This window comes from Chaetodon auriga, chromosome 4 (genome assembly GCF_051107435.1).
Source record: "Chaetodon auriga isolate fChaAug3 chromosome 4, fChaAug3.hap1, whole genome shotgun sequence".
Classification (NCBI taxonomy): Eukaryota; Metazoa; Chordata; class Actinopteri; order Chaetodontiformes; family Chaetodontidae; genus Chaetodon; species Chaetodon auriga.
In genome coordinates this window covers 17290457-17357630 of record NC_135077.1, presented here as the reverse complement: position 1 = coordinate 17357630, position 67174 = coordinate 17290457, and the positions used below count along the sequence as shown (strand labels likewise).

Below are 67174 nucleotides of genomic sequence, written 5' to 3'. Positions count from 1 at the left end.
AAAAAGAAACTTGTGTCACGAAAGCAGCACAAAATTTTGTGTCATTAGCCTGTGGTGTTGCTGGTGGAAGAAAAAAAAGAAAAGGTGGCGGTGGAAAATAAAGAGAAACTGCTCTAAATCACTGAGCTCTCTCCAACCTTCTGCCTCCACTGTGGACTCAGTAGACTGAATTGGCCGTCTCAGAAATATACCATGTGATTTCTGCATCTTCAGTTCAATTTCAACCTTTGCCATCTGCCTCTACTGTCAAATGATGGCAAATGTGACTAAACTAATGGCCAGGTAGTGGTCAGCCAGCCACAGATGCTTTCAACCTTTCATGCTGACACTAATATTCCATCCCCATTATGTGTCTGTGCCTCTCTCTGATGAACTGTGTTTCCATCCAGTTAACAGACAGCGACTATGAGGACGAGCAGCCCAAGCACTCCTTCGTCAACCACTATATGAGCGATCCCACCTACTACAACTCCTGGAAACGGCAGCCCAAAGGCCTGAAAGGGATGAGCACTCCTTTTGCCTACGAGGAGTGTGCCACTGCAGACACGGAGCCCTACTACCAGACCGTGGTCACCCAGCACAGCACAGGCGGCGCATACACACCCACAGGACAGCCTGCACACACACACGTCAACCCCAACACCAACCCGCCGGGGTCACGCACCCCTGTGACGGGATTCTCCTCATTCGTTTGACTCTAGAGACAAAATCTGCACAAAGTGATACACACACGTACACATAATGAAGGAGGGGGGCCAGTGTGTGTTTGCACTAGAGGAGACAGAGCCGGCAGCTTCGGAGGAGAGGGGAGGACGAGATGAGGAGACGTGGGACGGACTGGTGATGAAACAGCCCTTCATGCCCCAAAGAACTAAACCTCCACTTCTCACTCGCCTTCTCCCCCCGTTCACAAAGATCCTCACTGTGTCGACGAGTGTGTATGTTGCTCTCCTACTCTGTCACTGTGCTTACACACACAAACACACACACACAAACACACATACACGCACATACACACACCGGTGTATACCACCAGATATTCATACCTATTCCAGAGACTCTCTAATGAGAGCTAAGAGGGATGACTACCTGAGTCAGTCTGTGTAAATGTGGAGGAGCGGATGCAGCCTCGAAGTGGTGGAACCTGGAATTTCTGCACAAAGCTTCTCTGTTTTCTGTAATTACACATAAGTGCACAAATACACACACATACACTCACTGATGCACCATTTCAGCATCTCCCACTGGGAGAGAGGACCTTCAAGGTTGAGGAGAATTACTAAAAGACGGCACAGAAGGGAGCAGCTTTTGTTGACAGACTGGTTCGTGTACACAAACATGGAGCTGTCAGCTTTAAAATACCACCACACAGAGGAAAAGAAAAAAATGACAATAATCACAGTTTTTGGACTTGATAAAGGACGGAGAGCGAGCGTGGGTGGGGTTCTTCAGAACAGAGGGAGGCATTCTCACACAGAGTAGTGCTTGGTTTCAGGAAGTGATACGTGATATTTGGGGGTTGGGTTGGACTATATGAAAACCATGTTTTTTTACTGTCTACTGCCTGTTGTCAGCGCTCCTTACCGCAGCCTCCCAAGCCATAATGCTTGCACTGAGCCGAACCCCACGCATTTCATCTTGATTCTATTTGAAATTTTATTTTTTACAAGTTTGAGTGTGTGTGTTTGAGTGTGACACACGAGCATGTGTGTATAGGTAAATGGCTCTATGCGCAGTTTAGAAGCCTGATCATCTGTCTCTGTTGTTCATTGCTAAGCAAAGTGTGCCATTGTATGTATGTTTGTATTTTTAAGATGGATTTTGTACAGGGAAGCCCTTTTTACTTGTGTGCAGTTGTATGTAGTTTGGCCATGTTTGTGTTATTCAGAGCAAATAGTGAAACCGCGCTGGAGCAAGTCTTCAGCTCCACTGACCATGAGAGGGAAAAGAAGCAGACAGAGTCAAGATTCTTAAAAAAATAAGTGACAGTGAATGAGTGTGGAGCAAGATCACGGGATATTTTAGAGAATCAGTCTACAGTCAGACAGAGTGTGATTGAACTTTGAGTCATCAGGCCCCACTGTCTGGACCCTGGCCTTATCTCCAGCAGCCAGGCGGGCACACACGTACTTTGTACCTCTCTTTAATTGCAAACAAAAATCATCTGTAAGTTTCTGCTCATGTATAATTTAAAGATTCTCCTCCCAGCAGCCTCCCTCACTCTGTCACGCTTGTTTTGAGTCCCATACAGTGTGTGAATAAATGGTCATTGTTTAACCATGTGTCTTTTTGTTCTGCTTTAGTGCTGGGACAGCGAACATGTCTCTTTGGATCATCCCCCACAACATTAACTGAATTAAAGATGCGCTGTAACATTTTGTAACTGCCTCAGTGACCCTGAACTGAACTGTCTGTCTCACTGAACTTTCTTAACCGGGCCTGTCAACATTGTTTTTATATTTTATTCAAGTTGTAAAAGGGGGGTAGGATCAGAGCTTTATCAGCTGTTTTCTATTCATTCTAATCTATCAGTGTTTCAGTGCTCTGCTCAGTGTGTGAAGGGCCTGCAGGATGTGAAACTGATGGCATCTGGTAGCTGAATGCTTCAACAATTATGTAAGAGACAGTTCAGCTGGATATGATCATGGTGTCATATGTTGTCAAGAGAAATATACAAGAAATATATCTTCATGAGGTTATGCAGCCATGCAGACACACCCTCGATTCCTAAAAAGTTTGGAAGCTGTGCAATAAAAAAAAAAAGAATGTGATGATGTGCTAATCCTTTTTGACATATGTTCAACTGAACACAGCACAAAGACAATAGATTTAATGTTTGAGCTCATCAGCTTCATTGATTTTTGTAAATATCTGCTTATTCTGAATCTGATGCTGCAACACGTTTCAAACAGGTCGGGACAAGAGCAACAGGAGACTGGGAAAGATGTGGAAAGCTTTGCTTCGTTTGAAGATGTCTATGTCTAACTGATTTTATTTATGTTTTGCACAGCATCCCAACTTTTTTGGAATCAGAGTTGTTGTTTTAGTTTTATTTGTCCAGATTTTGAGACATTGTCTCTGAGATTTTTGCCTCCACTCGAATACAATGGAGGGAAATGAAATTTTGTTCCTGATTCTCAAAGTCTTCAAACATTTTGCTTAAACAATTCATCAGTATGTGCGTCTTTCCAGACTCGATTCACTTTAATTGTCCTCAGTGGGCAGTTGGTTGTGCAGCAGTGAAACACAAGAAGCTCATAAATATATCATATGAATTCAAAAGAGAAATGTGTGGAGCAAAAAAGCAGAGTACCCGAGTGAAAACAGTGTAAAAATCTGTTCAATTATGAATGAAATGAAATTTTAAATCAGATTATGTAGAATTTAGATTCTTCTTTGTCATTTGGGCCATTTTGACCCTCTAAAATATTCATTATGAATATTCATTGCATGATCAAAGACACGCTGCTCTCACTGGTGAAGATTGTAAATGTGGTCTGAGCAGCTCACAGTCGATGTAGCCCCCAAAGGATGAAGAAAATGACACTGTGTTCATGTTTTTTTCCTTTTTTGTTTCATCCCCAAATCCTGCTAAATATTTTGTGTGTGGCTGGGGTCTGTAATTAACAGTATGTAATCTGATTATATTAACCACATTTCATTATTTTCATTCTGCCTATAGAAAACCTGTGAGAAAACCTCAGAAAACCTCTGAGTGTGGCATGTTAGTGAGAACACGAGATTTCCCCCTCCTCAGACCTTGATGATGAGGGAAACATTTGACTCATTAGTTTGCCATAACGAGCTTATAAGATTCAATGCATTGTTTCACAGTCCATCAAACTACCCAGTACTGTATATGATCATGTTCAAATTACAGTAGCTCTACCTCAAGCAGGAGCAATGTGGAAATAAAACTTGCAATTTAATGCATCAGCAATTTAGTTTTGAAACTTTAATTTTGCTCATAAAACAACAATTAACAATTAATGTGAAGTAGGCTAATATAGTGGAATGTAACAATACATTTACTCAAGTATATTTTGCCGTCAATACTGGTGTACTTTTACTTGAGTAGAATTTTTGCATGTAGTACTTCGACTTCTAATTGAGTATGTTTAAACTGTGATACTACTTTTAGGACTTGAATCGTTTGAGGACCGCTGTCATGGGCCATCTGTCTCCCCGCCAGCAGGGGGCGCTGTGGGGCGGCGAACCAGACCCAGGTGGACTGTTGTGGTGCCCGGAAGAAGGACAAAGAAGGACTGGCAGCATGGCGGATGTATTTTTCACTCCATCCTTTGCTGTTTAGCGTTTTGGTGAACGGAAGATTAAGTTTGGCGGCTTTGACTCGTCGCGCCGCAGTGAGTCTCTTCAGATATCTGACCCCGCACGGCTCGGACCTGGAGCAGCCGTTTACACCGCCGTCTGTCTGTCTGTCCGTCTGTCTGTCTGCGTCGTGACTTGTGACCCAGTTTGGTTTGGTGAGTTTGCGTCTCCTCCTCCTTGATTACTCCTCTCAGAGCTCCGTCTTTCCTCGGTCACAGTGTGTTGTGTCCGTACACACCCAGAGCCCGTCAGCCGTCAGTGTGACGGTGGGGACAGATGTCAGTCCGGTTCGCTCATGTTCTGAAGTACGAGGTGAAAACCGTTAAACATGACTGCGCCGCCTTCTGTGCCGTTAGCTTCTGGTAGTCTCAATATAGCGACTTAACAGAGATCTCATCTCAGTTTATACTATTTTCTCTCCGATGACAGCATCCGTGCTACAAACACAAGGCCCCCTGACAACAGCTGAACTTCCGCTGTGAAACAACAAACATCTGTAATCCCTGACCAGTCCAGGGACCCCTTAAGGTCTCCCGATCCCCTGACAGGGCCCCAATCACATCATCATCTGCCAAACAGATGCTGCCGCAGGTGCCGCCCCTCGCACCAGTTGGTTGATTGCAGTCACGTGATGTTAAATTCAGGGCTGGAAGTGAAAACTGTTAATAAAGAGATGAAGGGTGACTAACTGAGAAAATAAACTATGTTGGTGCTCACGGTAACCTCGCAAAACACGTTTTGGGCCATAACTCAAAAATTTCTTGTCACTAAATTTCAGATAATGTCTCTTAGTGATGGAAGTGATGGCAGTTTATATCCCAAAGGTCGAAGGTCAACTTCATTGTGACATTGTGAGGTTCTGCTAATAAAACTTTCTGGCCATTATTCAACACCATAACTCAGGACAGATTGCGACCACATTTCACATTTGTAGCTCTGCAGCAGCATTACATTTGCAGCATCGTAGCCCATCACAGTGAGTTTGCATGAGTTTCGATCAGTCTTCTTTCCGTCTGTCCTGCAAACCCCCAGTCTTTATGGAAGTACAGGACAGTCGTAAATTGTATAAACTCTCAAGTATTGACAAACCAGTTTAAAAAAAACTGAACATTGTTACCTTCATGAAAGTAGGATTTACTCATTTATCATTAGTTTTAGCTAGTTGCACCTATGAACTGAGTGTATATTGTATTACAACAGAAAAGCATTGCATACAAAGGAGCTGAGCCTGAAAACTAACTTGTGTTTGTTTCTTTCACTCTTTTCCTAGGCTGACCTGAGAGGGGTGGAACATCATGATCCTGAACACGGACCAAAGAGGGTTTCTTCTTAATTCAATGACTCTTACCTGAGTCGAAGAAGAAATAAAATCAGCCTCAGGGAGAAGAAAAACACCAAAACAATGGGTGAAGTGACTGTCGAAGTAGAGGAGGAAGTGACGAAACAGGACTTATCCTTTGAACCCCTCCCAGAGCCACTGCTGATAATCCTGTCCCCACCTCCACCTTTCTTACCTGTCCCTGGTGAACCGACCATGTTTTGGCATAAGTGGCTTAAAGCATTTGAACACTACGTCGAAGCGCTCGGTGAAAACGAGCTCGTCGACTCCAGCAAGTGTGTGCTCTTACAGAACTGCCTCGGTCCAGAGGGCCAGCGTATCTACGCAACACTGATCCAGAGTGAAACCACGTATGCAGCAGCCATCTCAGTGCTGACGGTTTTCTTCAGCTCTGATCGCACCTCTCAGATGTACCGCCTTAAATTTCATCAGAGGGCTCAGATGCCCGGAGAGACTGTAGAGCAGTTTGTGTCTGCGTTAGAAGAACTGCTGAGGCCTTGCAGCTATGGAGACATACAAGACAAACTTATCCTGGATCAGCTCATTGAGAAAACAAACTGGCCACAACTCAAAGAGAGGCTGCTGCTGGAAAGGGAAACTCTGACCTTGGACAAGGCGTTGGTTATCAGTAAAGAGGTTGAATCTGCTTTAAATGAATCTGAACTGTTTGGTGTTCACGAGGTCAGTGTGGATATTGGAGATGATTTAGACCCTCCTGTTCAAAAAAAGGCCAAAAGAGGACGGCCTCGGCGCGGGGAGAGGAGGGCGAAAAACAAAACAAAACCACGCTCAAGTAAAACTCCGACAAGATCATCTAGATACAAAGATAATTACTACTATATCAATGATAAGCTGTATTACAGTGATAATGATGGCGATGGTGAGATCAATCTGGCTGATAATGGGGCACAGTGGATGGAAGATGAAGGCTGTGACAAAGGAAGTGATGGTGTCGATGATGATGATGATGATGATGAAGGTGAAGAGTATGTAATTTCTTCATCTAAACTAAAAGGCCCGTACTGCCCCATATGTACTGGCAGGCGCTTCAGAGATGCAAACAAGCTCGCCAGACACATGAGGACGCACACGAAGGAGAAACCGTTCAGCTGCCCGGTCTGTGCAATGACTTTCAGTCAGTCCTATCACACAACCCGACACCTGAGGAACCAGCACGGCGCAGGCCCGCACGTCTGCTCCACCTGCGGAGAAAGTTTAGGGAGCTTTGCAGAGCTGCAAAGTCACAAGAGGGCGCACACGTCACAAGTTCTGTCATGTCCCGTCTGTCATGAAAAATTCACAAACAGTGGTGTGTTTTTTGGTCATATCTTCTCACATGGCAAAGACCGGTCTACCCAGACAGAGGTACAGAATCCCCAGCGAAGTGATGAGGCGAAAAAACAAGAAATAATCCAAACACGTAACAAGGATAATCACAGGAGTGATGATTGCAACAATAATGCTGCTGAGAATGGCGCTGACTCTGCTCATAGTGATTCTCAGGATAAAGAGTCTGAAGTTAGTGTTAAGACCGAAGATAAGGACAGCGATGAAGCCAAATCTCAGGATGGAGGCAGTCAGGAAGAAAAAGTTGCCTCTAAGATTAAAACGAAAGGCCATTTCTGTCCCATTTGTGTCAACCGGCGCTTCAGAGGGCCAAACAAGCTCGCCAGGCACATGAGGACACACACAAAGGAGAAACCGTTCAGCTGCCCGGTCTGCGCTATGACCTTCAGCCAGTCCTACCATATGACCCGACACCTGAGGAACCAGCACGACTTAGGCCAGTACATCTGCCCCAAATGTGGGAAGAGTTCAAGTAGCTGGCTGGAACTGAAAGCACACAAGAAGACTCATGCAGTAGAAGGCCTGACGTGTCTCGCATGTGACAAACAGTTCAAGGAGAAGGCTGCACTTGTGAGTCACCTTAAATTACACAAAAAGGTCCAGTCTAGCCCGCGAAGCCTCATCTGCGATGATTGCGGCAAAGTGTTTGGTCGAATGTATCATTTGAAAAGGCACATTGTAACTCATCGCAAAGGATCGAACAGCGAGCATTACACGTGCCCTGATTGTCAGAAGAATTTTGCCTTCCCAGAAGACCTCAACAAGCACCTGGAGATTCATGTGAAAGAAAACAATGGGACTTGCCCTAAGTGTAATGAGACCTTCAGTAGTCCAGAAGAACTGGACACGCACATGGGGGTTCACGACAAGTCTTACACCTGCAAGACCTGTGGGAAGAAGTTTAAGGTCGAGTATGCGCTGAAGAAGCACGAGCAAGGCCACCAGGATGAACAGTATTATTGTTCATTGTGCCGCAAACGCTTCATCAAGCTGTGTCACTACAAAAGGCACATAATGGTCCACAACAGACGGGAATCCAGATGTCCACACTGTGACAGCGTCTTTCTACGGTTAACAGCTTTGAAGTATCACCTGCGGACTCATACAGAGGAAAGACCATACCAGTGCACCTGTTGCATTGAGACCTTTGAGGAGAAGGAAGATCTGGAGCAGCATTGCCTCAAACACAGGAAATTCAAGAGGGAGAGGCCGTACTCGTGCACTCGGTGTGATTACGCTTTCTCCACGCTGATTGAGCTGACGGAACACATGAGCACGCATGAGGGCGAGCAGCCGTTGAACTGCCCCGTCTGCGGCAAGACTTTCCTGAACAAGAACAAGCTGGAGAAGCACCTGAGCATCCACACAGGGGAGAGACCTCACCTCTGCTCCATCTGCGGCAACGGCTTCCCCTCAGCCGCCAGCCTCAAGTTACACATCCACATCCACACCGGAGAGAAACCCTTCCAGTGTTCGCAGTGCAGCAAGAGCTTCAGGTCGTCCAGCGGCCTGCGGCTGCACAGCAGGCAGCACATGGAGGTGCGGCCCAGCTACGTGTGTCCCGAGTGCGGCAGAACTTACGGCCGCATGACGGAGCTGAAGATGCACCAGCGCTATCACACGGGGGATAAACCGTACGCATGCACCTGCTGCAACAAACGCTTCATTAGCAAAGACAAACTGAATGTCCACATGAGGGTGCACACAGGGGAGAGACCGTACTCCTGCCCACACTGTGGACAGACATTTACACAGACCGGGGACAGAAACAGACACATCAGTAAATACCACTAGTTAGATACCGTTGTACTGAACTCATGTGAGGCTTTGGTTGTTGCTTTTGAATGATCGTGCTGGTGGTTTTGCATGTTTCTATGGGTAGGCAGCATCAAGAGTCGATTCAGATTCCATTTTTTGTTAAACAGTTTGAGAAAGAATAAGAAACCACCAACGGCTGCCACGAACGCTAAATTGTCGTAAATCATGAGGTAATGTGATTGTATTTGAAGAATATAGATACTTGTAGAAAAAAATAAAAATCCAAAACACTGCAATGTAAGTTCTTCAATCAGTCAACCAGAGATCAATCACCACCTCTCTGACACAGTATCAGCAAATATTATGGCATTACAAGTTTTACTAGGACTATGTAATGCTGGGGCTGAACATCACTTGTTAACCAGCACGGGCCTTGTTTAACCAGCCATGCTTTTCAAATGTTAAAGGTAAACACACGCAGGCAGTCTTAAAGGAATTGTGCAGTAATAAAACAGACCTAAGATTAACAAATTATCAGAGTAAGTAAAGAAGAATCTGTGCAAGCTTCCTGTAGTTGACAATTATCGATACTTGGTGCTGAAAACACATTTCATTTGGTACCAAATAAGTATTAGGGCCATGTTATTGGATTATTCTGGGATTTCTATTGTTCTGGTCACTGTGTAAATGATAAGGTGTTACAGATTGGAAATTGTCGTTCTGTCTGTTTCTTAACCAGTGATGATTCAGTGTTTAGGTTTGTTCTACTGCTTCTCGCAAAAATGACATATAAGCAAACCATTAATGGAATCATTATTTTTGGAGTATGGATTGTACTTTTACACGAGTGACGTGTAAAGACATGCACATGGTTCTTTGACATCAGAGCTTTTATGTTCCATAGTTTGCCTTGTGAGTTGGTCAAGAACCGGATATAATCATGGCCACTCAAATGACCCTAAAGATTTCAGAGATCATGTTTCACTACTCGTCGTCCTCCCCACCGCACTATGTTTGTCTGCATATTATGTTTGCTCTGTTTCAGTTTCTGAAATATTTTCCTGTTGGCATCTCTGTAACCAAGCATTTCGTAACTGTGTTTAGAAAAGTGCCATGAAAATAAAACTATTATTCACTGCTAGCACATGTAAGGAGGTTTATGAAGACGTAAACCACATTTTATTCACCTTCAGTGAAAGTGACGATCAACCAGGTGTAAACAGAATTAGGTGACTGAATGTGTCTCTATATAAACCCGTAATCATATCTATTAAGTATTTTATCAGTGTTAGATACTCAAAGGTGTGTCTATGATGGAGTGCCTTGATGCTAAATGGTCTTTTATAAATGTGTGTTGTCCCTCGGCAGGCCATTTCATCAAATCCAATCAATAAGCTTCATTGGCGTCAGTCATAAGGTCAAATGATTGCCTAAATTACGTGCTACTGCATACAACAAACTCGTACATTTTCCCTTTAGACATGTTCACAGATAGAAAACAATGGAACAAAGATAAGCAAAGGTTTTTCCTTCAGTCCTGGCATACAGATAAATATATTGCAGCCCCGAGAGCTGTTTTAGTCATTTGGTGAATATAAACCAATGTTATTGTGGAAGAATTTGAGCATATAATGTATGAAAACTAGATGAAGAAAAAAAATCCAAACTTATATGCTTGGGAAAAAAAACCTCAAAAGGATATTTTTGAGAATATGTTGTGTGTGTGAACAGGAAAAGATAATTGAATTGATAAATGAGCAGGAGCTCAGGCAGTAAAAGTAATTGATATCGTGGCGTCCACATGAGGGTGCTGTGTGAACAAAGATGATCCTGCTCTTACGCACTCAATATACAGCACTACAACAGTCCAAATAATATTAATAGTTCCGAATTTTATCCAATGTATTTATGCAAAACATTGCAAAATAAACAACATCCAAGAAACAAAATGACATCAAATGGTTGCTATCTGAAATCGAGAATCATGTTGACCAGATTGAACATTAATATTCTGCTTCCATGTTTATGCATCAGTAATAATATCCCACAAATATGAAATCTAGTAATTCATCACTAACAGGCACTGTTGTGCAGTACAAGTACATTTAGCAGATAATTCTTATCGTCTTTTACTTAAGTAAGATTTTGAATGCAGAACTTTGTCGTCTAACATACGTTTAAGGGAACATCCAGTCCGACAGGTGGCAGCACTCACCTGCAGATAACGTTGCGTAAGAAACTGTGTACAAACAGGACGAAATGAGATGCAGTTAGCTTGAAGCAGCTTCGAATTAATGAAGAAAGTAGTCATCTGGACCATTTTTGAAGTGACTTGGGTAATGTTGCCAAATAAATTGCCTTTGGTGATATTAAATTAACAAGCTTGTATGTGTCTAAACGTTAATGCTGACGCTAACCGAGGCTAAAGCTCGATAGCTTTGTTGTGATAGCTCATTCTTAGCTTAGCTAACTTCTTTTCTGATGCCACAAGGGCTGCTTTTCAGCTGTTGTCCTATTCGGATAGTTAAATTGACAACCTGTAAATTGTATTTGGTGTAATGTGGGAAACGGTGTTTCAGAATTAACCAAACAGAATACCACTCTCCCTAAACATATCAAAAAACAAGCAAGCAGCGTTAGCTTGCTAGCTTAATAGTTGACGTCAATGCCAGACTTAGTGTGAAGCAAGTAGTCAAAGAAAAATAGTGTCGAGTTTTTAGCTGACCGTAAGCTGCCATAGCAAGAGCACTGCTGCTCTTTTCAAATAGAGGGCTAGGGGGTTAGATGTAGTTATTATTCAGACTTTGTCATAACAGTAAACTGGTAAACTTTCAACCTTTTCAACCTACCACAACGCCTCACTCCTTATGGCTGCTTTAGGCTTTACTCCAGCCAGCGGCCAGGATGTTTTCAGCATTGAAACAACTCAACAATCCGTCTCTACATCAAGCAGTGCACTCAGTGGTAGGGAGGCCAGGCAGTTCTACGAAAATTTAGTGGAAGATCTGAAAGGGCAAGATGTATCAAGAAGTGCCATTAGCAAGAGAGATAATGGCAGAGGGCAACAGAATACACAGAGGAACAGAGAGTCCAGCAGACGAATGAGGAGGAGAGTCAGGGCTGCAGGGATGCAGCCGGAGCAAACGGACTCTGTGGTGCAAAGAGAGATTAGTGGTGAAAGTGAAGACAACCGAAGAAGTGAGACAAGTAACTCAGAAAGGTCAATGGAGCTCATGGGGCTGAGATTGCTTCGCTGTGCCCATGAGGGGGACATCTCCAGCCTCAAAGACCTGCTCTCAAAGGGGGTCGACATCAACTTTCAGGTACAACACTTAGTGCTCTGAGTGATTTCATGTCAGGGAATATTTTATTTGTATTTGTTTTCAGTCTCGATGGTCTCCCTTCTAGGACACTTACTTCTGGACAGCTATAATGTGTGCAAGCTGGTCTGGACAAAGAGCTGCGGTGAGGCTGCTGCTGCAACATGGAGCAGCCTGGGTTGGAGTGGTTGATACACAGGGCAGGGATGCCAAACATCTGGCGCTGGAAGGTATCAGCTGCCTCTCTTATTAGTAACTAAATTCTGTGTTTGTGTGCACAATGAAGTTGAACTCATCCATATCTGTTTTTCCCCCAGCTGGCCACAACGAGGTATTGGAGGAGTTGGAGAGCTATGGGAGAAGTCCACAGAGAAACAGACAATCTGATAACAGGTTAGCACACTCTTAAAATTCATACAGTTTAAACCAAATTTAATCAAACTTATTCATTTGAAATATCAGAAGCATAAACATGGATCCTTCTTACAACTAAAAAAATGGAACTCACCGAGCTGCCATTTTCAATTGGAATATGACAAATTTCACAAACTTTCTGTCAAAATTTGATTGGATATGTATGAGTGGGACCTTTTACAGTTCAAAAATGTGTGTGTCAGTGCTTTCTTACGTCAAAACTATGCAACCATGACACTGACATTACTGTAACTTCTTGTTACCTGTCACCTGACGTATATGCCAAGTTGAAGACAGGAATTGGCCTTTAAAGCAACAGTGACACTGAAACAGTATAGGACAAAGCAGGACAAATTCAATGATGGGGATTACAAATCAAAAAAAGATGAGTTACCACAAACAATGGTTAGGCCAAAGGTCTATATGAATCACTGGTGAAAGAGGAAAATTAAAGGCTTACATGAACACCCAGGTGTTTTCACTTATTCTCTCTGATTACACCTCTGCTCAGTCTGACAGTGGGTGGCGCTATGATGACAGTAACATGAGGTCACCTGACTCCATAGGTCTTACAAAATGCTTGATGTAACAATGTCAGTTAAACTGTAATGGAGCTGTGCCTTAGTGGCTGCAACGAGCAACAGACTGCTCAACTGTAACCAACTGTCGCTGGCACACAAATACATGTGTGATAAGCTAAAGTTAGTTAATATCCACCTTGACAGTATATTGGATCTGGTCAGACTAAATATTTACACCCTAACAGTCAACATCTATATCAAATAAAACATATATTAAAATGATTTATCTCAACTCAGTGGGATATTTCATGATTTCATTTCCTGCAAATATACACAAATTCATTTTTGTATAGATAAGTAACTCATATACTTGAGGAGCTACATATACACATTTACTAATGTATGACACATAATGGTGCGATCTCAAGCTCATTAGCCCAAATGTCAATGTCTGTCGTGTTAACAATAATCACATGCTCATGTAAGTCCACTATAACTGGAACTGTTTTTTCTTCCTGTAAGCGTTCCTTCTGTTTGTACTGGCCAGTAAATAAAAACTGAATCATTTGCAAACAAACCTGGTTTTACAATGTCTCCTAGTCCATGTATTAATATCCTTTGTACAATCATGTGTTCACAAAGTGGTGAACCTCGCTCCATCCTCGCTTGTGAACAACTGCATTTCAAGAATGCCCCTTTCATCCCCAATCATGATACTATTACCTGTTATCAGTCAGTCTGTTTACATCCCTTTATAGCAAATTTTGCTGTTTTTGTTACCATGCTTCTGCTACAGCAGCAACACAGTATGTTTGGAATAGCCACACTTGATTGATCTCAAACTGTATTGACTTCAGATAAACTGTGGGGACTGTAGATTTAGTCTCCCACCAGGAGGAACATTAGGAAGTCATTTTTTATATTACTGTACATGTGAGCTCCTTACTTGAAAGTTGTGAATCTGCTTCTTTAAAATTGCTCTTCTCACCAAGATTGTCTCATTTTCTATTTGTCCTCAGTGCTGCTCAGCCTCAGTGGTGCGATGTGTGTTGTAACAAGTACAGCAGCAGCCTGTCATCGCATCTCTCCTCCACTCTACATCAGTTCAGTTTGCAGCATCCTCCACCCACCCCTTACTACTGCCTCCCCCCCTCCAGCAACAGCTACAAGATGATGGTCCGGTGTGGCTGGAAACCAGGGGCAGGGCTGGGGCCAGAGGGTGAGGGGCCAAAACAACCGGTGTCAACTGTCTTGAAGAGAGACCAGAAGGGCCTGGGGTATGGACAGATGAAAAGAGCCAAAGTTACTCACTTCCAAGCAAGGGATCATGACGCAGTGAAACCACCATCCAAGGAGAAAGACGATAGAGGTGGGAAAGGACAGAGGAAGGAAGAAAGTAGGAGAAAAGAGCAAAGAGATAAAAACTGGGAAAGAGATTTTCGGGCCTCTTTTTATCTTTGACTTCTGCTCATAGTGACTTTTCCTGACACCCTCCCTCCCATGAAGCATCTCTTAAACATTAACCAGATCTAGGACAGAGACAAGCTGTACCTGTTGTTTGCCTCTTTTTTTGTTGATTGAGAGCAATACATATATTACAGACAGTGTTATGTCATCTCTTCTTTATTGTCTTTTTATTCACACAGAGTGAACAGACAAATAAGAAAAAAATAACGATAAAATAAACAAATGAAACAGCTCAAAGCAAAAGAAAGGAAGGGGGGAAACCAAAAGAAAATGAGCAGAGAGAAGACAGAGGGGCAGGAGGTCAACTGGGGGCAGTGTTTCCAAAGGATTGCAGTCATCAATAAAGCATTGCCATCTAATTAAAAAAAAATTGCAGGGGTTTCCTTATCTGGAGTGTTGGATTTCTTCCAGTTTGATAAGGGACACAGTGACAGATGGCTGATATGGCACATGTGTTTACTATTGGGTGAGAAGGTACCTGGAATTGTTACAAAGGGAGAGTTCATAGTTGGTTTGTGTAGTTGCATAATGCCGTGTTCAGACTCGACAATATCGACAACAAACTTTAGCACCATTACTGCTGTTGCCCAAGAGAAATTAGTGAGGTAAAGGCTATTTTGTCCAAGTGCTTCAAATTAAACTGTCCAAATCTCATCAAAAAAGCAATGCCACGGCAAATAAAAAGGTGTTTGTAAAGCTGCTGGGAGGTGTTTTCCCAAGGAGCATAATATGAATACCTTTACCCTATCTCAAAGCTGATACTGTGCTTAATTGTGGAAGCAGGTGCCAACAGGTTATTCAGTGGCCCAAAGTGGCATTGATTGCTTTCATGACGCAGTGTCCAAAAAAAAAAAAGTAGTAGTAGTAGTAGAAGTATCTCATTAAAATATGAAGTTTAGAAAAAATAAATAGCCTACTGTTGACAAAATCTGTATTCTTGCACGCCAGTAAATTATCAAATTGACATACAAATCAGATGAAATGTACCTTGAAAAACATTCAACATTAGCTAAACATTTACTGTGACGTCATCAACAGCAAATCTGCCATTTTTGGAGGGTACCAACCGTCACCTGTGCACCGTCCACACCGTCAACCCATTCAACTCAGTTTACCTCAGGTGAACTTCATGTTTGGGTAGATGGGGGAGGTATTTTAAGTGGGTAGTTAAAATTAGACATTTTAGTCGTTATTCAGATTAATACATGATACGTGTTACACAGTGAGAAGCAAAGTAGGATCATAGCCGCTCAGGCTCTGAGCAGAACTGTAGCTTATGTTAGCTACAGGGCTAAGTTTGTGTTAGGAGTGCCACTTATTGAGTGTTCACTGTTCGTGTCAAATAAAAGCTGCTGAACTAAGACAAAACGCACGACACATTGAATAAACTTCAAAACGTGACCTGTCACGGAACACAGTCAGAGACAAACGTAAGCTATCCTTGTTTCATTTTGCTAGATACCGGTAGATTAATTATGCATGACTAGCCGACGTTTTGTTAGCATTCAGGCAGCATAACGTTAGCTAATGCTAACCCTACCATTAATTAACTTCAGTTTTATATCGCGCCTTTGCTTCTGTCGAGACCTTCTCTCTATATGGGTGCTTGTCTTTTTTGTGTACTTCATACCGGAGACAGCGGCAGATGATGGCAGTGAGTAAGCTCCTCCAAAAATGGCGGTGCAGCTTTAGAATGCTCTGTGATTGGCATTTCCTGTAACAACACACCTCAACACTGACAACCTGTGGAAGTGAGAGGACAGTGATGGAGGCCTGATCTGCCCATTCACCACCACGCTAACTGATCCCAGAGCTTTCAAGCAGGACACCGACGTGCATTCACACATGAAACTGTGAGTAATAACCGTTCCCTGTTTTATAGTTTCCTCAACTCCATGTTGCCTGATAGGAATTCAGAATATCAACAAAAGACTCTGGTGTCTGAACACCGAATTCACACTGAGGAGGCAGAGGAGAAAATGGGACAGTAAGATGGGGCAATGCGGTCGGGAATGAAAGCAAATGAGGCCTTGATGGTTTCTTGTGGCTGGAAACCAGGGCCAGAGGGTGAGGGACCTAAACAGCTGGTGTCAGCTGTCCTGGAGAGAGACAAGAAGGGCCTGGATTGCCATCTTATTAAAAATTGCAGGGGTTTCCTTTTCTGGGGGAGAAAAGGTGCTTATTTTTCTAGTATTAGTATTCTAGTGCTTATTTTTTTCCAGTTTGATAAGGGACATGGTGAGCTGCTGACATTGCAAATGTATTTGTGCTGCTTATTAAATAAGGTGAGAAGGTATCTGGAGTTGTTACAAAGGGAGAGTTCATCATTGGTTTGTGTAGTTGCATAATGCTGTGTTCAGACTACAAAGTATCAAGAACACACTTTAACACAATTTCTGCTGTCACTCAAGGAGAATTCATCCAAACAACTTCAAATATTCAAACCGTTTTCTCACAAATAAGCAGTTGCGACTCAATATTTCTTTTCTTCATCACCATATGAACTCTCTCATGGTTCTTAAAAAGGACATACTGTCGATTGTATCAAATTAAACTGTGTCCATGTCTTGGGTACACAGAAAAAAGCAGTGCCAGGGCAAAAATCAACTGTTATCAATAATAATTAAACAGTGCTACAAACCTGTGACTGGGTGAACATGTGAGAAGAGAGTTGACATGATAAAGTGAGAGCTATGCTGTACCAGTAGATTACTCTGTGAAATAAACATCTTATTTATCAGTTTGTTTTGCTGATACCACAAACGTGCCGCACCAGTGTGCAGGTGTGTTAAATTAGGTGAGAAGGTACCTGCGTCTGTTACAACGGGAGAGTTCAGTATTGGTCTGTGTAGCTGCACAATGCCATAAAAGGACGTAGTGTCAGTGACCCACAGTAGATGCTGGTGTGGGGGAATTTGACATTTAGTGAGGTAAAAGCTGTTCTGTTTCAAATTCAACTGTGTCCAAATCTTGGGAACACAGAAAAAAGCAACAACTTTTAGTTTAAATATTTGAGATGAAGTTGTTATGAAGTTTATCCAGTAACTCCTGACTAAAGTTACAGGTGTTTGTAAAGCTGCTGGGAGATGTTTTCCCATGGAGCATTATATACTGTACCTTTCCCCTACCTCCATGCTGATGTTGTGCCCATTTATGGAAGCAGCTGTGACACTACCAGCAGGTTGTATAATGACTAAATATGGCATTGATTGATCTAATCTCTACTGTGGCCGTGTAGCTAAATATTGTGTGTTTACTGTTGACCCACTCTTACTGTTTCAAAGGGCAGCACACATGTATTTTGTTTTTCTTTTTTTTTTTTTTTAAATAATACATAAGCTTTATTTACAAGCCTGGGATTTCATCATTTTATGAAAAAGGATGCACGCTAGGCCTGCAGCTTATTTCTCATACCATCCTGCATTCATTCCTCTCATGCATGCTCATTCATTGCTGCCATTGTTTTGGGCTGTTTGTTAAGACATCAGCTGGTCACATCTATTCAGTCGCTGAGCGACACACCTTCACCGCTCCCCTACCATCTGGCTGCTGTCTTTTTAAAGATGATTCTCTCTTTGCCTTACTTCTATTATGCTGCTGTTGTGCAAACCCATCCACCTCCCTATCACTGCCCAGTCTTTGCAGATTCTTCAGCCTCATCATTTCATCATCCTCGTCAGCATTAGTCATCAGGCACCACCACCAGCACCAGTGTCTGGGCTCCATGGGTGGATTTATCTCGCTGCTGCTCAGGGCGATGCCTTACTGATAAGACTGAATTATTACATATCATCTGTCCTGTTATACAATTATCTTCATTTGGTCTACTTGTCCTTCCTTATTGAAATGGTTTTAATGACAGAGATATACTGATACGGTTTATATTGCAATAAATTGTAAAACATTATTGGAATATAGCATCATCTTATTGTGTCAAGTAATTTCTCCTGAGCGACTGCTGTACTGGTACTAAAGTCTGTCCTTGATATTGTGTTGTCTGAACATGGCATTATGCAACTTCAACCAACAAACCAACAGTGAACAACACATGACTGGTGAGTCACGTGTTTGTGTCAATCTGCCGTATCAGCATGTTACAGAGTCACAAAGCCTTTCCTCTGGTTTTGTGTTTGACACATGTGGCCTCAGCTCCTCAGGCAGGGTCCTTATTTTTATTCTTAAGTCGTAGCTGTGGTTATCAGTTCCAAGACTTCCAGACAATTCCCATTAGGGGCTTTATCTACTGGATTCAGTATCATCTTTTAAAGGTCCTGTTTATTGTTTAGGATTGAGGCCGGTTCATGGTTATGTTTTCATTAGTGTATGGTCACCTTAAAATAAGAATCATTGTGTTTTTGTTACCTTAGGTCCTCTCAGGAAGTCCACAATTTGCACTGTCATGTTTCTACAGTAGCCCAGAGCAGACAAAGCAAACACTGACTTTGAAGAGTGCCTTTCCTGTCTTTTGCTGCTAGATGCGACTAAATTCTACACACTGGACCTTTAAATGTAAACTTAAAGCATCAAACTTTACATCAGGAAAATAAAAAAGTCCGTACATTGCAAGTGAATCCAACAGTCTTGTAGTAAAAACTGGTTTTAATTGTTCTGTAGAAGTGTGGATTTGCTCCTCTATAGATGAATAAACATACAGAAATATGAGTAAATGTTTTTATTGTAATACAGTGCAATAAAACACAACAAAGTACAACCTCAAAGCATACCATGCATCTGAATAATCACCCAGCTAACCACAGACTGCATTGTCGTTCCTGTGTTCAGTGTGTTTGATTGTACTTGTGGTGATATCCTTCAAATGCCCGTTTCCTCCTAAATTGTATGGACATGCCAGTCAAGGAGCCAACAGGAGTGGTAATGATCCGATGATTACACTTCAAATAAACTGTCAAAAAAGACTTCACAAAGTGTTATCTCACATGATGCACCATAACTCTAGAGATATGCCCAAATACAACTATTATGCCCACATGCATTTATAACTTGAATAATTTGGATAATTCAGATATAACAGAAGAAGTATTTGTTCATTTTAACAGTGTCCTTTTGTCTTCTGGATGTCTGCAATTTTCCACCATTTTGAGTGATTTGTTTGCTTTTTCAGTTTCATCTAATTGTCGCCAAATTTGGAAAATAACATATTCTGATCATTACCCAAAGGTTTATTCATGAGTGTTTCGAATTTCATCCGATTTTTATTGTATTCCAAACCATTTTCCTGTGTTAACCAAATTCTTGTAGGCATGGCCCATGAGGCATTCAAATCAACATAGTTCATAAACATGATGCACATATAAATTCCAGTCATGTTCTCTAATAAACATGATTGACTGTAATCTGATCTGAACAGTCATAGTAATGATCTTCTGATACAGACTGAAAGTTTCAAGTAGTAATTTTAAACTACTAATTTGCAGGATAGTTCAACCGTGATGGATGCATTTCTTTGAGTACTTCCTAGTTGCACTTGACTCAACGTGTCACCAGCTTTAGTTTGATTGGTTTTAGGGGTCCAACAAGGCCTGCGGGGTCCATCTTCAAAGGGATCTGGGAAATGCAGAAATTCATAAAATAAGAAACTCTCTCAATGCAGATTGTATAAAAGCAACCACGTTAACCATGTTGACCGCAGTATGTAACTTTAATATAATCACCTCTGTCTCCTCACAGACTGAGAAGCTGCACTTCTGCAAAACTTCTACCAAGGCCAGTTTAATCATGACCAGAGCAAATCGCATCCCCAAACAGTTCCTCGGCCCAATCCCAAACGGCAGGTAAGTGTATGGATTGATGCTCTGCTTGTTCTGCTTACTAAACCTTGAAAAACAACCATACAGACAAAGGAAATAGAATTTTAGTTAGTTTGGTGTTTGGATGGCCAACATATAATTTGTAGTCTGAAATTCTTTAAAAGTTGCTTTAGGGAATTATTACAACCTAATCGTAGAGTAGCGGTTTACAGGATGGACACTCTCACTCTCACTCTCACTCTCACACACACACACACACACACACACACACACACCCTACCTGTCAGGTTTGAACTCTTCTGGCTCTGGCCATAGCTCAGGGTCATGGTGCAGAGCGTAGACTGGAACCATAACGAGCATGCCCTTTGGGATTGTGATTCCTTTGATCTTGACAGTTTCTTTGGCTATTCGTTCCAGGCGAGCAGCTGGAGGGGCGAGCCTATTGACAAAAAACAAGAATATTTTAAATACTGTCTGTCTTTATCAGTCTAAACATTCAATGCAAACTACCCCAAACTTGTGTATTCTTGAAACACAGTGTTTTTGGTATCGTTGGCTCTGTAGGCTTTAAGCCCTTGCTGTAAGCTACTGTTTAAAAATTTAAAAAGTCTAAAAAGAAAAAACTATTGAGGAGAGATGTACTATTCTCTCTTTCAGCAGCACTTAGCAGCATGGCTCCAAGGATGGCAGTGTTTTGGTCTCAACTAAAATATCTTTGTCAAATGTTTGGTGAAATGTCATGGAATTTGGTAAAAACATTCATGTCCCCCTCAGGATTAAATGTAACAGCTTTGATGATCCTCTGACTTTTCTGAAGAAACTATCATTTGGTCAGATTTCAGCAACCATGAAGAACATTACCTGCTAAACATTATCATGTTAACATTTTCATTTTCACCAGGTTAGTTGCTAATGTTAGCATTTTGCTCAATTTTAGATCCTGAGGCAAAGAAAGGCCTGCAAAGAAAGATGTTTTTGCACTTTAATGCTAATACTCCTGGTGTATTAGAATGAAGTGAAGTGTTGAAGTGAAGTGAAGTGAAGTGTTGACTGGACATACAGCAGCTGCCTACAGTTTTCTATGGGGGGGTTGATGAAACTGGTGAGGATCAACTACACAAAACATTACTGCGAATTACTTCATTTGATTCATTGTTAACTTCACAAAAAATGCTTGAAAAGGGTTTTTCTTCTCAAACTTTATTGCAATGAAAACATTAACACATCACCAGTCTGTTCAGACATCAGCTAGCACAAAAAAATGCTCATTACCTCAAACCCTCATTGACAACACTGTCAAGGTACTCCATCTGCATCACAGCTTCGTACTGGACTGGACCCTGTAGAGTTGTTACAAATCACAGTTTGATTAAACATAAGTCAGATTTTGACAACTGTAGTTTAAAAACTGTACCAGAAAATGCTGAGCTACCTTATTAGGGAAAGTGGCGTCTATCTCCTCCTGCAGCCGTGTCATGATTTCAGGATTTCTTGCCAAATTGTAGGCCAACAAACTGAGAGTGATGGTGCTTGTCTCAGAACCAGCAAACAGAATCATTGTCGCTTGAGTAACAATTTCATGATCAGTAAGACCTGTTAGGACGGGTGTGATGCATGAACAGGGAGGAAGATGAAGGGAGGCGTCAAAGCCTTTGGCATGAAAGCATGTGAGTGTGAATTTGTCCTTTTGTATGAGTGTGATGTCACTGTGTAATTACCTTTATTCTCCTTTTTCTTCTTGGCTTCATTGGTATCCCGAGAGTCCATCATGTACTGAAGCAGATCTCTCGAATTCTGAAAGCAGAAAAACAGAAAGTGAGTGTGCATATTCTCTTGTTCTATGTGCGCATGTGTTTGTGGGTACAGTTGTGTAATATGACAATATACTGTATACAATGAGATGACAGATATTTGAAAACTGGTAGAGATATGTAATGTTGTAAAACCTTAAAGATCTCTGGTTTTATGTTGCAAATGTATGAGCAACAGATTTTGGGAATATATGGAAAAACAGACTCTGCTCACAGTCGATTTAGTACCTCATCTGAAGCTTTTGGTCATACCTGATCTTTATTGGCAAATTTCTCATGGCAATGCAGGTATTCAAATTTCCTTTTTTGTGAGCACCATACGGACTTCATCATCCGTACTGGCTTAAACATCTAGTTTTAAAGCTCATTCTCGACCTTGAAAACATGGTTCTTATCTGTTTATATCTGATCTTATTCTGCGAGTTTTCCTTTATTGTAACTTTTATTAATCCCAATTGCAAAAAAGTTGAGATGCTGTGTAAAACATAAATAAACCAGATTGGGATAATTTGTTAATCCTTTTTGACATATGTTCAATTGAAAACAGTACAATGACAATAGATTTAATGTTTGACCTCATCAGCTCCATTGATTTTTGTAAATATCTGCTTATTCTGAGTCTGATGCAGCAACACGTTTCAAACTAATTGGGACAGGAGCAACTAAAGACTGGGAAAGATGTGGAATGCTCCAAAAACACCTGTTTGGATCATGTATTATTCACAGCGATCCTTTCTGCAGATGAATGTGGTTTTAATGTGGTTTATTTCAATCATTGACATCGTTGTCATGCTGACTTTAACTGCTGTAGAGAGTGTTTTGTGTTATTGCTGCTGAATTCACACATTAACGTTACACCAGAGAATTTGCCATCAGCTCCTAAATCACAGAAGCAGAATGTGTCTCCTTTTCTTTAGTACACAATTCAGTGATGCAGCTTCATGCTGACTCAAACACAAGAGATGTGATGTTAATTAATTGATTAAATAGTATTTTGTTATCACCAGTTGTTCGGTACCTCAATAATAATCAGATGTGGACCTTTGAGTTATACGTTTGAGAATCCTTGGTATGAAGGATATTACTACATGGGGTCAGGAATACTTTGTAAAACCATTGCCGGTAAACAGTTAGTTGGCAAAAGATTGCATTTTCTTTTCATTCACCTTTTACACAGTGTCTCAACCTTTGTAAGATTCGACGTACTGCGATAGTAGATTTTATCCCTACTTTGCACCCCTGGTTGTGTTTTGTCCAGACCTTGTGTGATCGCTCATCATGTTGTGCTTTGATCTTCTCCACAACCGTTCTCAAGAAACCAACAGAGTCGCTAGGGAACAAGGAGACACCCAGCAGCTCCAAGAGAGGAAGAAATATGGGGAACATCGCTGAGAAGGCAAAGGGGGTTAACAATTATAATTTTTGTCCGAAAACACAGTTGCTGCTTACATCCATATAAAGAAAAAAAAAAAAGGTGTCATGGAAAAGTACCTTGGAAAATGTAAACAGATATGGAGAATTTGAAGAGTTTTGAGGCATGGCGCATGAGGGGACTTGAGGGGTTGTTGATTGAGTTCATGTCCACACTGAGTGCACAGCTTGCCATCACATCAATACTGTAGCATCCAAAGAAACTGGAATCCACACACATTACACAAATCATTGATCAGTGGGTGAAACCAGTGGCACACTTCATCATGTTCACTCCACAGTCCTTCCCAGGGACACTCTAAAGGATCCCTAGTTGAGTTTAGAAATACTTTAATGGTGACGTTACTGAGTGCATACATTCGTGTTTACAAGATACATTCTTAATCAAAGAGAAAATGGTAATATTGCACCCAGCGTGGATGTATAAACTTGAAATCTGAAATACAGATTAATCTTCGTATATATTGTAATTTCAACCTTGCAGGTCTCAGAATCTATATGTATTGTGATGGTGTTCTTATGGTTTTGAAGATACTGGACTGTGTCATGCTTATAATTCAATAATATTCTGTATGCGACATTGAAATAAAAAAAATACAGGATCTAGGGGGGCATGTTTGCCTTGCAAGTGGCAACTCGATGATTAGGATCTGTTCAGAATAGTTTACCTCTAAGTAGGGCTGTCAACAAATATTCAAAATTTTAATTGTAAAAAAAGAAAATTCATACATTTGATTGTGAAGATTGGTATTATATTATATTATATTGTGATATAGTGGAAAAAGGCAGCACCACTGAAGACAGACAGGAGGAGTTAACAGGGAAAATCTGTTGCCGTCCAACATAATTCAGTCTCTCCGGTGACAATGTCTGGTGTTGAACCAAGGAGGTTTGATGAGTCTTTCTTTGTTTCTGTCGTGTTGGAATGTAGTGTATTTTACAATAAAACAATTACGGTTTCTTTGAATGGAGTTTGGTTTGCGTTGGAGAGAGTGATACAGCAGCTGTTTCTGGCTAAATAAAACTGATCTTACAAACAGGCGTTGTACAAAAAGGTATCTCTGCAGGGATCCTTTCCGTAACGTTGTCGGACACTGATAACAATCGGCCTGTCAGTGGCAAAATCAAACATTTGCAGTCGACATACATTAATGGTGCGGGTGCGTCCAGAGGTGTTACAGTGCCGTCTGTTTTATGGGCAATGAAGGACTGCAACTAATCCACTGAAGGTTTGTCACTGTCTCTAATAAAAAGCATACGTATGCTAAAATATACTTTCATGCCGACACGGTTGATACCACTCTGCAGTTAATGGGAAGTGGCAGCCAACAGTCTTTTAGCTTAGCACAAAGACTGGAAACAGAGAGAAACAACTAGCCTGACTTCATCCTAAGGTAATAAAATCCACCTACCAACACCTCTGAAGCTCACAGTTGAACATGTTTAGTTCTCGTGTGGCCATCTTGAGTGATGCTGTCATTTAGAAGCACAGATCCATGGTTGCAGAAAAAGGAATACCAGGTTTGATACATGTGTAACGGAGTTAACATGTCGTGAGATTCCACTTGACATAAAAGCCCGGTGGGCAGCAGCAGTCGGACGTTGCGGTCCTGCTGGAAGGTGCAAGAGTTATGAGCTCTGCCATGTTTCATATTAATTACTTTAAGTTTAATATAAGGGGTGATTTAAGTTGTCTTTTATAAAAATATAGCTCCCATAAAGTTGAGCACGTCCTTTTTTCATAAAAAGTTGATGGTGTTTTTCTCTTTTGTTTACAAAATGGCTAGTGTTACACGTGTAGCTAACCTGCACTTTCTTTTCATTTTACATTTTTAGACGTGTGTGTGTGAGAGAGAGACAGAGACAGAGAGAGAGAGAGGAAACCGAGACTGACTGTATGTTGACCCTTCTGCCAGATGTCCGAAATAAATGGCGAGTTTTCCAATAGTGATGGTCTTCATTCTATGAGTTACACAACACAACGAGAATACAACACCGCTACACATGGAACACGGAGTAACCATTTACAGCATGGTACGAGGCTACTCACTCTTTGGTATTGAAAACCTCACCATTGTGGGCTTTGGACTGCAGGCTGGTTTTCAGTTTGTGGGAATGATGTTTCATGATGCTAAACATCTTCGACAAAGGAAAAATGGTAAATGAACAGAGGTGGTACATAAAGATGAACACATGAACATCTTCAATCTAACCAACAGGAGTTGAAGAAACTTTGAAAATTTACAGTTTACCTCTTTTAAACGGCCAGAGGTGAAGGAAGGAGTGAGGATGTTACGAATACGTTTCCATTCGTCATCCTCAACAATGGACACTGAGTCATAGAGTTCCCCATTCAGACGGAGGTTCTAAAGGCACATAGTGTCGCACAAGTGGAACAGCTGTTAATAGTAATACCATGGACAAAAAGCTTGTTGCACTTTTACTGACATTGAACAGTATACAAACATGTGCTGCCTGATGTTTGCAGGTAAAGATCGTGTGGTGTGTCAACGACATATCTTTTCATCTCTCCTGGGGTTTGTTCTCAACAAATTCCATCAAACGACCAAAACCTCCAATGAATAATCTATGTGTAATCTGAGCATTGCAGCCTCACAGGACCCCGAGTGTGGACGTAACCTTTTATTTTGGCTTGAGATGTGGTCATATTTACTGTGTTGTGTATTTTTCTACTGTACAAAACAAAAGGAATTATTATATACTTTTTGTACATTATGCCCATATATATAGTTGATTTTATTTTGTTTTTTTATTGTCCATTTGTCCCTTTTCTACATCTTCTTTTTATTCTTGCTATTATTGCTGTCTGTCGATTTCATGTATTTTTATTCACCAGTTGTGAAAATGGAAAACAGTGACATTTATTTTTACTGCCAGTCTCCTTTTTCTCCACATTAAAAGCAAATACCTTTCAGTAGCCCTACTTGACTTAATGTCTCAAAAACATGTTCTTACAACTTGTAAGAACATGTTTTGAAGTCTGCTTCAGCCGATAAACAACTACTACACTCTCCTGTTGTTTGTTCCAGTCAGGGGTAATCATGTGTGTTCTCACCCGTCGGTTGGTAAAGTAGGTGAAGCATTCCTTCACCAGGATGGTTTTCAACATGTCAGGGTCCATCACAGCCAGCATGGGCTTCTTAAACTCATACGTGCTGTACATTTACATAAACACACATTTACATTTCACTCTCAACACTCGTGCTAATGCAAGCAAACGTGAGAAGTTCAGGGCTCAAAAACTGCAAATGTTTCACAAAACATAATGTAGTTCTTACAGTGTATTTATACTTTTTCAAAAAGCTTTTTGGACTCACCCCCATACTCTCCCGTACTTTTTAGCCGTCTCTTTATCATCGAGGTAGTAAACCTTTGAAGAGACGATACATTTTCATCACTAATTACAAAATACATTGTATCCTTACTAACATTGTGAAAAAGGCCAGGACTCAGGCTGCGCATGTAAGTCAGAGTTCCTACACTGTGAGTGACCACGAACGCACCTCGGTGACGGCAGATTTCACCTATCTGGGACCACGGTTCCGTCCGACGATTTCTCTTCATGTGTACGTACATAATAATAACCACACACATACACACATCTACACAACATTTGTTGGACTCCTTCAGTGTGACTCTGTATGATTAGTTTGGACTTATAAACATTCTTAAAGGATCACCTGGATTCTGTGTCCCCTCTCACTGAACTCTCACCTGAACACCAAATAGTGTCCCGACCCGACACCCTGAAGTGATTGCTATCACATTACCGATCCACCCACATTCTTCCACCCACACAATTTTTGGTCCTACAGTCGATATTTTTAAATTCAAATGCCAAAAAATGTGAAAATAAGACATAAAATTACAGATATACATACATAGTGTTGCCTGCCAACTGTGCCAAAGTACATGAAGGGCTTGGGACCAGGGATCCCCAACTTCTCAAATATCCCATAAGTCGAGGTGCCGTACCTGTGCAGAACATGAAAACACCTCTTTAAATGGTGTCAGTCAAACACTGTTTATTGTTAACTGGAAAGGAAAAGGCTAAACTTTGGTGTATTCGTTCATGCATTCCCTGAAGTACAAATACTTTAAATAAAGTCAATCTCTTACATGACAAATATGCAGATAAATATGATCAGTAGAATCCATGTTTCTAAAGAGAAGAAAGGAAGGTAGCCCATGTTCCTCTTGCTCAGTGGAAGCTTGCTGTACTGTGTACTGATCTCTGAATGCTAACCAGGCAGCATGCATTACGTAAGAACTCTGGACTCTTCCTGCACTGTAAAAACGACTTTGTTGGCTCAACTTAAAAAAAAAAAAAAAAAAAAAGACAAGTTATCTGGATGCCTTAAAATTTTGAGTCAACACCACTAAGGATGTCTAGTTCTTTATACTTACATGTAAGTTGCTACCACTTAGAATAATGAGTTAAATTGACTAATTTGAAAGTGACACACAGTTGATATTTTATGTTTAATCAGTAATATTTTTGTACTACTAACAGAAATTTAAGTTGTGTGAACTAAATGCCTTGCTGAGGTGACATTACAAGTCCAACCAACAAACATAAATTTCTATTCTATTTCTACAGCAAGGAAATTTAAGTTGTTCCAACTAAGCCCATTAGTTGGATCACCATAAAATTTTAAGGCAGCCAGGTAACTTTTCCAGTAAGTTGATCTCACTAACAATCTTAGTTTGATCAATATTTTTATATTTTATAATTTTCAGAAGTATCTGAATCGTTGGCCCCCAGGAGAGTTGCGGTGCTGCCAATGGAGAGCAGGATGCAAAACATCATGGAGAAGGACACAACGGCAATGAACAGGAGATCCCAAGAGAGGCTGCAGAAGTAACAGGAACTCTCAGCAGATTGTTGTTCACACTTGTGAACATCAAAAACATGTCTTGGCCACTTTAGGTGTCATGATATCAAAATGTCCTGTCTGAATTTAGCTTAGCTTTAGCTAGCTAACGTATAACTATATACATACAACTTACTAACAGGGAGCTAAGAGGAGTATTACATTGTAGATTTGAAGGCTCTGTAATATATAGCTTAAGAAACCTGGCAAACATTTTAACATTAAATAGGAATGCAGACTGCACCTTAATTTACAAAAAACAGTTACTTTACCTCCTTCCCTCTGTTGACTCTGATGCTCTGTCTGAAATGAAAATGGCCTCCGCAAGAGGCAGTGTGTGACATGTGGACGTGCAGGTTGTCCAAGGCAGTTTTGCAGGGGCAATACTATATACTATACTCATTCAGTTGAGTCAACTCAGAAATCTGAGTTACATGGACTGCTCTGATTTAACTGAGGAGGACTGAGATACTTTTAGTTGGACAGAATAAGGAGAATGAGTTGATGTAACAAAAGACCCAAATTCATTTGGACACAATAATGCAGCATCACAGATCAAAGAACTAATAAAGCTTGATAAATAGAAATGCTGCTTGATCAATGATTTACTTGACATGGCCTCACTGCCATTGGTGGAACTCTCACACACCTCAGCTGGCCTGTGTAGCAGGGGATAAAAGCCTGTGGTCGTGATTTGAGGCTTTTGTGGAACTTGTTCTGTGCTTGACAGAAGAGAGAAGTCTTGCAGAGATGGACCACCTCCTCTATTTCTCCGCTGAGACATGGACCCTCCTGACTGCTTTCATCACACTGCTCTATGTGTGAGTGTTTAAGAATATGCATCACAGGTATTTGTACTGTGCTGTACGTGTGATTGGCTGTGTGTATAATAATTCCCTCTCTTCTATCTCTGTATTTTTCTCTTTCTTTCTCTTTGCACAGGTACACATGGTGGCCATATGGAATATTTAAGAAAATGGGCATCCCTGGTCCCAAACCAATCCCCTTTATCGGCACTATGCTGGCATATAGAGAGGTTGGTTGGTAAATATATTTGTCAAAAGTGGACTGAAAGGGGTGTTCAGGTCATGATCTCTATATTGTTATTCTTGTAGGGATTCATTAACTTTGACACTGACTGCTACAAGAAATATGGGAAAACATGGGGGTAAGTCTGCATGCCGTAATATGTGTGTGTGTGTGTGTGTGTGTGTGTGTGTGTGTGTGTGTGTGTGTGTGTGTTTATGCATGCAAATGTGCATCTGATCATTGTCCTTGGAGCTGCTTGTCTGTCATTACAAAGTAGCTCTATAGTGTCATTTATACTTGTTTTACAATGGTAGATTTGCATGTGACTACAAAAACATCTCACCTGGAGTTTTATTATTTTTACTCTCATAATCTGTTCTGTTCTTTTCACATCCAGCATCTTTGATGGCCGTCAGCCTGTGCTGTGTATCGCAGATCCTGCCATGATAAAAACTATTCTGATAAAGGAGTGTTACTCTTTCTTCACTAACCGCAGAGTATGCACTCTCAACATCTTACGACATTCAATCACTGATTATGGTTGCTGTGTCTAAGTTGAACTCTCCTCACGTTTGCTAACTCTGTTCCAGAACAACCATCTGAATGGACCGTTGTACGATGCTGTGTTCAACGTTGAGAATGAAGAGTGGAAGAGGATCCGCAGTGTCCTTTCTCCCTCCTTCACCTCAGGAAAACTGAAAGAGGTACCACCCTCTCCTGCTCTGTCCCTTCTCTGCCCTTTATCGCATGGAGAACAGAATATTTCTCTCTGCAGCAGGAATTGTACTCTGTACTCTGTTTTCCAGTATTTTAGTAAGCCTGTGTGTAACTCTTACCTGTCTCTGTCTGTGCCTCAGATGTTGGCCATAATGAAGCAGCGCTCTGCTACCATGATCGCCAACATGAAGAAGAAGGCAGACAAGGATGAGCCCTTAGAGCTGAAGGAGTGAGAAGACTTCACACTCCAACATATTCCATTCATTTGAAGCTATTCCAGAAAATGCATAAAGTTAACTGGTTATAAGCATGAAAGGACATCACTGATGTGTTTGTGTGCTCTTTAGATTCTTTGGATCCTACAGTATGGATGTTGTAGCCAGCGCAGCCTTCGGTGTAGACATTGACTCACTCAACAACCCCTCAGACCCCTTCGTTACCAACATCAAGAAGATGCTGAAGTTTGATCTTCTCAACCCTCTCCTCATCATTTCTTGTACAAATATCATTTCATTTCTGTAAAATCCAGCTATTTGTCATTGTGTCTTTCATCTGGCTGGTAAACCAAAAATATCTGTGCTAGTTAATTTGAATGTTTACAATCTTTCCTCTTTCCTTAATAAATGTGTTGCTTTCTGCTTAATTCCAGGTGTCTTTCCCTTTCTGGGTCCTATTTTTGACAAGTTTGAGGTTTCCCTTTTCCCTGTGTCAGTCATGAAGTTCTTTTACGCTGCAGTGCAGAAGATCAAATCTGAACGAGAGGCCAGCAAGCAAAGGGTATGGCTGTCTGTGAATGTGTGTATGCATATATATACATGTGTATCAGGAGATTCAGAATTAAAATCAAAGCTGTTCTCATACATGTCTACTGTTAGAGTCGAGTGGACTTCCTTCAGCTGATGATGGACTCCCAGAAAAACAGTCACTCCGGACAGGATAAAGGTGACACGCATACAAATACACCATCTACACACACATCAAAGCACAACTTAAAGCTTTTCTAAAATCACATCTCCTTGCTGTCTCCCCAGGTTTAAGCGATCACGAGATCCTTTCTCAATCGATGATTTTCATCTTTGCTGGCTATGAGACCACCAGCAGCTCTCTCTCTTTCTTGGCTCACAATCTGGCGACAAACCCTCACGTCATGAAACAGCTGCAGGAGGAGATCGACTCCACCTTCCCTAACAAGGTACGCTGGGAGTGGAAGGAGGAAAATATTTGAGATAGCTGGAGGATGTCAAAGTGATTAAAGCTGTTGTTATGGTTAACATGCTTATTGACACATCCAGCAGGTAACCTGAGTGGCATGAGTAAGAATACACAGCGTATGTGTATGTGTGTCTCTGTGTCTGTGTAGGCTCCAGTTGAGTATGAAGCTCTGATGCAGATGGAGTATTTAGACAGCGTCATCAACGAGTCTCTCCGAATGTACCCCATTGCTCCACGTCTGGAGCGTGTGGCCAAGTCAACTGTGGAGATAAATGGCATTGTGATTCCAAAAGGTATGATTGTCATGGTACCCACGTGGCCCCTGCACCGGGACCCTAATCTGTGGCCTGAGCCAGAGAAGTTCAAACCTGAGAGGTATGGAAAGGATTTATATGTTTGTGTTTTTACAAAACAGCCACAGAAAGGACCTATTTCCTGATTTCTCGTATTAATATATTTGTGTGCGTGTGCCCTCAGGTTCAGCAAGGAAAACAAGGGGACCATTGATCTGAACACGTACATGCCTTTTGGGGCAGGGCCCAGGAACTGCATAGGGATGCGATTTGCTCTGGTGTCCATGAAACTCGTACTGGTGGAGATCCTGCGGAGGTACAGCTTCTCTGTGTGTAAGGAGACTCAGGTGAGAACACACATGTTCATCTTTACACTGCTTGTTTTTGGTTCATGGGTAATCCTGTTGATGGTTATACTGTGGATTATATAACACGAACTGTAGCCAGTCATCTGTATTATTAGAATCTGTCTGTTCAAAGAACAAAAGCCACTATCCAAGACACTGAACAAGAATTAAATTAATACCACGTCTGCTAAAATAGCACACTTCATAAAATATCAGCTCTTTGAGTGAGTTTTCTACCCTCTGTGATGTTGCCATTTGTTTGCAGATTTGAAAAAACATGTCTGAGTTTTATGCACTGTTGACTCTTATTTTCTCTTCACATGTAACTTCCTTCCAGGTCCCCATAGAGCTGGACTCCCCTGGCATGATCTACCCTAAACAACCAATCAAGCTGAAGTTGGTGCCACGGTCTGAACTGGCAAAATAAATATTTAAAAAAATAAACAAGACAAAGGATAATCAGTAATAATCACTATGCTGTAGATCTATTATGCATAGACACTGAGTCAATTTTTCATTATTGTTATCATGGTAATACTACAGTTGTGTTTATATCTGTATGGGTTACTTCTCATAATTGCTCCTGTGCAAGCTGCGAATAATATTCATCCTGAAGTGGGTGACAAACAGATCATTTGTAAAGCCTGTGTTAACAATAAAGGATAGTTTGGATCTTCCTCATGCACACTGTCATCTTTATACGTGATGTGATCTCTGTTATAACATGACGTGGCTGTACAATAGCAGCATGATATTGATTCTTACAATGAAGTTCTACAAATATGACAGACATTTCTTAGCCAAGTCAAGCATTTAGAGGTGCGGTGGACAATATAACAAAAAATGTCTGTCAATATACTTTAAAACCACACAACAGCACTCTCTATTGTCTCAGTGTTTGAGCACACAGTTAAATCAACACTTTTCTGACAACAAAAGCTTTACTGAAGGAGGTTCTGCTAATTGTTGCAGGCTGATCGTGCAGACTTTCATTAGATTTCACAGGTGATCATGTGTTTCTTTCCACACTGTGTGTAAACTACAGGACTGACATAAAAAGTCAAAGTAAAAGTATTAATATTACACTGTAAAAATACTGTACATAAAGATGAACGCATGTACATCTTCAATCTAACCAACAGGAGTTGAAGAAACATTGAAAATTTACAATTTACCTCTTTTAAATGGGCAGAGGTGAAGGAAGGAGTGAGGATGTTACGAATACGTTTCCATTCATCATCCTCAACAATGGACACTGAGTCACAGAGTTCCCCATTCAGACGGAGGTTCTAAAGGCACATAGTGTCGCACAAGTGGAACAGCTGTTAATGCTAATACCATGGACAAAAAGCTTGTTGCACTTTTACTGACATTGAACAGTACACAAACATGTGCTGCCTGATGTTTGCAGGTAAAGATCGTGTGGTGTGTCAACGACATATCTTTTCATCTCTCCTGGGGTTTGTTCTCAACAAATTCCATCAAACGACCAAAACCTCCAATGAATAATATATGTGTAATCTGAGCATTACAGCCTCACAGGACCCCGAGTATGGACGTAACCTTTTATTTTGGCTTCACTAACGAAGACCACGCCACAGAGATGCAAGTTTGCAATCATTTTTAATGCGTCTTCTGATGGAGGAGAGCAGGGATGATGGAAAAGGGAAGGGGGGAGAAAGGATGAGGGTTGAGGGATGAGGGGATGGGGTCGAGGGATGAGGGGGGTGGGGTCGGGGGTGAGGGATGAAGGGGTGAGGGTCGAGGGATGAGGAGAGGAGGGGTGGGGTGAAAGGGGGTGAGAGCAGAAGAGCGGATGGTAGACTCTGGTGGGTGGATTGGAATGACTGATCGGTGTGGCTGGAGGTTCAGCGGCGAGAGGAGGCAGTGAAGGAAGAGACTCAGGGTGGGGCAGCTGTCTCTTCGGCTGTCCTTGGGTCACGCCGGTTGAGCCCCAAAGGAACTTCCAAGCGACAGCCGCGCTTGAGCGTTTCTGATGTCTCTCGGGTTGTTGTGGATATAAGTAAGGTAAGAAGGAGAAGACCAGCGACTGAGGATTTTAATGATGTGGTCAGGAATGCCCTGCTGAGAAGCGGTTGTAGCAGCACCGATGCGGAATGAATGGCCTGAGTACAGTTCGGGCTGAATACCGGATCTGAATAAGATTTGGCGGAGGTGATGGTGGAACCAGAAGCGTGTGGCTACGTGGCCGGTTTCTGAGATGAACAGTGGATCTCGGGGTGAAGCTTGATTGGTTAGTCTTAAACTAATGTAATCGCGGATGGGTTCATAAGGACTTAGGATTGAATTTTGTCGAAAGAGGTGGATGGGCTGGGGCGGGCCGGACTGATTGGTTTTGCTGTGTTTTAGGTGGAAGACAAGAGAGTCGGATGAAAGGATGGAAATGTCGGAGATGGCCGCGTGCCGGGATGGTTGGAAGTCCAGAGTGGTGGCGGTGAATTCAGAACAATGGAGGAAGCCAAAGAAAGCTAATAGGAACATAGATTCCAGTACTTTGTCTATGAAAGGAGACAGATAACCTGAGCGCAGAGTGGCTATGCATCGGGCCAGAAGGTCTGCGGTGAGAGGCAAGCGTTTTGGCTCTGAGCGAGGTTCAGTCTTGTGAAGACCTTTGATGGACATACGGATGTGAGAGTGGGATAAGGCGGGGCAAGGTGCTCCCGTTGCTAACTTGATGATGAAATTTATACCGCTGATATAGGCTTGTATGGTGGAAGATTTGATCTTTAGGGTTGAGTGGGCGAACGTGATGAAGTTGGTGAAGGTAAGGATGTCAAGAGATGGGAAAGGAAGGCTGAAGGAGGCATGGAAAGCTTTGAAGCAATTCCATCCGGTCAGATAGGAGGAAATCGTCCGGGGGGAGACGCTGTTTAGGATGGCGTCTTGAGAAGCAATCCGTAATCTTTCTAACTCGGGTCTTAGTTGAAGATGGTGGCTGAAAACAGTGGGACTGGCGTCGGAAAACGGTCGGAGGTAGGAGCCAATTGCCTGAATTTCTGGAAGGAGAAACGAGAAAGTGAGTCAGCGATTAAGTTTTTGTGGCCTGGGATGTGGGATGCTCGGATAATGAACTGGTGTTGAGCTGAAATTAAGGTGAGCCTGCGGATGAATTGCATGATGTCTAGGACATGCGATCTTCCTTTGTTGATAATGTTTATGACGGCGCTGTTGTCGGAGTGGATGACGATTATCTTTTTTGACCATTCGTGCCCCCAAAGAATGGCTGCTATCACGATGGGATATAATTCGCATATGGTGGAGGAAGGAGGGAGTGATGTGAATTCGTCAGGCCACATGGCCGAGAACCACTTTCCATTGTAGTAGCCGCCGAAACCGATGGAAGGGGCTGCATCTGTGAACAGGTGCATGTCTTCCTGCGCAGTGACGTGGTTGTCGTAAAAGAAGGAGATGCCGTTCCAGGACGAAAGGAACTGAAACCACAGTTTGAGTTCCATCTTGCATGTTTGGTCGAGCGTGACGTAGTTGTGGAGGGATGGGACGGAGGAGGCGATGGACAGGAGGTGAGACACGAAAGATCGGCCTTGGGGGATGATGCGAGTGGCGTGATGGAGGTGTCCTAGGAGTGACAGGAGTTGGTGTTTGGTGCACTTGTGGGCCAGGAGGAAGTTCGAAATGAGTAATGCGATTCTATGGGTTTTCTCGGGGGGCAGTGATGCTTGGAGTGAGACGGTGTTGAGTGTGATGCCGAGAAAGTCTAGGGATGTTTTGGGACCTTCTGTTTTGTCTGGGGAGATGGGGACTCCCAGTTCGTGGAATGTGGTGGTGAGGGTGGTGAGAGCCTTGGCTGGGGGGGAAGAAGGTGGTGAGATGGTAAGGAAGTCGTCTAAGAGGTGGATGACGTATGGGACTTTGTGGTTATTTGTGAGGATCCAGCAGAGTGATTCTGCGAGGGAATCGAATATTTTGGGACTGCTTTTGCATCCGAAGGTGAGGCGCACTGCGAAATAGTATGCACCCTTCCAGTGAACGCCAAAAAGGTGCCAGAAGTCGGGGTGGATGGGGAGGACTTTGAAAGCGCTGGTAATGTCTGCTTTGGACAACCAGGCTCCTTGGTCTGCTAGATGGATGAGGGAGATGGCGTGGTCAATTGTGGAATACTGCATGGAGAAGTCTGGACTAGGGATTAGGCTGTTGATGCTTGGAACGGATGAGCCGTGGGGGGATGAGAGGTCGATAATGAGTCTCTTTTTACCTGAATACTTCCTAGTGGCTATGCCAATTGGACTAATTCTGAATGTGGGGAAGGGTGGACTGGGAAAGGGGCCTATCATGAAGGCTTCTTTCACTTCTGCAGCGAGGAGTTTGTCTACGATATCTGGTTCTGATCTGGCTGACTGCAGGTTGTTGCATATATAAGAAAAATCAGGCATGGTCTGCAAACCCGGGTGGAAACAGTGGGTCAATCCCTGGATGAGGTAACTGACGAACTGGCGGTCGGGGTGGTTCTTTAGGGCAGCAGCTAAAGTGCAAATGTTAATGGGAGTGTTGAGGTACTTACACGGGTTAAGCGTGGTTGGGTTGTGGGGACAGGTGGGTCTGGAATGGGCTCCACCGCAGAAGGAGCAGGTGTGGAGGAATCGGCAGCTTGAGGCATTGCAACCTAGGTCGTTGAAATTGTTGCATACCATTCTCCCGCTTTGGAAGAGGACTGGCCTTCCTCTCCTGTCAACGCCTCTGGGGAGGGGGCCGATGGCGGTGGGCTGGGTGGGAGCTGGCTTGGGGGTGATGGTGGGTGGGGGGGCCGTGGATGGCAGACTGGGGAAGACCGTCGGTGTACGTTTATTTGGGGGTGCGGAGTGAGGTAGGGGGTTCATGAGGGTGCATTCTGTGGCTGTGTGGGAAGGTGCCCCGCATGATTGGCAGTTGAGGGAGGGGCGAGCGGCGAAAACGCGGCAATATAGCTCCGGGTCTAGTGCCCCCCAATAAGTTCCCTGGTTGAATTGGTGCAAGCGACCGGCGGCTTGGGAAGCGAAAAGTGTGTGATATGTGTAAAAGCCGTTACCGCCGAATCGCAGGGCTAAGTCCAGGATAATGGACAGGTAGTCGTCTAGCTCTGGTCTGCGGTTGGGGAAAACGGAACATATCGTGTCGCGGTACAAGGAAAAAGAGAATGCAAATTCGGTTGGTGTGAGTTCCTTGGAACGAGTGGGTGTTGGCTGTTTGAGGTGGAGGGGGCCTAGAACGGTTTGTATTTCTCTTGGGATATGCGGGTTGCATGTGGAAGGATGGATCAGTAGGGCTAGATCGACGTAGTTACCGGTGAGGATTTGTTGCCTGAGAGTAGGTGACACGGGTGATGGTCGGGCTGCTGTGGCTGGGCGTACTGGAGGTAGAGCGGTAGCTAGGGAGAAGCTGTTAGGTGGAGGGAGATAGGTGGGGAGAACGCTAAGTTCTGTTGCTTGCGGAGCTGTGGAAGGAAGAGGTACGTTAGGTGCATGATGGGAAACACTGAAAACATTGGGGTGATGGGGTAGGGGGTTGTGAGGGTGGGGGAGGGGAGGGGGAAAAGGAGAGACAGGAGGAAATGAGAGGTTTTGGTTGACTGCGTTGTAGGTCGCTGCTGTGAGGATGGGTGGAGCGATGGAGCTGGTGGGTAATGCGGTGTGAGCAGCAGTTGTGGCTGTTGCGGATGAAGTAGGAAGGTTTGGAGCGAGGGAAGAAGAAAGGATGCTGGGATGGAGGGATGCATGTGCTCGGGTTGATTGTGAAGTTTGGGGGGGGGGGGGAAGAGAGAATTAGAGGGCTCAGGAGGGAGGTGAGCATGAGTGTTGCTTGATACAACCTGACCATGAATCAGGGCTGATGAAGATTGTTGAGTTGCTTCGTCGTGCGGGCGATGTGTCGTGATGTCATCGGCGCCGGATACGGCGCGGCGCAGGAAATCCGGAAGCGCTTGGGACGTCCGGGAAGGAAGAGTTGTTGATTGCGAATAGTCATTGAGCAGTTTGAGGAGCTTTGTTTTTCTGTCGGAGCTATGGAAGCGGATGTTTCGCTGCTTGAGAGCGTGTCTCAGGCGGGCGACTGTCCATTTGGGTGAGTTAAGCGCTGAGGAGCGATCGGAGTGATGCCGTGGCGCGTGTTTATGGCGAAGGCTTCGCCTATCGCTTGCGCGCCTGGACCTCGGGCATGTGGGAGAGAGGCCTCTGTCGGGGACGTCGTTTTTTGGGCGGCGGAGACGGTATCTTCCCCTGTGGCTGGTGGCGGGCGACGGGCTGACTGTGTGGGAATTGTCGGATGATGAGGGCTGAGGTCGTTGGGTGAAGTGAACTTCTGAGCGCATCCTGGTTTGCTGGCGGCGCTGGATTTGCGGAGATGGCGGTGATTCGGGGACTTCTGGAGTTGGCTCCTCGTCGAACAGGTCGCTGTCCGAGGGGTTAAGGAAGAGTTCCTGCTCCATGCGTTGAGGTGTGTGTGTGTGTGTGTGTGTGTGTGTGTGTGTGTGTGTGTGTGTATATAATGGACCTAAAAAAAAAAGATATATATATATATATATATATATATATATATATATATATATATATATATATTTTTTTTTTTTATTTATTTATTTATTTATTTATTTATTTATTTTTTCCTCAATCGATGACTTGCGTGTCGTACGAGACGTGCGGAACGAGTCAAAGAGGAGATTGGATGCGTCAGGAGCGCTTAAATAACCTGGTACGTGATTAGGGTGTGTTTTGAGGCGTGGTCTTGTTCCTGAACCTAGTTATTAAACTACGTTTGAGATGTGGTCATGTTTACTGTGTTGTGTATTTTTCTACTGTGCAATAGTACAAAACAACAGGAAATATTTTATGGAGTCTTTCTATATATTATGCCCATATATATATAGTTGATTTTGTTCTTGTCTTTTTCTTTTACATAAGAACTCTGCATCCCTCCTTCCTGTGTAAGGACACAATAAAGGGGAAAAAGACAAGTTTCTGTCAGCCATGCATCCATGTATATATCTGGAAATGTCTTTGAATGAACACAGATTGCAAATACATATGTACTTAAGTACCTGAGTGTGTCTCTATATACATTCCTGTATCATTTGAATTCCAAATAGGAGACACTAACAGAATAATATTCTAAAAATAAATAAATAGTATATGTGTGTAAACATTTCTTAAAGCTGTTTCCATGACTTTTGCATGTGTCCTTCCCTAACACAAGCAGTATAATAATTTAGGTCGTAAATGCAGCATCACAGATCAAAGAGCTAAGAAAGCTTGATAAATAGAAATGCTGCTTGATCAATGATTTACTTGACATGGCCTCACTGCCATTGGTTGAACTCTCACACACCTCAGCTGGCCTGTGTAGCAGGGGATAAAAGCCTGTGGTCGTGATTTGAGGCTTTTGTGGAACTTGCTCTGTGCTTGACGGAAGAGAGAAGTCTTGCAGAGATGGACTACCTCCTCTATTTCTCCGCTGAGACATGGACCCTCCTGATTGCTTTCATCACACTGCTCTATGTGTGAGTGTTTAAGAATATGCATCACAGGTATTTGTACTGTGCTGTGTGTGTGTTTGCCTGTGTGTATAATAATTCCCTCTCTTCTATCTCTGTATTTTTCTCTTTCTTTTTCTCTGTACAGGTACACATGGTGGCCATATGGAATATTTAAGAAAATGGGCATCCCTGGTCCCAAACCAATCCCCTTTTTTGGCACTATGCTGGCATATAGAGAGGTTGGTTGGTAAATATATTTTTTCAGAGGCAATACACCATAGATTTACACCACATTTAAATGTAATTGTTCTTGTCACAAATATCCCCACCATGTTAAAGTGGACTGAAAGAGGTGTTCAGTTCATGATCTCTATATTGTTATTCTTGTAGGGCTTCATTAAGTTTGACACTGACTGCTACAAGAAATATGGGAAAACATGGGGGTAAGTCTGTGTGTCATACTGTGTGTGTGTGTGTGTGTGTGTGTGTGTGTGTGTGTGTGTGTGCGTGTGTGTGCGTGTGTGTGCGCGCGCTCTATAGTGTCATTTATACTTGTTTTACAATGGTAGATTTGCATGTGACTACAAAAACATCTCACTTGGAGTTTTATTATTTTTACTCTCATATTCTGTTCTATTCTTTTCACATCCAGCATCTTTGATGGGCGTCAACCTGTGCTGTGTATCACAGATCCTGCCATGATAAAAACTATTCTGATAAAGGAGTGTTACTCTCTCTTCACTAACCGCAGAGTATGTACTCTCAACATCTTACGACATTCAATCACTGATTATGGTTGCTGTGTCTAAGTTGAACTCTCCTCACGTTTGCTAACTCTGTTCCAGAACAACCATCTGAATGGACCATTGTACGACTCTGTGTTCAACATTGAGAATGAAGAGTGGAAGAGGATCCGCAGTGTCCTTTCTCCCTCCTTCACCTCAGGAAAACTGAAAGAGGTACCACCCTCTCCTGCTCTGTCCCTTCTCTGCCCTTTATCGCATGTAGAACAGAATATTTCTCTCTGCAGCAGGAATTGTACTCTGTATTCTGTTTTCCAGTATTTCAGTAAGCCTGTGTGTAACTCTTACCTGTCTCTGTCTGTGCCTCAGATGTTGGCCATAATGAAGCAGCGCTCTGCCACCATGATCGCCAACATGAAGAAGAAGGCAGACAAGGCTGAGCCCTTAGAGCTGAAGGAGTGAGAAGACTTCACACTCCAACATATTCCATTCATTTGAAGCTATTCCAGAAAATGCATAAAGTTAACTGGTTATAAGCATGAAAGGACATCACTGATGTGTTTGTGTGCTCTTTAGATTCTTTGGATCCTACAGTATGGATGTTGTAGCCAGCGCAGCCTTCGGTGTAGACATTGACTCACTCAACAACCCCTCAGACCCCTTCGTTACCAACATCAAGAAGATGCTGAAGATTAGTCTTCTCAACCCTCTCCTCATCATTGCTGGTACAAATATCATTTCATTTCTGTAAAATCCAGCTGTTTGTCATTGTGTCTTTCACCTGGCTGGTAAACCAAAAATATCTGTGCTAGTAAACTTAATTTGAATGTTTACAGTCTTTCCTATTTCCTTAATAAATGTGTTGCTTTCTGCTTAATTCCAGGTGTCTTTCCCTTTGTGGGTCCTATTTTTGAAAAGTTTGAGGTTTCCCTTTTCCCTGTGTCAGTCACAGAGTTCTTTTACTCTGCAGTGCAGAAGATCAAATCTGAACGAGAGACCAGCAAGCAAAGGGTATGGCTGTCTGTGAATGTGTGTATGCATATAGATACATGTGTATCAGGAGATTCAGAATTAAAATCAAAGCTGTTCTCATACATGTCTACTGTTAGAGTCGAGTGGACTTCCTTCAGCTGATGATGGACTCCCAGAAAAACAGTCACTCCGGACAGGATAAAGGTGACACGCATACAAATACACTATCTACACACACATCAAAGCACAACTTAAAGCTTTTCTAAAATCACATCTCCTTGCTGTCTCCCCAGGTTTAAGCGATCACGAGATCCTTTCTCAATCGATGATTTTCATCTTTGCTGGCTATGAGACCACCAGCAGCTCTCTCTCTTTCTTGGCTCACAATCTGGCAACAAACCCTCACGTCATGAAACAGCTGCAGGAGGAGATCGACTCCACCTTCCCTAACAAGGTACGCTGGGAGTGGAAGGAGGAAAATATTTGAGATAGCTGGAGGATGTCAAAGTGATTAAAGCTGTTGTTATGGTTAACATGCTTATTGACACATCCAGCAGGTAACCTGAGTGGCATGAGTAAGAATACACAGCGTATGTGTATGTGTGTCTCTGTGTCTGTGTAGGCTCCAGTTGAGTATGAAGCTCTGATGCAGATGGAGTATTTAGACAGCGTCATCAACGAGTCTCTCCGATTGTACCCCATTGTTCCACGTCTGGAGCGTGTGGCCAAGGCAACTGTGGAGATAAATGGCATTGTGATTCCAAAAGGTATGATTGTCATGGTACCCACGTGGCCCCTGCACCGGGACCCTAATCTGTGGCCTGAGCCAGAGAAGTTCAAACCTGAGAGGTATGGAAAGGATTTATATGTTTGTGTTTTTACAAAACAGCCACAGAAAGGACCTATTTCCTGATTTCCCGTATTAATACATGTGCCCTCAGGTTCAGCAAGGAAAACAAGGGGACCATTGATCTGAACACGTACATGCCTTTTGGGGCAGGGCCCAGGAACTGCATAGGGATGCGATTTGCTCTGGTGTCCATGAAACTCGTACTGGTGGAGATCCTGCGGAGGTACAGCTTCTCTGTGTGTAAGGAGACTCAGGTGAGAACACACATGTTCATCTTTACACTGCTTGTTTTTGGTTCATGGGTAATCCTGTTGATGGTTATACTGTGGATTATATAACATGAACTGTAGCCAGTCATCTGTATTATTAGAATCTGTCTGTTCAAAGAACAAAAGCCACTATCCAAGACACTGAACAAGAATTAAATTAATACCACGTCTGCTAAAATAGCACACTCCATAAAATATCAGCTCTTTGAGTGAGTTTTCTACCCTCTGTGATGTTGCCATTTGTTCGCAGATTTGAAAAAACATGTCTGAGTTTTATGCACTGTTGACTCTTATTTTCTCCTCACATGTAACTTCTATCCAGGTCCCCTTAGAGCTGGAGTCCCCCGCCCTGATCTACCCTAAACAACCAATCAAGCTAAGGCTGGTGCCACGGTCTGAACTGGCAAAATAAATAAATTTAAAAAAAAAACAAACAAACAAAATAAACAAGACAAAGGATAATCAGTAATAATCACTATGCTGTAGATCTATTATGCATAGACACTGAGTCCATTTTTCATCATTGTTATCATGGTAATACTACAGTTGTGTTTATATCTGTATGGGTTACTTCTCTTAATTGTTCCTGTGCAAGCTGCTATTAATATTCATCCTGAAGTGAGTGACAAACAGATCATTTGTAAAGCCTGTGTTAACAATAAAGGATAGTTTGGATCTTCCTCATGCACACTGTCATCTTTATACGTGATGTCAAGCATTTAGAGGTGCGGTGGACAATATAACAAAAAATGTCTGTTAATATACTTTAAAACCACACAACAACAGCACTCTCTATTGTCTCAGTGTTTGAGCACACAGTTAAATCAACACTTTTCTGACAACAAAAGCTTTACTGAAGGAGGTTCTGCTAATTGTTGCAGGCTGATTGTGCAGACTTTCATTAGATTTCACAGGTGATCATGTGTTTCTTTCCACACTGTGTGTAAACTACAGGACTGACATAAAAAGTCAAAGTAAAAGTATTAATATTACACTGTAAAAATACTGTACATAAAGATGAACGCATGTATGTCTTCAATCTAGCCAACAGGAGTTGAAGAAACTTTGAAAATTTACAATTTACCTCTTTTAAACGGGCAGAGGTGAAGGAAGGAGTGAGGATGTTACGAATACGTTTCCATTCGTCATCCTCAACAATGGACACTGAGTCACAGAGTTCCCCATTCAGACGGAGGTTCTAAAGGCACATAGTGTCGCACAAGTGGAACAGCTGTTAATATTAATACCATGGACAAAAAGTTTGTTGCACTTTTACTGACATTGAACAGTACACAAAAATGTGCTGCCTGATGTTTGCAGGTAAAGATCGTGTGGTGTGTCAACGACATATCTTTTCATCTCTCCTGGGGTTTGTTCTCAACAAATTCCATCAAACGACCAAAACCTCCAATGAATAATATATGTGTAATCTGAGCATTACAGCCTCACAGGACCCCGAGTATGGACGTATCCTTTTATTTTGGCTTGAGATGTGGTCATGTTTATTGTGTTGTGTATTTTTTTACTGTGCAATAGTACAAAACAACAGGAAATATTTTATGGAGTCTTTCTATATATTATGCCCATATATATATATATATATATATATATATAGTTGCTTTTGTTTTGTCTTTTTCTTTTACATAAGAACTCTGCATCCCTCCTTCCTGTGTAAGGACACAATAAAGGGGAAAAAGACAAGTTTCTGTCAGCCATGCATCCATGTATATATCTGGAAATGTCTTTGAATGAGCACAGATTGCAAATACATATGTACTTAAGTACCTGAGTGTGTGTCTATATACATTCCTGTATCATTTGAATTCCAAATAGGAGACACTGACAGAATAATATTCTAAAAATAAATAAATAGTATATGTGTGTAAACATTTCTGAAAGCTGTTTCCATGACTTTTACATGTGTCCTTTCTTAACACAAGCAGTATAATAATTTAGGTCATAAATGCAGCATCACAGATCAAAGAGCTAAGAAAGCTTGATAATCAGAAATGCTGCTTGATCAATGATTTACTTGATATGGCCTCACTGTCATTGGTTGAACTCTCACACACCTCAGCTGGCCTGTGTAACAGGGGATAAAAGCCTGTGGTCGTGATTTGAAGCTTTTGTGGAACTTGTTCTGTGCTTGACGGAAGAGAGAAGTCTTGCAGAGATGGACCACCTCCTCTATTTCTCCGCTGAGACATGGACCCTCCTGATTGCTTTCATCACACTGCTCTATGTGTGAGTGTTTAAGAATATGCATCACAGGTATTTGTACTGTGCTGTGTGTGTGTTTGCCTGTGTGTATAATAATTCCCTCTCTTCTACCTCTGTATTTTTCTCTTTCTTTTTCTTTGCACAGGTACACATGGTGGCCATATGGAATATTTAAGAAAATGGGCATCCCTGGTCCCAAACCAATCCCCTTTTTTGGCACTATGCTGGCATATAGAGAGGTTGGTTGGTAAATATATTTTTTCAGAAGCAATACACCATAGATTTACACCACATTTAAATGTAATTGTTCTTGTCGCAAACATCCCCACCATGTTAAAGTGGACTGAAAGAGGTGTTCAGTTCATGATCTCTATATTGTTATTCTTGTAGGGCTTCATTAAGTTTGACACTGACTGCTACAAGAAATATGGGAAAACATGGGGGTAAGTCTGTGTGTCATACTGTGTGTGTGTGTGTGTGTGTGTGTGTGTGTGTGTGCGTGTGTGTGTGTGTGTGTGTGCGCTCTATAGTGTCATTTATACTTGTTTTACAATGGTAGATTTGCATGTGACTACAAAAACATCTCACCTGGAGTTTTATTATTTTTACTCTCATATTCTGTTCTATTCTTTTCACATCCAGCATCTTTGATGGGCGTCAGCCTGTGCTGTGTATCGCAGATCCTGCCATGATAAAAACTATTCTGATAAAGGAGTGTTACTCTCTCTTCACTAACCGCAGAGTATGTACTCTCAACATCTTAAGACATTCAATCACTGATTATGGTTGCTGTGTCTAAGTTGAACTCTCCTCACGTTTGCTAACTCTGTTCCAGAACAACCATCTGAATGGACCGTTGTACGATGCTGTGTTCAACGTTGAGAATGAAGAGTGGAAGAGGATCCGCAGTGTCCTTTCTCCCTCCTTCACCTCAGGAAAACTGAAAGAGGTACCACCCTCTCCTGCTCTGTCCCTTCTCTGCCCTTTATCGCATGGAGAACAGAATATTTCTCTCTGCAGCAGGAATTGTACTCTGTATTCTGTTTTCCAGTATTTCAGTAAGCCTGTGTGTAACTCTTACCTGTCTCTGTCTGTGCCTCAGATGTTGGCCATAATGAAGCAGCGCTCTGCCACCATGATCGCCAACATGAAGAAGAAGGCAGACAAGGATGAGCCCTTAGAGCTGAAGGAGTGAGAAGACTTCACACTCCAACATATTCCATTCATTTGAAGCTATTCCAGAAAATGCATAAAGTTAACTGGTTATAAGCATGAAAGGACATCACTGATGTGTTTGTGTGCTCTTTAGATTCTTTGGATCCTACAGTATGGATGTTGTAGCCAGCGCAGCCTTCGGTGTAGACATTGACTCACTCAACAACCCCTCAGACCCCTTCGTTACCAACATCAAGAAGATGCTGAAGATTAGTCTTCTCAACCCTCTCCTCGTCATTGCTGGTACAAATATCATTTCATTTCTGTAAAATCCAGCTATTTGTAATTGTGTCTTTCATCTGGCTGGTAAACCAAAAATATCTGTGCTAGTAAACTTAGTTTGAATGTTACAGTCGATATAGTGACACTCTTTCCTATTTCCTCAATAAATGTGTTGCTTTCTGCTTAATTCCAGGTGTCTTTCCCTTTCTGGGTCCTATTTTTGACAAGTTTGAGGTTTCCCTTTTCCCTGTGTCAGTCATGAAGTTCTTTTACGATGCAGTGCAGAAGATCAAATCTGAACGAGAGGCCAGCAAGCAAAGGGTATGGCTGTCTGTGAATGTGTGTATGCATATATATACATGTGTATCAGGAGATTCAGAATTAAAATCAAAGCTGTTCTCATACATGTCTACTGTTAGAGTCGAGTGGACTTCCTTCAGCTGATGATGGACTCCCAGAAAAACAGTCACTCCGGACAGGATAAAGGTGACACGCATACAAATACACCATCTACACACACATCAAAGCACAACTTAAAGCTTTTCTAAAATCACATCTCCTTGCTGTCTCCCCAGGTTTAAGCGATCACGAGATCCTTTCTCAATCGATGTTTTTCATCTTTGCTGGCTATGAGACCACCAGCAGCTCTCTCTCTTTCTTGGCTCACAATCTGGCGACAAACCCTCACGTCATGAAACAGCTGCAGGAGGAGATCGACTCCACCTTCCCTAACAAGGTACGCTGGGAGTGGAAGGAGGAAAATATTTGAGATAGCTGGAGGATGTCAAAGTGATTAAAGCTGTTGTTATGGTTAACATGCTTATTGACACATCCAGCAGGTAACCTGAGTGGCATGAGTAAGAATACACAGCGTATGTGTATGTGTGTCTCTGTGTCTGTGTAGGCTCCAGTTGAGTATGAAGCTCTGATGCAGATGGAGTATTTAGACAGCGTCATCAACGAGTCTCTCCGAATGTACCCCATTGCTCCACGTCTGGAGCGTGTGGCCAAGGCAACTGTGGAGATAAATGGCATTGTGATTCCAAAAGGTATGATTGTCATGGTACCCACATGGCCCCTGCACCAGGACCCTAATCTGTGGCCTGAGCCAGAGAAGTTCAAACCTGAGAGGTATGGAAAGGATTTATATGTTTGTGTTTTTACAAAACAGCCACAGAAAGGACCTATTTCCTGATTTCCCATATTAATACATGTGCCCTCAGGTTCAGCAAGGAAAACAAGGGGACCATTGATCTGAACACGTACATGCCTTTTGGGGCAGGGCCCAGGAACTGCATAGGGATGCGATTTGCTCTGGTGTCCATGAAACTCGTACTGGTGGAGATCCTGCGGAGGTACAGCTTCTCTGTGTGTAAGGAGACTCAGGTGAGAACACACATGTTCATCTTTACACTGCTTGTTTTTGGTTCATGGGTAATCCTGTTGATGGTTATACTGTGGATTATATAACACGAACTGTAGCCAGTCATCTGTATTATTAGAATCTGTCTGTTCAAAGAACAAAAGCCACTATCCAAGACACTGAACAAGAATTAAATTAATACCATGTCTGCTAAAATAGCACACTCCATAAAATATCAGCTCTTTGAGTGAGTTTTCTACCCTCTGTGATGTTGCCATTTGTTTGCAGATTTGAAAAAACATGTCTGAGTTTTATGCACTGTTGACTCTTATTTTCTCTTCACATGTAACTTCTATCCAGGTCCCCTTAGAGCTGGACTCCCCTGGCATAATCACCCCTAAACAACCAATCAAGCTGAAGCTGGTACCACGGTCTGAACTGGCAAAATAAATAAATTAAAAAAACAAACAAACAAACAAAAAAACCAGACAAAGGATAATCAGTAATAATCACTATGCTGTAGATCTATTATGCATAGACACTGAGTCCATTTTTTCATCATTGTTATCATGGTAATACTACAGTTGTGTTTATATCTGTATGGGTTACTTCTCTTAATTGTTCCTGTGCAAGCTGCTATTAATATTCATCCTGAAGTGAGTGACAAACAGATCATTTGTAAAGCCTGTGTTAACAATAAAGGATAGTTTGGATCTTCCTCATGCACACTGTCATCCTTATAAGTGATGTGATCTCTGTTATAACATGACGTGGCTGTACAATAGCAGCATGATTTTGAATGAAGTTCTACAAATATGACGGACATTTCTTAGCCAAGTCAAGCATTTAGAGGTGCGGTGGACAAAATAACAAAAAATGTCTGTCAATATACTTTAATACCACACAACAACAGCACTCTCGATTAAATCATATATGTGTGTAAATATTTCTCAAAGCTGTTTCCATGACTTTTGTATGTGTCCTTTCTTACCGTAAGCAGTATAATACTTTAGGTCACAAATGCAGCATCACAGATCAAAGAACTAATAAAGCTTGATAAATAGAAATGCTGCTTGATCAATGATTTACTTGACATGGCCTCACTGCCATTGGTTGAACTCTCACACACCTCAGCTGGCCTGTGTAGCAGGGGATAAAAGCCTGTGGTCGTGATTTGAGGCTTTTGTGGAACTTGTTCTGTGCTTGACGGAAGAGAGAAGTCTTGCAGAGATGGACCACCTCCTCTATTTCTCCGCTGAGACATGGACCCTCCTGATTGCTTTCATCACACTGCTCTATGTGTGAGTGTTTAAGAATATGCATCACAGGTATTTGTACTGTGCTGTGTGTGTGTTTGCCTGTGTGTATAATAATTCCCTCTCTTCTACCTCTGTATTTTTCTCTTTCTTTCTCTTTGCACAGGTACACATGGTGGCCATATGGAATATTTAAGAAAATGGGCATCCCTGGTCCCAAACCAATCCCCTTTATCGGCACTATGCTAGCATATAGAAAGGTTGGTTGGTAAATATATTTGTCAAAAGTGGACTGAAAGGGGTGTTCAGGTCATGATCTCTATATTGTTATTCTTGTAGGGATTCATTAACTTTGACACTGACTGTTACAAGAAATATGGGAAAACATGGGGGTAAGTCTGCATGCCGTAATATATGTGTGTGTGTGTGTGTGTGTGTGTGTGTGTGTGTGTGTGTGTGTGTGTGTGTGTGTGTGTGTGTGCATCTGATCATTGTCCTTGGAGCTGCTTGTCTGTCATTACAAAGTAGCTCTATAGTGTCATTTATACTTGTTTTACAATGGTAGATTTGCATGTGACTACAAAAACATCTCACCTGGAGTTTTATTATTTTTACTCTCATATTCTGTTCTATTCTTTTCACATCCAGCATCTTTGATGGGCGTCAGCCTGTGCTGTGCATCGCAGATCCTGCCATGATAAAAACTATTCTGATAAAGGAGTGTTACTCTCTCTTCACTAACCGCAGAGTATGTACTCTCAACATCTTAAGACATTCAATCACTGATTATGGTTGCTGTGTCTAAGTTGAACTCTCCTCACGTTTGCTAACTCTGTTCCAGAACAACCATCTGAATGGACCATTGTACGATGCTGTGTTCAACGTTGAGAATGAAGAGTGGAAGAGGATCCGCAGTGTCCTTTCTCCCTCCTTCACCTCAGGAAAACTGAAAGAGGTACCACCCTCTCCTACTCTGTCCTTTCTCTGCCCTTTATTGCATGTAGAACAGAATATTTCTCTCTGCAGCAGGAATTGTACTCTGTACTCTGTTTTCCAGTACTTTAGTAAGCCTGTGTGTAACTCTTACCTGTCTCTGTCTGTGCCTCAGATGTTGGCCATAATGAAGCAGCGCTCTGCTACCATGATCGCCAACATGAAGAAGAAGGCAGACAAGGATGAGCCCTTAGAGCTGAAGGAGTGAGAAGACTTCATACTCCACCATATTCCATTCATTTGAAGCTATTCCAGAAAATGCATAAAGTTCACTGGTTAAAAGCATGAAAGGACATCACTGATGTGTTTGTGTGCTCTTTAGATTCTTTGGATCCTACAGTATGGATGTTGTAGCCAGCGCAGCCTTCGGTGTAGACATTGACTCACTCAACAACCCCTCAGACCCCTTCGTTACCAACATCAAGAAGATGCTGAAGTTTGATCTTCTCAACCCTCTCCTCGTCATTTCTGGTACAAATATCATTTCATTTCTGCAAAATGCAGCTGTTTGTAATTGTGTCTTTCATCTGGCTGGTAAACCAAAAATATCTGTGCTAGTAAACTTAGTTTGAATGTTTACAGTCTTTCCTATTTCCTTAATAAATGTGTTGCTTTCTGCTTAATTCCAGGTGTCTTTCCTTTTCTGGGTCCTATTTTTGACAAGTTTGAGGTTTCCCTTTTCCCTGTGTCAGTCACAGAGTTCTTTTACTCTGCAGTGCAGAAGATCAAATCTGAACGAGAGGCCAGCAAGCAAAGGGTATGGCTGTCTGTGAATGTGTGTATGCATATATATACATGTGTATCAGGAGATTCAGAATTAAAATCAAAGCTGTTCTCATACATGTCTACTGTTAGAGTCGAGTGGACTTCCTTCAGCTGATGATGGACTCCCAGAAAAACAGTCACTCCGGACAGGATAAAGGTGACACGCATACAAATACACCATCTACACACACATCAAAGCACAACTTAAAGCTTTTCTAAAATCACATCTCCTTGCTGTCTCCCCAGGTTTAAGCGATCACGAGATCCTTTCTCAATCGATGTTTTTCATCTTTGCTGGCTATGAGACCACCAGCAGCTCTCTCTCTTTCTTGGCTCACAATCTGGCGACAAACCCTCACGTCATGAAACAGCTGCAGGAGGAGATCGACTCCACCTTCCCTAACAAGGTACGCTGGGAGTGGATGGAGGAAAATATTTGAGATAGCTGGAGGATGTCAAAGTGATTAAAGCTGTTGTTATGGTTAACATGCTTATTGACACATCCAGCAGGTAACCTGAGTGGCATGAGTAAGAATGCACAGCGTATGTGTATGTGTGTCTCTGTGTCTGTGTAGGCTCCAGTTGAGTATGAAGCTCTGATGCAGATGGAGTATTTAGACAGCGTCATCAACGAGTCTCTCCGATTGTACCCCATTGCTCCACGTCTGGAGCGTGTGGCCAAGTCAACTGTGGAGTTAAATGGCATTGTGATTCCAAAAGGTATGATTGTCATGGTACCCACGTGGCCCCTGCACCGGGACCCTAATCTGTGGCCTGAGCCAGAGAAGTTCAAACCTGAGAGGTATGGAAAGGATTTATATGTTTGTGTTTTTACAAAACAGCCACAGAAAGGACCTATTTCCTGATTTCCCGTATTAATACATGTGCCCTCAGGTTCAGCAAGGAAAACAAGGGGACCATTGATCTGAACACGTACATGCCTTTTGGGGCAGGGCCCAGGAACTGCATAGGGATGCGATTTGCTCTGGTGTCCATGAAACTCGTACTGGTGGAGATCCTGCGGAGGTACAGCTTCTCTGTGTGTAAGGAGACTCAGGTGAGAACACACATGTTCATCTTTACACTGCTTGTTTTTGGTTCATGGGTAATCCTGTTGATGGTTATACTGTGGATTATATAACATGAACTGTAGCCAGTCATCTGTATTATTAGAATCTGTCTGTTCAAAGAACAAAAGCCACTATCCAAGACACTGAACAAGAATTAAATTAATACCACGTCTGCTAAAATAGCACACTCCATAAAATATCAGCTCTTTGAGTGAGTTTTCTACCCTCTGTGATGTTGCCATTTGTTCGCAGATTTGAAAAAACATGTCTGAGTTTTATGCACTGTTGACTCTTATTTTCTCCTCACATGTAACTTCTATCCAGGTCCCCTTAGAGCTGGAGTCCCCCGCCCTGATCTACCCTAAACAACCAATCAAGCTAAGGCTGGTGCCACGGTCTGAACTGGCAAAATAAATAAATTTAAAAAAAAAACAAACAAACAAAATAAACAAGACAAAGGATAATCAGTAATAATCACTATGCTGTAGATCTATTATGCATAGACACTGAGTCCATTTTTCATCATTGTTATCATGGTAATACTACAGTTGTGTTTATATCTGTATGGGTTACTTCTCTTAATTGTTCCTGTGCAAGCTGCTATTAATATTCATCCTGAAGTGAGTGACAAACAGATCATTTGTAAAGCCTGTGTTAACAATAAAGGATAGTTTGGATCTTCCTCATGCACACTGTCATCTTTATACGTGATGTCAAGCATTTAGAGGTGCGGTGGACAATATAACAAAAAATGTCTGTTAATATACTTTAAAACCACACAACAACAGCACTCTCTATTGTCTCAGTGTTTGAGCACACAGTTAAATCAACACTTTTCTGACAACAAAAGCTTTACTGAAGGAGGTTCTGCTAATTGTTGCAGGCTGATTGTGCAGACTTTCATTAGATTTCACAGGTGATCATGTGTTTCTTTCCACACTGTGTGTAAACTACAGGACTGACATAAAAAGTCAAAGTAAAAGTATTAATATTACACTGTAAAAATACTGTACATAAAGATGAACGCATGTATGTCTTCAATCTAGCCAACAGGAGTTGAAGAAACTTTGAAAATTTACAATTTACCTCTTTTAAACGGGCAGAGGTGAAGGAAGGAGTGAGGATGTTACGAATACGTTTCCATTCGTCATCCTCAACAATGGACACTGAGTCACAGAGTTCCCCATTCAGACGGAGGTTCTAAAGGCACATAGTGTCGCACAAGTGGAACAGCTGTTAATATTAATACCATGGACAAAAAGTTTGTTGCACTTTTACTGACATTGAACAGTACACAAAAATGTGCTGCCTGATGTTTGCAGGTAAAGATCGTGTGGTGTGTCAACGACATATCTTTTCATCTCTCCTGGGGTTTGTTCTCAACAAATTCCATCAAACGACCAAAACCTCCAATGAATAATATATGTGTAATCTGAGCATTACAGCCTCACAGGACCCCGAGTATGGACGTATCCTTTTATTTTGGCTTGAGATGTGGTCATGTTTATTGTGTTGTGTATTTTTTTACTGTGCAATAGTACAAAACAACAGGAAATATTTTATGGAGTCTTTCTATATATTATGCCCATATATATATATATATATATATATATATAGTTGCTTTTGTTTTGTCTTTTTCTTTTACATAAGAACTCTGCATCCCTCCTTCCTGTGTAAGGACACAATAAAGGGGAAAAAGACAAGTTTCTGTCAGCCATGCATCCATGTATATATCTGGAAATGTCTTTGAATGAGCACAGATTGCAAATACATATGTACTTAAGTACCTGAGTGTGTGTCTATATACATTCCTGTATCATTTGAATTCCAAATAGGAGACACTGACAGAATAATATTCTAAAAATAAATAAATAGTATATGTGTGTAAACATTTCTGAAAGCTGTTTCCATGACTTTTACATGTGTCCTTTCTTAACACAAGCAGTATAATAATTTAGGTCATAAATGCAGCATCACAGATCAAAGAGCTAAGAAAGCTTGATAATCAGAAATGCTGCTTGATCAATGATTTACTTGATATGGCCTCACTGTCATTGGTTGAACTCTCACACACCTCAGCTGGCCTGTGTAACAGGGGATAAAAGCCTGTGGTCGTGATTTGAAGCTTTTGTGGAACTTGTTCTGTGCTTGACGGAAGAGAGAAGTCTTGCAGAGATGGACCACCTCCTCTATTTCTCCGCTGAGACATGGACCCTCCTGATTGCTTTCATCACACTGCTCTATGTGTGAGTGTTTAAGAATATGCATCACAGGTATTTGTACTGTGCTGTGTGTGTGTTTGCCTGTGTGTATAATAATTCCCTCTCTTCTACCTCTGTATTTTTCTCTTTCTTTTTCTTTGCACAGGTACACATGGTGGCCATATGGAATATTTAAGAAAATGGGCATCCCTGGTCCCAAACCAATCCCCTTTTTTGGCACTATGCTGGCATATAGAGAGGTTGGTTGGTAAATATATTTTTTCAGAAGCAATACACCATAGATTTACACCACATTTAAATGTAATTGTTCTTGTCGCAAACATCCCCACCATGTTAAAGTGGACTGAAAGAGGTGTTCAGTTCATGATCTCTATATTGTTATTCTTGTAGGGCTTCATTAAGTTTGACACTGACTGCTACAAGAAATATGGGAAAACATGGGGGTAAGTCTGTGTGTCATACTGTGTGTGTGTGTGTGTGTGTGTGTGTGTGTGTGTGTGCGTGTGTGTGTGTGTGTGTGTGCGCTCTATAGTGTCATTTATACTTGTTTTACAATGGTAGATTTGCATGTGACTACAAAAACATCTCACCTGGAGTTTTATTATTTTTACTCTCATATTCTGTTCTATTCTTTTCACATCCAGCATCTTTGATGGGCGTCAGCCTGTGCTGTGTATCGCAGATCCTGCCATGATAAAAACTATTCTGATAAAGGAGTGTTACTCTCTCTTCACTAACCGCAGAGTATGTACTCTCAACATCTTAAGACATTCAATCACTGATTATGGTTGCTGTGTCTAAGTTGAACTCTCCTCACGTTTGCTAACTCTGTTCCAGAACAACCATCTGAATGGACCGTTGTACGATGCTGTGTTCAACGTTGAGAATGAAGAGTGGAAGAGGATCCGCAGTGTCCTTTCTCCCTCCTTCACCTCAGGAAAACTGAAAGAGGTACCACCCTCTCCTGCTCTGTCCCTTCTCTGCCCTTTATCGCATGGAGAACAGAATATTTCTCTCTGCAGCAGGAATTGTACTCTGTATTCTGTTTTCCAGTATTTCAGTAAGCCTGTGTGTAACTCTTACCTGTCTCTGTCTGTGCCTCAGATGTTGGCCATAATGAAGCAGCGCTCTGCCACCATGATCGCCAACATGAAGAAGAAGGCAGACAAGGATGAGCCCTTAGAGCTGAAGGAGTGAGAAGACTTCACACTCCAACATATTCCATTCATTTGAAGCTATTCCAGAAAATGCATAAAGTTAACTGGTTATAAGCATGAAAGGACATCACTGATGTGTTTGTGTGCTCTTTAGATTCTTTGGATCCTACAGTATGGATGTTGTAGCCAGCGCAGCCTTCGGTGTAGACATTGACTCACTCAACAACCCCTCAGACCCCTTCGTTACCAACATCAAGAAGATGCTGAAGATTAGTCTTCTCAACCCTCTCCTCGTCATTGCTGGTACAAATATCATTTCATTTCTGTAAAATCCAGCTATTTGTAATTGTGTCTTTCATCTGGCTGGTAAACCAAAAATATCTGTGCTAGTAAACTTAGTTTGAATGTTACAGTCGATATAGTGACACTCTTTCCTATTTCCTCAATAAATGTGTTGCTTTCTGCTTAATTCCAGGTGTCTTTCCCTTTCTGGGTCCTATTTTTGACAAGTTTGAGGTTTCCCTTTTCCCTGTGTCAGTCATGAAGTTCTTTTACGATGCAGTGCAGAAGATCAAATCTGAACGAGAGGCCAGCAAGCAAAGGGTATGGCTGTCTGTGAATGTGTGTATGCATATATATACATGTGTATCAGGAGATTCAGAATTAAAATCAAAGCTGTTCTCATACATGTCTACTGTTAGAGTCGAGTGGACTTCCTTCAGCTGATGATGGACTCCCAGAAAAACAGTCACTCCGGACAGGATAAAGGTGACACGCATACAAATACACCATCTACACACACATCAAAGCACAACTTAAAGCTTTTCTAAAATCACATCTCCTTGCTGTCTCCCCAGGTTTAAGCGATCACGAGATCCTTTCTCAATCGATGTTTTTCATCTTTGCTGGCTATGAGACCACCAGCAGCTCTCTCTCTTTCTTGGCTCACAATCTGGCGACAAACCCTCACGTCATGAAACAGCTGCAGGAGGAGATCGACTCCACCTTCCCTAACAAGGTACGCTGGGAGTGGAAGGAGGAAAATATTTGAGATAGCTGGAGGATGTCAAAGTGATTAAAGCTGTTGTTATGGTTAACATGCTTATTGACACATCCAGCAGGTAACCTGAGTGGCATGAGTAAGAATACACAGCGTATGTGTATGTGTGTCTCTGTGTCTGTGTAGGCTCCAGTTGAGTATGAAGCTCTGATGCAGATGGAGTATTTAGACAGCGTCATCAACGAGTCTCTCCGAATGTACCCCATTGCTCCACGTCTGGAGCGTGTGGCCAAGGCAACTGTGGAGATAAATGGCATTGTGATTCCAAAAGGTATGATTGTCATGGTACCCACATGGCCCCTGCACCAGGACCCTAATCTGTGGCCTGAGCCAGAGAAGTTCAAACCTGAGAGGTATGGAAAGGATTTATATGTTTGTGTTTTTACAAAACAGCCACAGAAAGGACCTATTTCCTGATTTCCCATATTAATACATGTGCCCTCAGGTTCAGCAAGGAAAACAAGGGGACCATTGATCTGAACACGTACATGCCTTTTGGGGCAGGGCCCAGGAACTGCATAGGGATGCGATTTGCTCTGGTGTCCATGAAACTCGTACTGGTGGAGATCCTGCGGAGGTACAGCTTCTCTGTGTGTAAGGAGACTCAGGTGAGAACACACATGTTCATCTTTACACTGCTTGTTTTTGGTTCATGGGTAATCCTGTTGATGGTTATACTGTGGATTATATAACACGAACTGTAGCCAGTCATCTGTATTATTAGAATCTGTCTGTTCAAAGAACAAAAGCCACTATCCAAGACACTGAACAAGAATTAAATTAATACCATGTCTGCTAAAATAGCACACTCCATAAAATATCAGCTCTTTGAGTGAGTTTTCTACCCTCTGTGATGTTGCCATTTGTTTGCAGATTTGAAAAAACATGTCTGAGTTTTATGCACTGTTGACTCTTATTTTCTCTTCACATGTAACTTCTATCCAGGTCCCCTTAGAGCTGGACTCCCCTGGCATAATCACCCCTAAACAACCAATCAAGCTGAAGCTGGTACCACGGTCTGAACTGGCAAAATAAATAAATTAAAAAAACAAACAAACAAACAAAAAAACCAGACAAAGGATAATCAGTAATAATCACTATGCTGTAGATCTATTATGCATAGACACTGAGTCCATTTTTTCATCATTGTTATCATGGTAATACTACAGTTGTGTTTATATCTGTATGGGTTACTTCTCTTAATTGTTCCTGTGCAAGCTGCTATTAATATTCATCCTGAAGTGAGTGACAAACAGATCATTTGTAAAGCCTGTGTTAACAATAAAGGATAGTTTGGATCTTCCTCATGCACACTGTCATCTTCATAAGTGATGTGATCTCTGTTATAACATGGCGTGGCTGTACAATAGCAGCATGATTTTGAATGAAGTTCTACAAATATGACGGACATTTCTTAGCCAAGTCAAGCATTTAGAGGTGCGGTGGACAAAATAACAAAAAATGTCTGTCAATATACTTTAATACCACACAACAACAGCACTCTCGATTAAATCATATATGTGTGTAAATATTTCTCAAAGCTGTTTCCATGACTTTTGTATGTGTCCTTTCTTACCGTAAGCAGTATAATACTTTAGGTCACAAATGCAGCATCACAGATCAAAGAACTAATAAAGCTTGATAAATAGAAATGCTGCTTGATCAATGATTTACTTGACATGGCCTCACTGCCATTGGTTGAACTCTCACACACCTCAGCTGGCCTGTGTAGCAGGGGATAAAAGCCTGTGGTCGTGATTTGAGGCTTTTGTGGAACTTGTTCTGTGCTTGACGGAAGAGAGAAGTCTTGCAGAGATGGACCACCTCCTCTATTTCTCCGCTGAGACATGGACCCTCCTGATTGCTTTCATCACACTGCTCTATGTGTGAGTGTTTAAGAATATGCATCACAGGTATTTGTACTGTGCTGTGTGTGTGTTTGCCTGTGTGTATAATAATTCCCTCTCTTCTACCTCTGTATTTTTCTCTTTCTTTCTCTTTGCACAGGTACACATGGTGGCCATATGGAATATTTAAGAAAATGGGCATCCCTGGTCCCAAACCAATCCCCTTTATCGGCACTATGCTAGCATATAGAAAGGTTGGTTGGTAAATATATTTGTCAAAAGTGGACTGAAAGGGGTGTTCAGGTCATGATCTCTATATTGTTATTCTTGTAGGGATTCATTAACTTTGACACTGACTGTTACAAGAAATATGGGAAAACATGGGGGTAAGTCTGCATGCCGTAATATATGTGTGTGTGTGTGTGTGTGTGTGTGTGTGTGTGTGTGTGTGTGTGTGTGTGTGTGTGTGTGTGTGTGTGCATCTGATCATTGTCCTTGGAGCTGCTTGTCTGTCATTACAAAGTAGCTCTATAGTGTCATTTATACTTGTTTTACAATGGTAGATTTGCATGTGACTACAAAAACATCTCACCTGGAGTTTTATTATTTTTACTCTCATATTCTGTTCTATTCTTTTCACATCCAGCATCTTTGATGGGCGTCAGCCTGTGCTGTGCATCGCAGATCCTGCCATGATAAAAACTATTCTGATAAAGGAGTGTTACTCTCTCTTCACTAACCGCAGAGTATGTACTCTCAACATCTTAAGACATTCAATCACTGATTATGGTTGCTGTGTCTAAGTTGAACTCTCCTCACGTTTGCTAACTCTGTTCCAGAACAACCATCTGAATGGACCATTGTACGATGCTGTGTTCAACGTTGAGAATGAAGAGTGGAAGAGGATCCGCAGTGTCCTTTCTCCCTCCTTCACCTCAGGAAAACTGAAAGAGGTACCACCCTCTCCTACTCTGTCCTTTCTCTGCCCTTTATTGCATGTAGAACAGAATATTTCTCTCTGCAGCAGGAATTGTACTCTGTACTCTGTTTTCCAGTACTTTAGTAAGCCTGTGTGTAACTCTTACCTGTCTCTGTCTGTGCCTCAGATGTTGGCCATAATGAAGCAGCGCTCTGCTACCATGATCGCCAACATGAAGAAGAAGGCAGACAAGGATGAGCCCTTAGAGCTGAAGGAGTGAGAAGACTTCATACTCCACCATATTCCATTCATTTGAAGCTATTCCAGAAAATGCATAAAGTTCACTGGTTAAAAGCATGAAAGGACATCACTGATGTGTTTGTGTGCTCTTTAGATTCTTTGGATCCTACAGTATGGATGTTGTAGCCAGCGCAGCCTTCGGTGTAGACATTGACTCACTCAACAACCCCTCAGACCCCTTCGTTACCAACATCAAGAAGATGCTGAAGTTTGATCTTCTCAACCCTCTCCTCGTCATTTCTGGTACAAATATCATTTCATTTCTGCAAAATGCAGCTGTTTGTAATTGTGTCTTTCATCTGGCTGGTAAACCAAAAATATCTGTGCTAGTAAACTTAGTTTGAATGTTTACAGTCTTTCCTATTTCCTTAATAAATGTGTTGCTTTCTGCTTAATTCCAGGTGTCTTTCCTTTTCTGGGTCCTATTTTTGACAAGTTTGAGGTTTCCCTTTTCCCTGTGTCAGTCACAGAGTTCTTTTACTCTGCAGTGCAGAAGATCAAATCTGAACGAGAGGCCAGCAAGCAAAGGGTATGGCTGTCTGTGAATGTGTGTATGCATATATATACATGTGTATCAGGAGATTCAGAATTAAAATCAAAGCTGTTCTCATACATGTCTACTGTTAGAGTCGAGTGGACTTCCTTCAGCTGATGATGGACTCCCAGAAAAACAGTCACTCCGGACAGGATAAAGGTGACACGCATACAAATACACCATCTACACACACATCAAAGCACAACTTAAAGCTTTTCTAAAATCACATCTCCTTGCTGTCTCCCCAGGTTTAAGCGATCACGAGATCCTTTCTCAATCGATGTTTTTCATCTTTGCTGGCTATGAGACCACCAGCAGCTCTCTCTCTTTCTTGGCTCACAATCTGGCGACAAACCCTCACGTCATGAAACAGCTGCAGGAGGAGATCGACTCCACCTTCCCTAACAAGGTACGCTGGGAGTGGATGGAGGAAAATATTTGAGATAGCTGGAGGATGTCAAAGTGATTAAAGCTGTTGTTATGGTTAACATGCTTATTGACACATCCAGCAGGTAACCTGAGTGGCATGAGTAAGAATGCACAGCGTATGTGTATGTGTGTCTCTGTGTCTGTGTAGGCTCCAGTTGAGTATGAAGCTCTGATGCAGATGGAGTATTTAGACAGCGTCATCAACGAGTCTCTCCGATTGTACCCCATTGCTCCACGTCTGGAGCGTGTGGCCAAGTCAACTGTGGAGTTAAATGGCATTGTGATTCCAAAAGGTATGATTGTCATGGTACCCACGTGGCCCCTGCACCGGGACCCTAATCTGTGGCCTGAGCCAGAGAAGTTCAAACCTGAGAGGTATGGAAAGGATTTATATGTTTGTGTTTTTACAAAACAGCCACAGAAAGGACCTATTTCCTGATTTCTCGTATTAATATATTTGTGTGCGTGTGCCCTCAGGTTCAGCAAGGAAAACAAGGGGACCATTGATCTGAACACGTACATGCCTTTTGGGGCAGGGCCCAGGAACTGCATAGGGATGCGATTTGCTCTGGTGTCCATGAAACTCGTACTGGTGGAGATCCTGCGGAGGTACAGCTTCTCTGTGTGTAAGGAGACTCAGGTGAGAACACACATGTTCATCTTTACACTGCTTGTTTTTGGTTCATGGGTAATCCTGTTGATGGTTATACTGTGGATTATATAACATGAACTGTAGCCAGTCATCTGTATTATTAGAATCTGTCTGTTCAAAGAACAAAAGCCACTATCCAAGACACTGAACAAGAATTAAATTAATACCACGTCTGCTAAAATAACACACTCCATAAAATATCAGCTCTTTGAGTGAGTTTTCTACCCTCTGTGATGTTGCCATTTGTTCGCAGATTTGAAAAAACATGTCTGAGTTTTATGCACTGTTGACTCTTATTTTCTTCTCACATGTAACTTCCTTCCAGGTCCCCTTAGAGCTGGAGTCCCCCGTCCTGATCTACCCTAAACAACCAATCATGCTGAAGTTGGTGCCACGGTCTGAACTGGCAAAATAAATAAATTAAAAAAACAAACAAACAGACAAAGGGTAATCAGTAATAATCACTATGCTGTAGATCTATTATGCATAGACACTGAGTCCATTTTTTCATCATTGTTATCATGGTAATACTACAGTTGTGTTTATATCTGTATGGGTTACTTCTCTTAATTGTTCCTGTGCAAGCTGCTATTAATATTCATCCTGAAGTGAGTGACAAACAGATCATTTGTAAAGCCTGTGTTAACAATAAAGGATAGTTTGGATCTTCCTCATGCACACTGTCATCTTTATACGTGATGTCAAGCATTTAGAGGTGCGGTGGACAATATAACAAAAAATGTCTGTTAATATACTTTAATACCACACAACAACAGCACTCTCTATTGTCTCAGTGTTTGAGCACACAGTTAAATCAACACTTTTCTGACAACAAAAGCTTTACTGAAGGAGGTTCTGCTAATTGTTGCAGGCTGATCGTGCAGACTTTCATTAGATTTCACAGGTGATCATGTGTTTCTTTCCACACTGTGTGTAAACTACAGGACTGACATAAAAAGTCAAAGTATTAATATTACACTGTAAAAATACTGTACATAAAGATGAACACATGAACATCTTCAATCTAACCAACAAGAGTTGAAGAAACTTTGAAAATTTACAATTTACCTCTTTTAAATGGGCAGAGGTGAAGGAAGGAGTGAGGATGTTACGAATACGTTTCCATTCATCATCCTCAACAATGGACACTGAGTCACAGAGTTCCCCATTCAGACGGAGGTTCTAAAGGCACATAGTGTCGCACAAGTGGAACAGTTGTTAATAGTAATACCATGGACAAAAAGCTTGTTGCACTTTTACTGACATTGAACAGTATACAAACATGTGCTGCCTGATGTTTGCAGGTAAAGATCGTGTGGTGTGTCAACGACATATCTTTTCATCTCTCCTGGGGTTTGTTCTCAACAAATTCCATCAAACGACCAAAACCTCCAATGAATAATATATGTGTAATCTGAGCATTGCAGCCTCACAGGACCCCGAGTATGGGGGTCTTTTATTTTGTCTTGAGATGTGGTCATGTTTACTGTGTTGTGCATTTTTCTACTGTACAAAACAAAAGGAATTATTACTATATACTCTTTTTGTATATTATGACTATATATATATATATATATATATATATATATATATAGTTAATGTTTTTCTTGTTTTCTTTTTTCATTGTCCATTTGTCCCTTTTCTACATCTTCTTTTTATTCTTGCTATTATTGCTGTCTGTCGATTTCATATATTTTTATTCACCAGTTGTGAAAATGGAAAACGGAGACATTTATTTTTACTGCCAGGCTCCTTTTTTTTTCCACATTAAAAGCAAATACCTTTCAGTTGCCGTACTTGACCTAATGTCTCAAAAACATATTCTTACTGGACTTCCGGTGAGGCACGAAGCAAGATGGCTGCACGGCACTGAGCGCTGACAAATCTCCCTCTTTTGTGTATTAATTGCGGCTCATAGACAGTTCTAACATCAGCTTGACTCAAAGAAACACTCAACTTAAAAGGATGGCCTCAAAAAAAGAAACAAATTCGACGAAGAAACAAGACTCCAGCAGACGGCAACAAGCTAGCGATTCCCCTGAGGAATTAGCTATGCTAATCAAGCAAACAATGGCAACAGAGATGGAAACGCTGCAAGAGACGGTAGCCGACATGCTCAAGGATGCACTCAAAAAGGCTCTTGACCCCATAGAGAAGCACATGATAGAGAACGGCAACATTCTCCCGTCATTAAAAGAACAGTCGGACAGTCATGCTAAAAAAATTAGCACGGCCTTTAGCAAAATAGACAACATCCAAGCTAGCCAGCGCAAAAATGAGAAAGACACTAGCTCCTGCCTCCTAGAGCTGACTAACTTATGCAAAAAACTTAACAATTTGGAGGACAGGAGAAGGAGAAACAATGTGCGGCTGGTCGGTTTACCGACGGGTGTTGAAGGGGACGGCCCGAGAGGCGACCTACAGAGGATGCTCCCTGTCTGGTTCCCATCACTCGGTTGCTCCCATGGTGTTCCGGTGAAGATTGACCGTGCACACTGGGTGTTTTCCAACAACACGTCGAGACCACGGACCATGATCTTCAGATTATTACTCTATGCTGACCGACAGGCCATCCTGGAGACACCAAGTTGCAGTTCTTCGCCGACTCCAGCCCTGGGACGACGCAGGAGCGGCAGAAGTACAGAGAGATCTGCGCAAAACTCCGGCAGAAGGGCATCGACTCATTCCTGGTGTACCCTGCGATCCTGAGAGTAAATCACAAAGGTATGAGGATGTCGTTCAATTCGGTGGAGGAAGCGAAAGCAGCCCTGAAAGTATCGGTGCTGGGGAATATGGAAGAAGACTCAGGGCAAGGAGTACAAGCCTTTCAAGAGGAAACGGAGTAGCAGCAAGCAACTTAACCAGCTGGTTTGCACATGTCCACGGAAAGTTAATGTACTGAATGTGATATTTTCTGTTTATTTTCTCCGTGGGAAGTAGTTTGCTATACTCTTTTGCTAAATATTGGGCCCGCTCAGTTTTATTTTCTTCTCATTATATATATATATATATATTTTTAGGTGTTTTTATTTAAGTGGGCTTTTGTATCATTGTAATTGCTCAGGCAACTGGTTTATACAAGGACAAAGTGAAGTTCGTCTAGAAGTTATATCTTATTTTTAAGGTGGTATTGAACACAACTAATTTGCTAGGCTCGAAACAATAGTTAAGTCAGTCAGTCAGCGTTGACGCTCACAGATGTTATAAAGTAAGGGGAATGGGGGGGTGGGGGGTGGGAAGGGGGTAACTCAGGGCTCCACCACCAACTTACCACAACAGAATCAGGGAACAGGTAGTAGCACACATAAACTGGAAAATCTTAATATTGTGTCATTTAATGTCAGAGGACTAAACTCTCCCTATAAGCGTTCAAAGATATTAGATTTCCTATGCAGAAAGGAGATAGATATTGCACTTTTGCAAGAGACACATCTTAAACCTAATGATGTTTCCAGGGTTCAAAACCGTTTTTATAAACCAGCTGTAGCATCAAGTGATGGTACACGTACAAAGGGAGTTATGATATTAATCTCTTTATAACAGACTTAAATTTAATTGATGTGTGGAGGATGCATAATCCCTCTGTTAAAGACTATACTTTCTTCTCCACAAGACATAAAACCTTCTCTCGAATAGATTATGTCCTTGTATCCTCTGGTCTGCTCCCTTCAGTACATGCTATAGAGTTTTTACCTAAACATTTATCTGATCAAAACCCAATTATATCTACCTTTAACTATGGGAGTGTTAAAAATAGGGCTACAAGATGGAAGTTTAACTCCACCCTTCTAAAAAATGAGGAAATCCTAGCCCAACTGAGGACAGGACTGACTGAATTCATAAATATAAATAATAACAGTGTCTCAGATATAACAGTAGTTTGGGCCTCCATCAAGGGATTCATCCGAAATAATGCTATAAAGTTTAGCTCCCATTTACATAAAAAACGTACTCAAATGATTTCTACCCTAGAAAAACAATGTAGTAATTTGGAGAACGATCTTAAGACAGGATACACCACAACAAAAGAAACTGAGCTCAAATTGAAACAAGCAGAGCTAAATGATTTATTAAGAAATAGGGCAGAATTTATGATCCATATAACTAAACACACATACTATGCGGAAGGTAGCAGACCAAGCCATCTTTTGGCATTAACTCTCAAGCAGCAGGAAGCTAAAACGTCCATACCAGCAATTAGATGCGCTAAGCGAGGTTTAGTATCATCAACAGAAGAAGTTAACGAGACATTTAAGAATTATTTTAAAGAATTATATACAAGCCAATCAACTAGTGATGGGCACGCCAGTTCTTTTAGACGTACTGAATCACTAGAATCAGTTCACTAGAAAGATTCGTTCAAAAGATTCGTTCACTGAATCACCGAATCATTCAGTGCTTGGCAGGAGGAGCCTGCGACTCCTGAACTGATATACGGCTGAACGGTTCAAGTTTCAGTTCAGTGCACAACGTCCAGGACTGGGAGACGAGAGTGTTGTGACTGTGTTGCTTTGACAAACACATTTGTAAATATAAAACTATATATAACTATATTATAAATCATGATGTTTTAAGTGTCCTGTCCTATGGTATGCTATTTAACTGGTCTACTCGGCAAATTGGGCTCAGTGAGTGATCCGTTCACTGAACGTATACCCCACAGTACATTCAGTGAAGGATTCACACTGAATATGCACCGTTCCCTCGCAAATTGTCGCAATGAGATGATCAGACAGTCACGCGTTTTCTCAAACTGCGGGTTTTATACTATTTGTTACATGCTGTGTCCTACTGTACTGTTGTTGCGGTGGCAAATTTAGCAGAGTTTAAAAAAAAGTTAGTTTTCTCCGAGGTACACTTGAACACAACACACCCCCATCTCCCTCCGTCGCTCCTCATTACTGCCAGCATAACGTTTTAAGTTTGTTTATCTGGAAACTAAATCTGTTAAAACAACGGGGAACAACGGTCGCCATGAAAGTGTATCCCTCAGAGGAAAATGATTCAGGAGAGTGTAGTTCACTGAGTGATTTATATGGCAAGCCGTTCCTGCCAGAAATACGCCACATTCAGTCGCGTTTCAACTTCATTACGGCGTAAAAAACAGCGTTCTTTTTGCGCATTACGGTGTAAAAAACGGCGTAAAATCTGAAAAAACTGCGTTTTTTTACGCCATAATGAAGTTGAAACGTGACTGAATGTGGAGTATTTCTGGCAGGAACAGCTTGCCATGGATTCATGCGTCGGTGACGTGGCGCAGTCGGCGCGCGCGGTCCCTCCCTCAAGCGATTCGTTCGTTTCTCAGTTCAGTTGAACTGTCAGCAGCACCGCCTGCTGACAGTTCGTTCGTCAAGTGATTCGTTCGTTTCTCAGTTCAGTTGAACTGTCAGCAGCGCCGCCTGCTGACAGTTCGTTCGTCAAGTAATTCGTTCGTCTCTCAGTTCAGTTGAACTGTCAGCAGCGCCGCCTGCTGACAGTTCGTTCGTCAAGTGATTCGTTCGTTTCTCAGTTCAGTTGAACTGTCAGCAGCACCGCCTGCTGACAGTTCGTTCGTGAAGTGATTCGTTCGTTTCTCAGTTCAGTTGAACTGCTGACAGTTCGTTCATCAGCAGGCGGCGCTGCAGGCAGGCGGCGCAGCTGACAGTTCAAGTGAACTGAGAAACGAACGAATCACTTGAGGAAGTGATGCAGTTCAGTACGTTCACTTAAAAGATTCGTTCTTTTGAACGAAACGTTCGCGAACGAGACAACACTACAATCAACACCCTCTAACAAAGACTTCATTAATTTCTTCAGTGACTTAGGTCTTCCGGAGTTGTCATTGGAGGACGCCAGGGCTCTGGATTCTCCAATCACACTGGAGGAGCTACTAAAAGCTGTTAAGGCTACACACAAGGGTCGTACACCAGGTGTAGATGGCATACCTGTGGAACTATATATAGCACTTTGGGATATTCTTGGACCAGTATGGTTAGACACCATTAACTATGCTATAGAAAATGGCAGTTTCCATAGAGACCTAAATACAGCCCTGATCACAGTCATACCTAAACCCGGTAAAGACCCCTTGGAATGTGCCAATCACCGTCCAATCTCACTGATAAATGCTGATCTCAAGATATTCTCCAAAGTCTTAGCCAGTAGAATTGAGACTGTGGTTGGGAAACTAGTTAGCCCAGACCAAACAGGCTTTATTAGAGGACGTCTGGCCTCTGATAATATTCGCTGGCTCCTACACATTCTCAGTGCAACGCATAAGATCCCATCTACCTGCGGCCTCCTATTTTTGGATGCCGAAAAGGCATTTGATCGCCTCGAATGGCCTTATCTTTGGAGGGTTCTAAAAGAATTTAAGTTTGGAGATAAATTTAGCAATATGATTCAGACACTATATGCTAATCCATCAGCTCGAGTGTGTGTGGGTGGAGGTTTCTCAGATCTTTTTGATATTCAGCGGGGCACACGGCAGGGGGACCCTTTGTCCCCTTTAATTTTTAACTTATCCATTGAACCACTGGCACAATTAATTAGAAAATCTCCTTGCATCTTCCCAATTACAGTAGGGGCCACGTCTCACTCTGTATCATTATATGCAGACGACACGTTAGTTTACATGACTGATGTTCAACAAACT

At 42.0% G+C, this 67174-nt stretch overlaps 11 protein-coding genes across 21 annotated transcripts in view; 9 read left to right on the top strand and 2 right to left on the bottom strand.

The window, feature by feature from the left end:
- The window catches only part of sdk1b (sidekick cell adhesion molecule 1b), a 236004-nt gene extending 233579 nt beyond the window's left edge, over positions 1 to 2425 (top strand). For both annotated transcript variants that reach the window (XM_076728478.1, XM_076728479.1), the window contains exon 46: positions 390 to 2425. In XM_076728478.1, coding sequence (XP_076584593.1) covers positions 390 to 695 — 306 coding nt within the window. In that variant the 3' untranslated portion in view covers positions 696 to 2425. The remainder of the gene's footprint in view (positions 1 to 389) is intronic.
- A 1823-nt stretch (positions 2426 to 4248) lies between these two features.
- Positions 4249 to 9914, top strand: LOC143319876 (uncharacterized). The gene is made up of 2 exons (XM_076729122.1): positions 4249 to 4484; positions 5600 to 9914. The coding sequence occupies exon 2, from the start codon at positions 5732 to 5734 to the stop codon at positions 8807 to 8809; it is 3078 nt and encodes a 1025-aa protein (XP_076585237.1). The 5' UTR covers positions 4249 to 4484; positions 5600 to 5731; the 3' UTR covers positions 8810 to 9914.
- A 1065-nt stretch (positions 9915 to 10979) lies between these two features.
- gpank1 (G patch domain and ankyrin repeats 1) lies at positions 10980 to 15904 on the top strand. Its single transcript, XM_076729655.1, has 4 exons — positions 10980 to 12096; positions 12182 to 12323; positions 12411 to 12486; positions 14048 to 15904. Exons 1-4 carry the CDS (start codon positions 11641 to 11643, stop codon positions 14487 to 14489), a joined length of 1116 nt encoding a protein of 371 aa, XP_076585770.1. The 5' UTR covers positions 10980 to 11640; the 3' UTR covers positions 14490 to 15904.
- Positions 15905 to 19154: 3250 nt separating this feature from the next.
- LOC143319814 (cytochrome P450 3A27-like) lies at positions 19155 to 27789 on the bottom strand. The gene is made up of 14 exons (XM_076729040.1): positions 27646 to 27789; positions 27408 to 27501; positions 26844 to 26896; positions 26582 to 26681; positions 25758 to 25871; positions 25556 to 25644; positions 23566 to 23708; positions 23335 to 23462; positions 21982 to 22057; positions 21696 to 21856; positions 21536 to 21603; positions 20544 to 20702; positions 20168 to 20330; positions 19155 to 20060 (listed from the first exon to the last, which is right to left on the bottom strand). Exons 1-14 carry the CDS (start codon positions 27714 to 27716, stop codon positions 19986 to 19988), a joined length of 1494 nt encoding a protein of 497 aa, XP_076585155.1. The 5' UTR covers positions 27717 to 27789; the 3' UTR covers positions 19155 to 19985.
- A 1361-nt stretch (positions 27790 to 29150) lies between these two features.
- On the top strand, positions 29151 to 32425 carry LOC143319051 (cytochrome P450 3A40-like). The gene is made up of 13 exons (XM_076727619.1): positions 29151 to 29221; positions 29343 to 29436; positions 29516 to 29568; positions 29827 to 29926; positions 30020 to 30133; positions 30287 to 30375; positions 30494 to 30642; positions 30796 to 30923; positions 31022 to 31088; positions 31178 to 31338; positions 31507 to 31733; positions 31836 to 31998; positions 32336 to 32425. The coding sequence occupies exons 1-13, from the start codon at positions 29151 to 29153 to the stop codon at positions 32423 to 32425; spliced, it is 1506 nt and encodes a 501-aa protein (XP_076583734.1).
- A 2512-nt stretch (positions 32426 to 34937) lies between these two features.
- LOC143319050 (uncharacterized) lies at positions 34938 to 38437 on the bottom strand. Its single transcript, XM_076727618.1, has 3 exons — positions 38258 to 38437; positions 37298 to 37392; positions 34938 to 37098 (listed from the first exon to the last, which is right to left on the bottom strand). The coding sequence occupies exons 1-3, from the start codon at positions 38435 to 38437 to the stop codon at positions 34938 to 34940; spliced, it is 2436 nt and encodes an 811-aa protein (XP_076583733.1).
- Positions 38438 to 39434: 997 nt separating this feature from the next.
- LOC143319322 (cytochrome P450 3A40-like) lies at positions 39435 to 42773 on the top strand. Of its 4 annotated transcripts, none has more exons than XM_076728194.1 (13): positions 39435 to 39505; positions 39627 to 39720; positions 39872 to 39924; positions 40134 to 40233; positions 40327 to 40440; positions 40594 to 40682; positions 40801 to 40949; positions 41108 to 41235; positions 41334 to 41400; positions 41490 to 41650; positions 41819 to 42045; positions 42138 to 42300; positions 42638 to 42773. In XM_076728194.1, the coding sequence occupies exons 1-13, from the start codon at positions 39435 to 39437 to the stop codon at positions 42725 to 42727; spliced, it is 1506 nt and encodes a 501-aa protein (XP_076584309.1). In that variant the 3' UTR covers positions 42728 to 42773. The 4 variants fall into 4 exon arrangements, with proteins under 4 accessions (XP_076584309.1, XP_076584312.1, XP_076584311.1 ...); XM_076728197.1 differs by having other exon boundaries at positions 41108 to 41240; positions 41336 to 41400; XM_076728196.1 differs by having other exon boundaries at positions 41108 to 41243; positions 41336 to 41400.
- A 1715-nt stretch (positions 42774 to 44488) lies between these two features.
- On the top strand, positions 44489 to 47785 carry LOC143319049 (cytochrome P450 3A40-like). The gene is made up of 13 exons (XM_076727617.1): positions 44489 to 44559; positions 44681 to 44774; positions 44926 to 44978; positions 45178 to 45277; positions 45371 to 45484; positions 45638 to 45726; positions 45845 to 45993; positions 46166 to 46293; positions 46392 to 46458; positions 46548 to 46708; positions 46877 to 47103; positions 47196 to 47358; positions 47696 to 47785. Exons 1-13 carry the CDS (start codon positions 44489 to 44491, stop codon positions 47783 to 47785), a joined length of 1506 nt encoding a protein of 501 aa, XP_076583732.1.
- A 780-nt stretch (positions 47786 to 48565) lies between these two features.
- Positions 48566 to 51879, top strand: LOC143319313 (cytochrome P450 3A40-like). 4 transcript variants are annotated; one of them, XM_076728176.1, is made up of 13 exons: positions 48566 to 48636; positions 48758 to 48851; positions 48931 to 48983; positions 49240 to 49339; positions 49433 to 49546; positions 49700 to 49788; positions 49907 to 50055; positions 50214 to 50341; positions 50440 to 50506; positions 50596 to 50756; positions 50925 to 51151; positions 51244 to 51406; positions 51744 to 51879. In XM_076728176.1, exons 1-13 carry the CDS (start codon positions 48566 to 48568, stop codon positions 51831 to 51833), a joined length of 1506 nt encoding a protein of 501 aa, XP_076584291.1. In that variant the 3' UTR covers positions 51834 to 51879. The 4 variants fall into 4 exon arrangements, with proteins under 4 accessions (XP_076584291.1, XP_076584290.1, XP_076584289.1 ...); XM_076728175.1 differs by having other exon boundaries at positions 50214 to 50346; positions 50442 to 50506; XM_076728174.1 differs by having other exon boundaries at positions 50214 to 50349; positions 50442 to 50506.
- Positions 51880 to 53594: 1715 nt separating this feature from the next.
- On the top strand, positions 53595 to 56893 carry LOC143319048 (cytochrome P450 3A40-like). The gene is made up of 13 exons (XM_076727616.1): positions 53595 to 53665; positions 53787 to 53880; positions 54032 to 54084; positions 54286 to 54385; positions 54479 to 54592; positions 54746 to 54834; positions 54953 to 55101; positions 55274 to 55401; positions 55500 to 55566; positions 55656 to 55816; positions 55985 to 56211; positions 56304 to 56466; positions 56804 to 56893. The coding sequence occupies exons 1-13, from the start codon at positions 53595 to 53597 to the stop codon at positions 56891 to 56893; spliced, it is 1506 nt and encodes a 501-aa protein (XP_076583731.1).
- Positions 56894 to 57673: 780 nt separating this feature from the next.
- On the top strand, positions 57674 to 60978 carry LOC143319314 (cytochrome P450 3A40-like). 4 transcript variants are annotated; one of them, XM_076728180.1, is made up of 13 exons: positions 57674 to 57744; positions 57866 to 57959; positions 58039 to 58091; positions 58352 to 58451; positions 58545 to 58658; positions 58812 to 58900; positions 59019 to 59167; positions 59326 to 59453; positions 59552 to 59618; positions 59708 to 59868; positions 60037 to 60263; positions 60366 to 60528; positions 60866 to 60978. In XM_076728180.1, the coding sequence occupies exons 1-13, from the start codon at positions 57674 to 57676 to the stop codon at positions 60953 to 60955; spliced, it is 1506 nt and encodes a 501-aa protein (XP_076584295.1). In that variant the 3' UTR covers positions 60956 to 60978. The 4 variants fall into 4 exon arrangements, with proteins under 4 accessions (XP_076584295.1, XP_076584294.1, XP_076584293.1 ...); XM_076728179.1 differs by having other exon boundaries at positions 59326 to 59458; positions 59554 to 59618; XM_076728178.1 differs by having other exon boundaries at positions 59326 to 59461; positions 59554 to 59618.
- The last annotated feature ends 6196 nt before the right edge of the window (positions 60979 to 67174 follow it).

Coding starts and splice junctions, on each gene's coding strand:
- LOC143319876 (XM_076729122.1), top strand. CDS start 5,732: ATGGGTGAAGTGACTGTCGAAGTAGAGGAGGAAGTGACGAAACAGGAC.
- gpank1 (XM_076729655.1), top strand. CDS start 11,641: ATGGCTGCTTTAGGCTTTACTCCAGCCAGCGGCCAGGATGTTTTCAGC. Junction 12,324..12,410: donor CAAACATCTGGCGCTGGAAG/GTATCAGCTGCC, acceptor TTTTTCCCCCAG/CTGGCCACAACGAGGTATTG. Junction 12,487..14,047: donor AACAGACAATCTGATAACAG/GTTAGCACACTC, acceptor ATTTGTCCTCAG/TGCTGCTCAGCCTCAGTGGT.
- LOC143319814 (XM_076729040.1), bottom strand. CDS start 27,716: ATGGGCTACCTTCCTTTCTTCTCTTTAGAAACATGGATTCTACTGATC. Junction 20,703..21,535: donor GTTGTCAATGAGGGTTTGAG/GTAATGAGCATT, acceptor TTTTGTCAATAG/GCTCGCCCCTCCAGCTGCTC. Junction 20,061..20,167: donor CAGTCTGTGAGGAGACAGAG/GTGATTATATTA, acceptor TGCATTTCCCAG/ATCCCTTTGAAGATGGACCC.
- LOC143319051 (XM_076727619.1), top strand. CDS start 29,151: ATGGACCACCTCCTCTATTTCTCCGCTGAGACATGGACCCTCCTGACT. Junction 29,222..29,342: donor TTCATCACACTGCTCTATGT/GTGAGTGTTTAA, acceptor CTCTTTGCACAG/GTACACATGGTGGCCATATG. Junction 31,339..31,506: donor ACTCCACCTTCCCTAACAAG/GTACGCTGGGAG, acceptor GTGTCTGTGTAG/GCTCCAGTTGAGTATGAAGC.
- LOC143319050 (XM_076727618.1), bottom strand. CDS start 38,437: ATGGAGCAGGAACTCTTCCTTAACCCCTCGGACAGCGACCTGTTCGAC. Junction 37,393..38,257: donor CATCCGACAATTCCCACACA/GTCAGCCCGTCG, acceptor TCCACCTAACAG/CTTCTCCCTAGCTACCGCTC. Junction 37,099..37,297: donor CAGGCAACAAATCCTCACCG/GTAACTACGTCG, acceptor CCCCAACCGCAG/ACCAGAGCTAGACGACTACC.
- LOC143319322 (XM_076728195.1), top strand. CDS start 39,435: ATGGACTACCTCCTCTATTTCTCCGCTGAGACATGGACCCTCCTGATT. Junction 39,721..39,871: donor CTATGCTGGCATATAGAGAG/GTTGGTTGGTAA, acceptor TTATTCTTGTAG/GGCTTCATTAAGTTTGACAC. Junction 41,401..41,489: donor TCACTCCGGACAGGATAAAG/GTGACACGCATA, acceptor CTGTCTCCCCAG/GTTTAAGCGATCACGAGATC.
- LOC143319049 (XM_076727617.1), top strand. CDS start 44,489: ATGGACCACCTCCTCTATTTCTCCGCTGAGACATGGACCCTCCTGATT. Junction 44,775..44,925: donor CTATGCTGGCATATAGAGAG/GTTGGTTGGTAA, acceptor TTATTCTTGTAG/GGCTTCATTAAGTTTGACAC. Junction 45,278..45,370: donor CTCTCTTCACTAACCGCAGA/GTATGTACTCTC, acceptor ACTCTGTTCCAG/AACAACCATCTGAATGGACC.
- LOC143319313 (XM_076728173.1), top strand. CDS start 48,566: ATGGACCACCTCCTCTATTTCTCCGCTGAGACATGGACCCTCCTGATT. Junction 48,852..48,930: donor CTATGCTAGCATATAGAAAG/GTTGGTTGGTAA, acceptor TTATTCTTGTAG/GGATTCATTAACTTTGACAC. Junction 49,547..49,699: donor CCTCAGGAAAACTGAAAGAG/GTACCACCCTCT, acceptor TCTGTGCCTCAG/ATGTTGGCCATAATGAAGCA.
- LOC143319048 (XM_076727616.1), top strand. CDS start 53,595: ATGGACCACCTCCTCTATTTCTCCGCTGAGACATGGACCCTCCTGATT. Junction 53,881..54,031: donor CTATGCTGGCATATAGAGAG/GTTGGTTGGTAA, acceptor TTATTCTTGTAG/GGCTTCATTAAGTTTGACAC. Junction 54,085..54,285: donor AAATATGGGAAAACATGGGG/GTAAGTCTGTGT, acceptor TTTCACATCCAG/CATCTTTGATGGGCGTCAGC.
- LOC143319314 (XM_076728177.1), top strand. CDS start 57,674: ATGGACCACCTCCTCTATTTCTCCGCTGAGACATGGACCCTCCTGATT. Junction 59,168..59,325: donor CCCTCTCCTCGTCATTTCTG/GTACAAATATCA, acceptor GCTTAATTCCAG/GTGTCTTTCCTTTTCTGGGT. Junction 60,264..60,365: donor GAGAAGTTCAAACCTGAGAG/GTATGGAAAGGA, acceptor GTGTGCCCTCAG/GTTCAGCAAGGAAAACAAGG.